General features: G+C 38.9%; 3 protein-coding genes across 3 annotated transcripts; 2 read left to right on the plus strand and 1 right to left on the minus strand.

Annotated features, from left to right (window-relative positions):
- The first annotated feature begins 1,590 nt into the window (after positions 1–1,590).
- LOC145774288 (uncharacterized) lies at positions 1,591–13,811 on the plus strand. The gene is made up of 4 exons (XM_082585491.1): positions 1,591–2,174; positions 2,707–2,854; positions 2,921–3,027; positions 13,282–13,811. Exons 1-4 carry the CDS (start codon positions 1,923–1,925, stop codon positions 13,576–13,578), a joined length of 804 nt encoding a protein of 267 aa, XP_082441617.1. The 5' UTR covers positions 1,591–1,922; the 3' UTR covers positions 13,579–13,811.
- Positions 13,812–13,867: 56 nt separating this feature from the next.
- On the minus strand, positions 13,868–24,364 carry LOC145774287 (basal body-orientation factor 1-like). Its single transcript, XM_082585489.1, has 12 exons — positions 24,220–24,364; positions 20,921–21,049; positions 20,165–20,288; positions 19,552–19,617; positions 18,799–19,008; positions 18,219–18,380; positions 17,306–17,488; positions 16,795–16,920; positions 16,586–16,686; positions 15,633–15,785; positions 15,144–15,317; positions 13,868–14,145 (listed from the first exon to the last, which is right to left on the minus strand). Exons 1-12 carry the CDS (start codon positions 24,279–24,281, stop codon positions 14,016–14,018), a joined length of 1,620 nt encoding a protein of 539 aa, XP_082441615.1. The 5' UTR covers positions 24,282–24,364; the 3' UTR covers positions 13,868–14,015.
- Positions 24,365–37,136: 12,772 nt separating this feature from the next.
- LOC145773898 (uncharacterized) lies at positions 37,137–42,734 on the plus strand. Its single transcript, XM_082585022.1, has 2 exons — positions 37,137–40,602; positions 40,864–42,734. Exons 1-2 carry the CDS (start codon positions 37,137–37,139, stop codon positions 42,732–42,734), a joined length of 5,337 nt encoding a protein of 1,778 aa, XP_082441148.1.
- Positions 42,735–51,661: the final 8,927 nt, after the last annotated feature.

Here is a 51,661-nt window from a genome sequence, read left to right on the forward strand (position 1 = left end):
TTCGCCAATGAACGTTCAGGTGCGGATGCAATATTTAGTTTGTTAAGCTTCTATACGCAGGAGGCAAACTTATCCAGCTTTTTGTACAAATTGCTTGCGGTTGTAATGTTTAGGCCTTAGTGTTAGTTTTTGTAGTGTAGGCTTAACTGAATACCTGAGAATGAACATTCATGACGAATTAAACATTTAGACAACTATTATTCCATGTCTAACACAGGATTTTGGTCCTGCAACGTTAAAATTAAGATTGTTCATGACTTCTAAACATTAAATGGATGTATGATCACGACATAGGCGCAGCACAATTTGACAGACTTTTATTTTTGATTTGTTTTGGAAATGCTCTCAGAGCACACCAAATTGAAAGTGTTTTTCAAAAATTTTTGAGGGAGGCCCCCCAGACCCCCCGCTGGTAGTGTTGCCTTCGGGCTTCGCCCGACGATTACGCCCTTCGTGCCTACTACCTTGCTGCAGCATATTTCCAAGTTGCTTTCCCAACGGTTTAAGCCACCGAACGTCACTGCTATAATGCATTACTTGGTAGCCACATGGCCACCTGGAGATGTGGCCTGATTTGTCACATTTTGCAGATTTTGATTGCAGCTACTGCAAGTGCTTGACTGACATTTTTTGAGATGTTTTTACTTTTTGCGGTTTCCTAATGACATAAAACTTTTTTGTTGCCTTGGGGAAGCAGTAGCAAATGAGAAAAAGTAAGTTGAAAAACACAAAATCAGACTGTTATTGAAAATTAACAGTCTGACTAAAATCTTCGAAATCAAATTTTCTTTGTTTTTCAACATGTGAGGATGTTAAAACCCATTGTGTCATCTGGGGAAAAGAATAAAGAAACCGTAAAAATCAAAATTTTAGAAAAATTTATTTAAACGTTCACCCAAAGTTAGAAAAACCTGGAAATTTCTGCAAAATGTGACAAATCAGGCCGCATCTTTAGGTGGCCATGGTAGCCACTTTAACAAGTCGAAATTCTGCCACTGCGAATGACTACAATGCAACCGCCAACCAATCAGAACATGTTATAAGAGGCTACCGTCTAATTGTGACCTTTCTAGCACTCATCAGGAGAGTTAATGCTTGTTTTGAACTTTATTTGGTAATTACAGAAGAAAAAGAGCAATAGCAGTGGTGGGAATCGAACCCGCGTCAATGAAATGACTACTTTCTAGCCCTAACCCTTAAGCGAACCAGCTGACAAAAAATCCATCACTTAATTTGCTTTCTATCATCTTTTTTTCGCCTTTTTTTAAGTCACTTAAACCGTAGCTTATGATTGGTTGGCGGTTTCATTCTAGTCAAGTCTAGTGGTAGAATTTCGACTTGTTAAAGTGGCTACCCAAATACTTGGATAGAACGGTAACGTCTAGATTAGAACATCACACAACTAAGGCGAAAGAGAAAATTGAAGTCCCACTTTCGAGTATTTTGGCGCTAAAAGTAACTACTTTCAATTCTCTCATTTTCGCAAACCATGATTTTTCCCGATTAGTTTTCTTTTTTCAATTTTCTCTTTCGTCTGAGTTGTGTGATGTTCTAGTTATTACCGGGTAGAACAGAAGCGTTTCATTTTATGGAATTGTTACTAACAATTTGTTATCAATAAAAAATCAACCAGGTTTGGTAACTACAAAATTATTGGTAGTAGTTGAATTTGGCTTGTTTTGGTTCCGCTGTCTGGCCACCCTGCTGATATGTAATTTTCCTTTGGGAGTTCGCAATGTTCTGAAAAAAAAAAAGGATAGGGTAATTATTGGCTATTGTTACCCTTTTAGTCATTTTTGTGGCTAGTGTCCATACTATTTGTAATTCACCAATAAACTCAGCTAAAAATGCTTATTGAATAGGCTAAACTACGTTTTCTCAATGCAAAAGCGATTGGCTTGGAAACCCCATACAAGTGAAAAATGAAAGTGATATTAGCTGGGTATACAAAGACAGGTACAAAGACTATGAATTCTGCGCTGACTGAACTTGGATATGATGTTTATGATTATGTTGAACACTTTTGGTACCATGGAGAGGACTGGAACAAAATCTTGTTAAAAGGTGGAAGTGTTTCTGATTTCAAAAGAATGTATGAAAACGTAGATGCTATTGTAGATGCTCCTGTGTTTCGTTTTTGGGAAGAAGTTCATTGGGCTTTTCCAGAAGCTAAGGTAAGATTTCTAAGCATTTAAGACATGGAAATAGGCTACATATTATAACTGCTACTGAAGCCTAGTTACCGCTAAACTGTTAAAACATACAATACTATTGTAGTTTTTCATTCAGTTATTGCATAGTAGTACAACGAAGAAACCACAATAAAAAATAAATAAAATAATTTGTGCATATTTAATTATTTTACAAGATTACTACCACCTTGTCGTAAACACTAGCATAGAATCAACATAGAACATTTGGAAGCTGGTATACAAGTCCCTCCTCTCCCTTGGCAACTCATGACAAAGAGGAATTGACCAAAACATGTGGATTGAAGAGGGTGAACAGTAAAGCAAAGGTAAAGTACTTTCACCATATATGTTTGGTTGAGTCCTGTCTTTGTCATGAGTTACCGAGGAGGGGGGACTTGTATACCAGCTCCAACATTTGTTATAGGGTATAGAATTAAGCATGCTGTTTAATCGATTTTCTTGTTTGGAAACATTGTTTAACCTACCATTAATTAATAATACGTTTTGATAACAGATAATATTAACAGAGCGGTCAGATGAAGATGTGTGGTACAAAAGTTTTTGTGGACAAATAAAAGAAATCTTCACCGGACGATTCTTTCAGCTCGTGATGACAATAACTCCATTGGGAAGACAATACTTCACTCACTGGCAAAATCTATGTACGTAGAGTTTTTTTTGGCTTTTTTTTTAAGAGAACTACCCAAAGACATTATTGATACTTTCAGTGCCTGCTGTTTTTGGAGCTGAAGCCAACTCACGTTGGATTCACATGACAATGAACGAATTGCTTCTAAAGCAGAGATATCGCCAACACAATGCTTATGTGAAGCAGGTTAGTTTTTCTGGTAAGCCACCAAATTATTATTCAAGATTAAAGGATATTTGAATGTATCGTAGTATGACCATATTTTATATTTATCACCCCACTAAGCCTATCACTGTTTCCTGTGGTCGACCTATGTAATGCTATAGTGGCCAGTTATGATTGGCTACTTCTAATAGTGCAATATGCTATGAAAACCTCCTTAAAATGTTTGCACTGGATAACACAGAAAATAGAAAAGAAAATGAACAAAATTAATCTTCAAAAACGTTTGTAATCGGCATGAATAATGCAGCCTTCATGCTACCATTCTACAATATACCTATTACCTTTGACCTGACGTATGCCTGTAAAGTTTTTTTTTTATATATATATATACTGGATGCACGGTTATGAAACTTCTAAGTTCCTGCTATGTTATAACAAGTGTTATTTTTCACTTTGATGGTATAGCACGCTTGTTTGCATACCTGAACAATGCAAACTACAGGTTTTGAACCATTGACGTATATCCGGTCACAGAGATTGACAAAGTTAAGTTTCCACTTCTTTAAAGCTGAATGGAGAGCAGTTCTTGAAATGCATTGCTCAAGCACATCCTGAGAGTCGAACCAGCGCCTATTGATCTTGCGTTTTTTTTATAGATCATGTCGGGCGCTCAACCAACTGAGCTATCGGGGCAATAAAAATAAATGGAGCTTGTAGTTGGTTTGCGGGTGACTTCGTGAACAAAGAAGCTTCAAGATCAAGCAGCGCTTGTTCGACTCTCGTGGTGTGCGATTGATCAACGCATTCTGGACTGCTTTCCATTCAGCGGCACCTAATGGATGGAATAATTCCCTGGTAACAAGACTTCAACAATTAGAAACTTCACTCTGTCAATTTCGGTAACCGGCCCTGCTTCAAAAGCTCTGTAGGAACTGCGGACTGGACTCGTGATGAATATCGATAGTTTTCAAACTTGTGCAAAATGTTTGTTCTCCGATAATATTTGCGCTCCTTAAAAAACTCACGTGCTGTGAACAAAAATAATGGATAAATCGTTTTCAACCCAATAAGGGAACGTTCAAATGTTACGTAACGCTGTTTTTCCGAATTTTTGACCCCCCCCTCCCCCATGTGACGCCAACGTAACGTTTTTGTCAACCCCCCCCCCTCCCCCACGTGACGCTTTTCCATTACAAAGCCCGCTTTGCCAGTTTATATCAAAATAATGACGTGGAAACACGTGCTGATAAAATATCTTGGTTTGTATGCACTTAAAGCTTACGTTGAGACATGAAATTTTAGCTATATTCTTTTTTTGGAATTAAAACGTTATGTACCTACTGAAAACGTTTAGTAGCCCACCCGGTTCAACTCAATAGAACCACCTTGTCCACAGCTAACACATTCTCTACTCTCTATGTCACTACTTACTGTAGTAATTAAAACGGGTATAGTTCAGGCTTTAAGTCAGTGGTTTTCAATCAGGGTTGCGCGGAACCGTAAGGTTCCACCAGTAAGTCTAGCAGGCCCGGATTTAGGGGGGCAGAGGGGGCAGTTGCCCCGGGCCCCCCGACTTTTGAAGGGCCCCCCTATGTGAAAAAAAATATAATGTTGTTGTTATTTTTTTCCTTTTGGCCTTTAAAGTTTCTGCAAAATGCTGTGCAGTACTGGACTGATGCTACTGTATACGTAAAAGTGGTGTTTCGCACGGGGGCCCCCCGATCTAAAAGTGCCCCGGGCCCTCATCAGCTAAATCCGGCCCTAAAGTCTAGGGGTTCCGCAAGTTTACTGTAACGTCCGCTTTGTCTATTTGATTGCTACGTTACAGTGACGTATTTTGTTTGTCGTTGACCTTCGCTCTATTGAACTGCCTGGTCAGTTTCTTCTGTCTAGATTGCTTCCAACAACACGACACATGAATTTGAATTGGTTTTCACGTGTTCTTTTAATGTGCATTTTTAGACAATCTTTTAAACACAGGTAACTTTGAGATTTCTTAATTTGCGACCGTCCAGAGAAAAGCAATTTTGTAGAATGAAACAAATCGATTTACAGTACAATTTACGAATTCCCTTTCTCAAGGATTGACAATTATTGAAAAACGAATAGGTCATAATGGTTGTATAATTCAATGAAAACTGACGTTGTATCGTCGACTAATAAGATACTGATTTAACGAAAACAGACCACAGGTGCCAAACGCATATGCGAAAGAGGCCAAACAATATAAAAGAGAAACAAAAACAGGTGGCTTTTTTAGTACAGTGGTCGGCAAAAGAGAAAAAATCCAAATATTAACAAACGAGTCACAAATGAACGCAGAGGGCTTAACTTAAGAAAATTGGCAGTAACATTCCCTCCCCTTTAAGGCCTCGTACATTTGTTCAAATACACAGGTATAAACAACATGAGAAAACAAAATCAGCACAAATTTACATTGGTTTTGCAGGAACGATCAAGCATAACTTTTGAATTGGTCTGACAATCAAGGACTGTTTAGTTTGAACGCTAACGCTACGGACAATGCCATTTTTGTCGGGAAACGTTTGAATTACGCGACCCATGAGCCAATTGTTTCGGGGTGTGTTATCTGCGATTAAAACTATGTCCCCCACAGTCAGATTAGGAGATTTTTTGGTCCACCTTTGTTTTTGCTGGAGCAAAGGTAAGTACTCTTTTACCCACCGTGTCCAAAAGACGTCGGCCATGTATTGGACTTGTCTCCAGCGTTTTCGAGAGTAAAGCTCTTTTTTGTTTGTGAATGAGCCTGGAGGAAGGTTTATTTGCTGTTTTAGAAGAAGCAAATGGTTCGGTGTGAGAGCCTCCATATCATTAGGATCGTCTGACGATTTTGTAAGTGGACGACTGTTAATAATGTTTTCTACTTCACACATGAAGGTAGTCAGCGTTTCATCTGTTAAAGTTTGGCCTTTACAGATAGCTGATAAGATTTTCCTAATGGATCTGATTTGTCTTTCCCACACACCTCCATGATGGGATGCACTTGGAGAGTTAAAGATCCACTTGATGCTTTTCTGTGTTAAAGCATCTTCGATTTGACTGTTGTTCCATGATTTGATGGCTTCTCTCATTTCTCGTTCACCACCAACAAAGTTTGAACCATTGTCAGATCTAATTTCTTCTACTTGCCCTCTTCTTGCGATGAATCGTCGTAGAGCGAGTATAAAAGATGAAGTGTCAAGAGAGTTTGCGATTTCAATGTGTACGGCTCTTATTACAAGGCAAGTAAAAATGACACCGTATCTTTTATGTTCTGTTCTACCCTTTTTAATAATAAATGGGCCAAAATAGTCTACACCAACATAGGTGAATGGAGGTTTGTCTGGTGTCAATCTGTTTTTAGGAAGATCAGCCATTTTTTGTGTGCTGAGTTTTCCGCTTCTTTTGCGGCAATCAACACATTTGGATAAAACCTTGCGGACTGCTGAATTGGCTTTTATAATCCATAGATTTTTGCGCAGGGCAGACAGGACGTGTTCCCTGCCACTGTGACCAAATGTGTCGTGCATTTCTTGAATGATGAGAGGAACTATTTGGGAGCGATTTGGAAGGATAATTTGATGTTTTGCATCGTGTTTGAGAGGTGCAGCTTTGATGCGGCCACCAATTCTTAGTAAATTGTTTTCTAAGAAAGGGTCGAATTTTATTAAGCTACTGCAGTTGTTTAATGGCTTTTGTGCTTTCAGTTGGCTGATTTCGTTGGCAAAGTGTTTTGACTGAACAAAGGTAAAAATAAAGTCTTGTGCCTTTGTGAGCTCATCTGGAGACAAGCAAAGATTGTGTGCTGGGGCATTTTGTTTATTTGCAAGGTTAGTGAGTCTTAAAGTCAGAAATTTATGCTTACAACGGAAAAGCCAAGCAACGATTCTTTTCAGCTTGTACCAAGAAGAATACTTACCCAAAAGATCTTCCAGAAAGTGGGATTCGCTTTGGGTTGCAAAACACGTTTGCTTTGGTTGTTTAATTTCTGGGTCATTGTCCACGACTTCGAGAAATTTTGGTTGCTTAGGCCATTGAGATTGTGGTTTCCATAGAAATTCAGGGCCGTTTTTCCATTGATTGCATTGAAGAAAGTTTGGAATTGAGAGACCCCTTGAAGCATGATCAGCAGGATTACATTTAGTGGGAACGTATCTCCATTGGGAAATTGTTGAAGCATCTTTAATCTGTTGAACTCGATTTGAGACGAAGGTATGAAACGCTTTGTTTGAGTTGTTGAGATAGCGCAAGACAGTTGTGCTGTCGGTCCAAAAAATTGACTCTTTATTAAGATAAGGTACCTTTAACTCTCTTTGTAGTATTTTTTCAGAGCTAATTGAGATTGTAGCAGCTGATAACTCCAATCGAGGAATCGTCATTGCCTTCATTGGTGCAAGTCGAGTTTGGTAGTGCGAGTCTTCCAAAAGTTTGATACTAGAGTTAACAGATTTCATGAATTGAGCTTGTTGAACAGATAATTCGGGTTTACAGTTAACAATTGAGTCAACAGCGTCAAAGCACATGTCGCACATTGGATGGGTAGAAGTTTTGGTAAAGAAATTTTTAGTTTTGCTTTGATCCTGTTTGTTGTTAGGACAATTCACTAGCCAACCAACGGCCGTTTTGATGGCATAATAGCCACCTTTTGCTTGTATTACTTCTTGCGGTTGGAGAACGTACGGATTGTCATTGCCGATAAGAAGTCCTACCTCTGCGTCAACATCGGGAATCGAGATGTTTGCAAATTCTGGAAAGTGTTTAGTGTCTTCTAGGGTAGGAATATCTGTATTTGAAACAGGAATTTGAAAAGTGGAGTAAAGAGAGCTTAGAGAAATGTATTTGTTTTCGTCAAAATCTGACATTTCGACATTTGTGACCACCTTTACCTTGTTACGTTTGCCAGTGTTGTTTAGCGTGATGGTACAAATATTAGTTTCTTGACAGTCGGCAATTTGCAACTTTTCTATCAAATCATTTGTTATGAAAGATGTTGTACTTCCACTGTCCAAAAACGCTTGTGTAGTGATAGTTTGATTACTTCCTTGCAGGCGAACCTTTACTGGGATTATGGGAAGCAGACTGCGAGAATTTGTTCGTGTGTTGACAAACCCATTGCGTATTGCTTGTGTAGGTTGATTGATATTAATTTTTTGAGTTGTGTCTTTAGGTGTGATATTTGTGGTGATTTGTGTTGCATCTGGGGGATGCAAGAGAGTAGTGTGGCGTTCAGTGCATCCTAGTTTTATGCAAGGGTCCTTCCTTTTACATTGATATGCCCAGTGACCAGCATTTAAACAGCACTTGCAGAGTTTGTTGTCGATTACAAATTTAAGCCTTTGGTCAATATTCATCATTCGAAATTGTTTGCATTGATTGAGAAAATGTTTATCTCTGCACAGATGGCATGTCCTTTCATGGTTCGACGATTTTATTTGCGTTGCAAAGGTTACGCTGCTCCTACGTTTGGAGTTGGAATCATCGAATTGTTTTTTAGTAGATTTTAGAATATCGCATGCCAAATTGGTCGTTTCTCTCGTTTTGCGCGAGACGTACCGTGAGAGATCTGAAAGGCTTATTTCTTGATTTCTTTCATGCAAAATTACGTCAACTTCGCGTAACCAGCTAGAATACCAGCCACTTGGCAAGCGTCTTATTATTTTTGTTATGGTATCCATGTTGTCCATTTTCTGTAAGTAATTCATGCCAGACAAAGTACATATGCAGGAAGTTAGTTCCGAAGAGAACTTGATTAGAGAATCCTTGTTAGAATTTTGAAGAGATGGGCCGTTTATGACGGAATCAACACATGCGCGAGCTATTTGAAATTTTTGACCGAAGGTTTGTTGTAGCAAAGCTCTTGCTTTTGTGTAACCTTCGTGGGGAAGCATGTATTGACACCCTTTTACCAAAGTGTGCGCAGAGCCTTTGGTGTATTGCAACAGATAAAAAAGTTTACGTTTAGGCTCTGTGAAATTACAATCAATTAACGTATCAAATGCGTCTATAAAACCACAGTATTCAGCAGAATTTCCATCAAAGATTGGGGGTTCTACAGACAACAGTGGGGACGGGTTGATAGTAATATTTGGAATTTGTTTCGAGTTTACTGATTGATTATTGTTTATTTGATTTAGTACAGGGGTCTGGGCATACGACGTACTCGGCTCATGTCTCACAAACGATTTATTTGTTACTGTTTGTGAAGGATTAATTTTGTTTGAAACGACAATAGATTCGTGAATGTTAGACCTGGCTTCTACGCCACTCAACGTTAATTGGGATAACATAGGATACACAGAATTATTGTTTACATTAGTTGCTAAATTCGATTGAAATTGTCCGTTTATATCAACATTGTCTTTAGACATTTTATAGCGCTCACCAGCATCTTCTTCCGATTCTTCCGAAAGTTGGGCAATTGTCTCTTGGAGCTCTGCCTTTAGTTTAGCTTCCTGGACTTGTTGCAGGAATTTTCTTTCTTGTTCTTCACGTAGCTGACTTTGTTTTAGGACCATTGTTTCAAATTCTGCCCTTGCTTTCGCTTGCTCTTGTTCCAACTCGCAGATCCTTTTTTGTGATTCCAATCGAGCTAATATTACCGCCTTCTTAATTTTAGCGCTCATTGTAGAGGAGCGGCTTTTGCTGGAAACTTTGCTGGTGCTGTCGCTTGGGTGCAGACTGCCATTTTCTGCTTGGTAGAGCATTTTTGATTGTGATCTTGTTGTCACCTTTGATGTTTGGGGTTCTGGATTTGTTGATTCTTCGGCATTTGATTTATCTGCCACGTCTGTCTCCTTTACAGAATTTGTTGCCATTTTCTTGACATTCAACTTCGCTCACTGTCAACAACGACGACTTTCTTGATTGAAATGTCTAAAAACTGAAATGTAACGTCCGCTTTGTCTATTTGATTGCTACGTTACAGTGACGTATTTTGTTTGTCGTTGACCTTCGCTCTATTGAACTGCCTGGTCAGTTTCTTCTGTCTAGATTGCTTCCAACAACACGACACATGAATTTGAATTGGTTTTCACGTGTTCTTTTAATGTGCATTTTTAGACAATCTTTTAAACACAGGTAACTTTGAGATTTCTTAATTTGCGACCGTCCAGAGAAAAGCAATTTTGTAGAATGAAACAAATCGATTTACAGTACAATTTACGAATTCCCTTTCTCAAGGATTGACAATTATTGAAAAACGAATAGGTCATAATGGTTGTATAATTCAATGAAAACTGACGTTGTATCGTCGACTAATAAGATACTGATTTAACGAAAACAGACCACAGGTGCCAAACGCATATGCGAAAGAGGCCAAACAATATAAAAGAGAAACAAAAACAGGTGGCTTTTTTAGTACAGTGGTCGGCAAAAGAGAAAAAATCCAAATATTAACAAACGAGTCACAAATGAACGCAGAGGGCTTAACTTAAGAAAATTGGCAGTAACATTTACATTCAAATCCGAGAGTCTATTATATTATTATATGCATATTGTTTAAATATAATCAACAGTGACGTTCGGTGGCTTAAACCATTGGGAAAGCAACTTGGAAATATGCTGCAGCAAGGTAGTAGGCACGAGGGGCGTAACCGTCGGGCGAAGCCCGAAGGCGTGTTGCCGAAGGCAACACTTCCAGCGGGGGGTCTGGGGGGCCTCCCCCAGAAAATTTTGAAAAACACTTCCAATTTGGTGCGCTCTGAGAGCATTTCCAAAACAAAATCTTCGGACTTTCCCAGTCCGAGGATAAAGATTCAATCAATCAATCAAACTGGGACTAGTCTAGAATGTTGGCTGCTTTTTTAGACTGAGCACAAAAACTTATTGTCAATGTCATCTGTAAGCATTTACGACATGCATTGGACTGGTGCACTAGTAAAGAGCAAATAATTAGCCTATAAATTAAGCTAATAACTTAGTCCATTCTTGAAGAACACAAGTATGTTTGCTCTGAACTTGTGATGTCAGTCTGTTGATCCAAAGAATTTAAAAAACACTTGTGCTGTTTCAGTACTGGTTGGTTAATGTAGCCTACCCTTTGGAATTGCATGTTTTATTGTAGAATCTATGTTTTTTTTTGGTAAGAGAACCAGCTTTATTTTCAGCGTACTCAGTAGCCTATAGTTACAAGCCCGAAAATCACTCATGCGTAGAGGCTGTATTCCTTTCGCCTGAAACCAAAAGCAGCCGCTATGAGATACGCATTGACGTCACTGGGAAAGCAACTTTAACCATAACACCAGATAACACATCTGATTGGCTAAGCAGCTGGTGTCGTTTTGCAAAACGATTGAGGATTGGATAAAACGAAGGCGTTTTTCAATGTAGGGTAAGCAATTTTGAAAGTTGATTTCCCTGGAGCTTCAGTGATGGTTTCTGACAAAAGCGTTTGCGTTAATTGGCATTTATAGGCAAGACATGCGGTTTGGTAAGGACTTAGACTACTCACAAGCGTTACGAGTAATTCTAGTCACGAACACAGTAATTTTCAAGTTAAAATAGACTTGATAAAAATAATAAGAAGTTAAACCTAGAATTCAGTCATTATATTTTGCATAGTTTTCGCTCAGGTAAGCACTGCTTTCCTTGCTTTCCCTCACCGATCGTCACTGATAATCAAATATTGATTATGTTTGCCACTATTAATAAATTTTCTACACTTTAACACGTTCGCTGCGATCCCGAATTTTCGTTGTTTTCTTGTGGTGCGATAACCTTTAACTTTCTGCTTTTCCGCCAAATTTTGTCGACATGTTTTCTTCGCTTCAAGGAGTTCTTTCAGACAGTTCGTTTGTACACCGGTGGGTCAAATTGCCGTGAACGTGTTAGAGATCATTTTGTTTTGCCAGTAGGCTATCAGGTTTTTTACAGTTTGTATTTTTATTGTACATAAATAAATCTGAACATGAGTATTTTAATTTAATTAATCAAATGATGTTTTTTGCATAAGGTAATTAAATTATTGAACAGGGGTTCCTCGAGCTTTTGGAATGTTTCATTGGGTTCCATTCCACCAAAAAGATTGAAAACCACTGCTTTAAGTGATGATAAGTGATACTTTTATTTGAAATTTACTTAAAATAATACTTTCTAAACCGGTTAAAATTTACAGCCATAAAAAGGGCCAAATAAGGCCAGATTTTTTGGCCTTATTTGCATCAATTTTTTTAAGCCAACTGCAATTTAAAAAGGCCAGATTTTTGGAATTTAGCCTAAAAAAAGGCCATCTGGCAACCTTAATGTTGTTCACTCACATCAAAGCAAGCTTTGTGATGTAAGAATGTTGCCTGCAATTTCGAAATGCGAGGTTTTGAGCACTTAGAACCTGTATGGAATTACGGGAATTACAGTACCGTAGTTGATACTTGATAGAGATTTTGTTGGTGCTGAATAGGTGCTGTTGGATATGATTTCAGCTTAATTTAGTATCCAAACGACGATACCAGCCAGCACAAATAAACTACCGTAGCCTACTCGTAAGCGTTACGTATCGTTTTGCTTGAACCCCCTCCCCCCCGATGTGACGCTAACGTAACGCTTTTCATAACCACTCCTCCCCCTCGATAGCGTTACGTAATATTTGAACGCTCCCTAACCCACCGCAGCTTTCACCAGTGATTCTGTTCCATAGCGATTGATGGCTTTCAATTTTGCCCGTTTTAGCAAAACATTACAGTATGACGTCAAATCGGCAATTTCATCAACAATAACTTAAGAAATAGCGTCAGTTTCAAGTTGCTGTGAAGTAGCAACTCTTCAACATCTCCGCAATTTACCTCTATGACGAAATCTTACCATGAGTTCACCTTTGTTGTTCTACAATCGTAAACATATTGTTGAAATTTGCAAATTTTAAATTACGTAATTGCTTGCCCTTTTATTTAATCCAAAGGTGCTTCATATTCCTCCACACAAACAAGTTTTCCACACTTCATTTTTATTTACGAATTTAAAATCTATTCATTCTAAATAACGCCAATTCAAAAATTCTGGTTCTAAATTCTGCAATTCAAACTCACACATAAAGAAATTCCTTGAGACTCATTTCGTTACCTCTGTGTCATCGGAGCGTAGTTACGCTAGCAGCAGTTCTGCTATCATAAAGGGTTATTAAACATTTAAATAAAAAAAAACTTAGAACCCCTGCAGCCTCTACAAGTATGCGAAACTACCAGAAATAACCTATCAAGGCTTTGTTAGTCCGAGGAAAAGATTCAAAAAGCAAACCAACCTTAATGCACACATGAATTCAATTTATGTGCGTTTTATTTTTAGAATGCTCCCCAAGATAAGCTTTTAGTCTACAACGTCAAGCAGGGATGGGATCCGTTGTGCAAATTCCTCGGCAAGGATGTTCCTAACAAGCCATTTCCTCACAAAAACATCGGAGGACGTGCTAATGAAACTCTGCTGAAAGAACATCCTGTCATGCAACGAATGAAAAAAGAATTCTGGGCTAGCTTAAGTCTGTTGCTGTTTCTTGCAACGATATGTGGTTGGAATCTGTACAAGAGATTTTCACTTGCTGCTCTGGTGATGATGTTTCGAAGAATAAAGAACATCGGTTCATAGTGGTTACTGCTGCTGCACATAAAAGTAGCTTACACGGCTATACGATTGGATAGCTGTCATCGCATCTTAAACCAATTTATATTCACGATCAATTTTAGCTACGCTGCTGTGCAATAATTCGTCATTTTGTTCGCTATGCTCTGTTGATTTCGCCTCTTCTTTTTAATTTGACATACGCAGTAAAAAATTATAACGATGCTCGCATTGCAAGCAATAAAAATGTCAAAGGGTTGGTTGTTGTTCTCTTAGCCGCTCACTGAGACTGATTTAAGACAAAAAGACAGCTGGATACGAAAGATAAGAAACGTATATTAAATCAAGTGCAAAAAATATGAATTATTTTAAAAATACATTGTTTGACAAATTTCTGTTTTTCTTTCACCATTTTGGAGATAAGAGAAAAAGAGCAACCAGAGACTGAAAATGGGCCTCCCATATCATGAGGCCGCCTCGTTGACAGCGATTGATGGAAGGCTGATAACAGACGGCTGTTCTTGCTGGGTTAGAAACGTCATTGATGTCGGTTGTGATTCTTCCAGGGCTTCTGGCTGAGAGGGATCCGTGCCCCTGCGGAAAAGTGCAAGTAATTTAATGACGAATAGAAAGAAGTACCGGTAGCACGAAACTAACTTATGCAGAGTCTCGATAGTTGTCAATTGACAGCACATGGTTGAAAGAATGCCTCTACATTTACACAATTATGCGAAACTACTAGGATTAAGCTCTTAAAACTTTCCCAGTCCGAGGAAAAAAAAGATTCCCACTATCAATCAAATAGCCACAACAGCATTGGATATTGTTAACTCTGAGCTTACACGTCGAAGAATATATTCGTCGGTTTGAAGTTAATTCAGCAATAAATTCAAAATTTCCTATGGCCGAAAGTATTAGCCTATTTCCCTTCGATTTTGACGAAGTAAATCTTCATGAGCCTGAAAGTTACAAGTTGTATGAGCGCAATCACATCTTTGTATGGATTCTAGGTCAATAGCCAGTAACGTAACAGCGTTTGTGGCAGACTGAAGAAAACCTCTGGTCACATTTTGTTGCAAAATATAAACAAAAATAAGTTCAGTTTTAACATTTCCTTGCCTGGGGGGTTGACACTTTTCTTTTGTCAGTCAGATGCATTCCTAACAAAGGCGTAAATATAGACGCTTGTACGAATACATAATACCGATAAATACTATCAACACTATAAATAAGTGCTCAATGCCAAGCAGAACGAAGTTTTTAAGTGATCAGCAACTTTTTTTATACAAAGCCTACGTTCAATAAGATATAGCTTATAAAGTTATAAGCTACGTACAGTATTGACATAGCCTATATGTAATGGTGGGCTGCCATAGTATTTTATAAAGTGATGTCGTGTTTAGGCCTACTTGAGAAACTTCATCAATGAGTAAATATTAGCTTATTAAAAAGAATGTAGCAAACTGCATAAAACAGAACTGGGCCCGAATGACTTGCTTAAACATGAATGGCAAATATTTTGAGAAAAACTGTCGGAAATGAAACTTGTTGATGGCAAAAGCGTTAGACTACGTAAAAACAACGAAACTCACTGCGTTGGTTTGTCAGTAATGCTCAAGACGGACTGAGGTGCTGACTTCACAGCCTGGCGATTCGTTTTCACGGTTCCTTTTATTCCATTCATTCTGGCAAATAAAAGCCGCAAAACCTTTTCTTTCTGCTCCCAAGTGAGGTCACGAATGTCGACTTTGTTGCCCAAACTGGTCCTATCGATGGCAAGGAAGAAAAAAAATCAATAAAATTGCTAGATCACAAAGTTAACTGAGAGATGAGGTGTATGACAGATGTTCGGAAGGGTCTCTGTTCTACACCCGCCAAGATCACAAGGCTTTAGCAAGACACTTAAAATTAATTTTAAGGAGGACTTAACAGTTGCCTTCCCATTCTCTCAATGAAAGCCTTGATACTGAAAATTAAGAAATGCATAAGCTTCGACACCATGAAAAAATTAAGCGACACAAAAAACGTTTGATTTGTGTATTTACACGCAAAATAACAAAAATGGAAGAGAATTAAATTACCAGTTTTCAGCTTCACTGAGGTCCGCAAAGACGCTGTTTGTGCTCACATCATTTTTAGAAAATGTTCTTATCTTTGGAAATTCTGCTTGACCTGTATGGGCAGCCATCATTTTACGTTGGTAAGCCTCGCGTGCTGCTTGCACGTACTGAGCTCTGTAAGATGTAAAGTGGGTTAAATGTAAACGTTAGGTGGGTTTCCCAGGTCAGCATTGAGTTTTGAACAGACCTGCGAATTGAGACACCAATCTACTGAACCACTAATTAGTCACTCCATTTGTTGTACGCTATAGAGTCGTAAACTTGCATGATATTTGCAAACAATATTGCGCTTTGCCAACAATAGCCTACAGACTTGGTTGAAAGCCAAAAGTCACAGCCTAATACATTGATTAATGATCTGTACGATCTGTACTTACTGGTAGGCTACAGCAATACAAGGTTTTAAAAGAACGCCACTTCCCTGTCGATATAATAGAGTCTACACTTGAAATAAGTTAGACAAATATTGAAATATAGGCTGTAACAACGACAACAAATCTAGCCTACTACCAATAGGGGATAATACACCGATTAAGCACATCGGCACTTTTCGCAAGTTAATTTGCTAATTCTTTTCTTATGCACCAACCGTAATCCGCTGATTACTGATGAACTTCGCACAAACTAACAAGACTAGATCAACTAATCAGTGGGTTAGCTTAATCGGCTGCTTAAAAATCAGCTGTTGGTAGCCTACATCCAACCCTTAACTAGCCAAATGTTTAATTAGAGAGAAAGAAAGCAACAGAAAACAAAAAAGAGACATAAAAGGAGGGAAAGAACTAGAACTGTGCCAATAGTTTTATACTCCGAAAGTCATGCTCTTCTGCTGAACCTACGATTCAGACAAAACATCACCAGGTGTACAACGAATGCAGTCTTGTAAGTTAGAATAATACTACAACACGTGATACCTGTTCATGGCAATTTCTGTCCTGACTTTTTCCAGAGCATCCAAAAAGAAGATTTCAACTGTAGTACGTTGATCCACTATTCGTTTTGCCACGATCTTTACCTAAAATGACATTTCATTTCAGTTACGATTCACTAAGCTGTGCAAATCACCAACGCAATGAGAGAAAGTTACAGTGAGAACAAAACTGGTATGCCAAGTTGAAATTACTTTATTGGTCTCTTTGTCTTTCAGTTCTAACATTCTCTGGAGACGCTTGATTTCTCCCAAACTGGCAGTTGTCTCGACTTTGGCTTTTTGTTCAATATTGCGTTTTTCTGTTCGGAATTCTTTGATCTGGAAAGAGATTTAGATTCAGAATTAACTGGTAGATAATGCAACCAATGCTTTATGAGAATCAAGAATTAGTTTTCACGTTTGAAAAGTCTTTTGCTTATTTTTTTGTCCAATAGCGTTACATGATTTGCTCAGCAATGACAATGTTGAACAAAAATTTGAGGTAAAACATCATTGTTTAAAGGTAAATAGATGCCTGGTGAAGTCTCATTCGAAAGAATCACTATAACATCATCATTTGCCGTAACCTAGCCGAAAGTTGGCTGTCAATTGCTTCCACACGTCACGTACTTTCGCTATTCTTTTTACTTCTCCGATGCTTGATCGTCTCCTTCTCTTGCGCCTAACGCATAAACGCCTGGTCTGATAATGCACCAAAACCTACCATGCTGCTTAAGGCGTGTTCCAAGTCATTGACTTTTTCTTTCAAGTCCCGAATCTCCTGTTTCTGGTGCTTGCCTTCGAGAACTTTCTGTTTTACGGTTGCGTCATTCAGTTCTTTGTGGGCACGAAGGCTGTCCACTTCCGTGGTGAGTGTGTCGCATTTCGATTGCAAGTACTGAGACTCCTGGAAAAATAAAATGTTGTGTTGTCATTAAATTATTACAATTAAGCATGAGGTTAAATTTAGAACGCATAACGCAGCCGAACAAAAATAATCTTTGTACAAAAAACTGAAAATGATTGGAACGCTTAGTCGATCTAAATGCAAATAATAAAAAAAAAAAAATGACATGCAAATAAATCAAGCCAAGACTAACTGTCTTCTTATCAGAATTTTAGCGACAGATTGGGGATTAAACATGAAATTGCTTTGAACTAAGGGAGGATACATTTTAGAAAGTGCTAAGTGCGAAATTTGAGCACTAATGGAAAATTATTCAAATGTAACTTTGGCTTGAGAGCCAAACAAGACCAAGAACAAAAAACATTTTTACATGATCAAGGCGGGAAAAACTTTTGGATAGCTTTCTGAAATTCCGAATTTTATTCAAAGCTAGACGACGGCTACTTTTTAATGGAATCACCTGTTAGACGGTGGGTTGATGGCATCATAAAAAAAAAACATTCTAATGATCTGAACATCTGACCTGGTACAACTGAGGTTCATTTTCATGCCCGTGCATGCCTCTTTGTAGAAACGAGCATCAGACCAACAATCATGTTCATTATTAACGTAACAACAACGTTAGAAGTCGTATTTACCATAAGGGAAAACAGTTTTCAACAATAATGAACAAATGTCTAATAACCTAAAGAGGATAGCTCAAAACTGAGAAAGCAATGTCACCCTATACCTTCAAGTGGTAGCTTAGACTTTCATTCAGTCTTATATTTTCCTTATAGACGGAACGTGTGGTCTCATCCAGGTTAGCGATGGCCTCAGTGTGAGCTCGTTCTGCTAACTCAGCAATTTTTTGACTGGCTTCTCTTTCAAGGCGGATTTTTTCTTCAAAAAACTGCAAAAATGCAACATGTTTATTTTATATGCATAGTGATTTTTCTGTACAAAGTGGGTATGAGAGATTGAGAGGTTATAACTGTTTCTGTAAGTTAAACAGTTAGCGCTTTCATTAGAAACATTACTACAAAATTTGCACAAAACTTTACATATGCACGTAATGCATATTCCGAACATTATGTACAGCAGCAGAACCGAGTGGTAAAAAACCTTGGTACAGCACTCGAAAGGGCGCCGGTTCGACACCTCTCAAAAACATAAGGTTGTGTCTTTGGCAAGACACTGCAAAGGAATGCTTGAAGGTGGACATGAAGATTGGCTTCCTAGCCTTCCCGTCCACCTAATCCAAATCTTCAACCACCAGAAGGAATCCTGCATACGAATAAGTAAAGTATGTGTAAAAATTTCCACCATACTTTGTGTTCGATCTTTTGAAGTGTGTCTTTGTGTTCTTTGTTGGCTAGGAATAGACTCTCTCGGATTTCATCAAGTTCCGTTTGCATTTGCGCCCTTTTGCGTCGAAATTCTTTCACCAGTTTCAGCTCAGACTGCATGAGCTGAACCTCGCCAGTTCTCTGCTCAAGTTTACTCTCTAGCGCCGTAATGTGGTTGTTAAATTCGGAAATCTACAACACAGAAAAGAGCGGACTTAGGTCGAAAAATGATATAATTTCGATGATTATTTTCGATTTGTGAACAGCCCGGAAGGCCAACGTACAGTCGTACACTACAAGGCTAACGAATATTACAGTATAGCACGGGGATAAAGTTTTAATTTCAAAGCCAGAACAAAACCTTGTTATTGGTATTTCGATCAGTAAAACATGATACAGACATTCCAATCAGGGTTTGTGTTTAAGCATTTGCATTGATGTTTATCCTCGGGCTGGATTGTCAGTTTCGCATACTTGTAGAGGCTCTGAACCACTGACGCAGGCCCGGTCACCAGATTGACAGTGAAGTTTCCGATAGTTGTTGAAGCGTTGTTGCCGGGGAATTATCCCATTCACTAGGTGCCACTAAATGGAGAGCAATCCTGACATGTAATGCTCAAGAGCACACCCAAAAGCCGAACCAGCGCTGCTTGATCTAGAGTTGGGCGCGTAACTACTGAGCTACCGGGGCATTCCACGTAAACAATGGTAAGCTACTTGTTATTTTTCACTCACCACATTGGCTTTATCTTTTCTGCTTTGTTTCTTCAAGTCGCGCAGTTCTTGCTGCAGGGCTGTGATCTTGAAAAATATTAATCACAAATATTAACAAAATGTAAGTAATCATCAATTTGATATATGCAACACATGCTTGAACAGAGATGGCACTTACTCTATCAAGTCAAACGCAAGAAAAAGTCTTTTAGCTATTAAAAACATATAATAAAATAACTGCATTTCAAAACATCGGTTTCAACGACAAAGATAGGCCTACTCTTGGTTTACCGAACCTTACCCTCCTCACTCATCCCTGACCAATTTTATAAAAATGAGTTACCAGTTTTGATTCAAAATATGAGCATCTCCTTTTAGTAGCCTACGATTTACTTTCAGTTGATGAAGTTTTTTCAAACACCTTAAAAAACCGGGAGATATACAAGTTTGTAATAGAAGTTTGAAAACACTCATAGCTTTTAGGGTAAACAAAAATCAACAAACATCTCAACGCCAGCAGCTACTTAATAAGCATGTCATTGGCATTTTGCTATACATTGCAGCAACAGGTAATGAACACAATTACAACACAACATTGTTATACACATGATAACCAAAATGGCGCCGTATTCACCTCTTCATCTTTGGCCATATCCCCTTTTTTGAGGTAAGTAACAACTTCGATTGTGTCCTTCTCCGACTGGAACAAAGTGTCGTGCAGTCGCTCATTTTCACCGGCCATTCGTTTACAGTTTTCTCTAAAATGTTGATAATACAGTTATCCCTCAGTATTAACAACGTGGGAGCAAAATACGCATACGACAAAGACGGGTTAGTTGGGTGTTCACTGGAAACAAAACACGGATCAAACTTTACCTAACTTGTGCATGTACCTAAGGAAAATATATTCAAGAGTAGGCTACAACAGTAGTGACAATACGCCGGGAACCAGTGTTGGTGGATTCAGGCTCAGGTTGTCACTCAGTTTAACCTATCTTTTTGTTTCATTACATTTGATGCGGTTGTAGGGTTATTACATTTTTTCATTATAACTGCAATGCTTCAACAGTCCATGTCTACCTGATGCTTTTTTTGGTGATAAAATGTAAAAAATCTGTACCAGCCAGAACTTTAATTTGCTTTTTGAAAACGATTAATTTAATATGATCATAAAACGTCAGTCAAGCCATTCTGCGAGCGCATTAAGTATGTATACTAGAATGCTTGATTATAAGCAAAAAAACAGTACTTGCAAGTCAGCACATATTGGGATAATCAAACAGAGTTGTAAAGCTTAAGTAATTACTTCAAAATCAACAATGTGCAATCCTATTGGTAGTTTTCACACTATGCCCTTAAATGCCAACTACTAGTATGCCATAAATCTCACCGGTATTCATTTCTTGATACCTCAGTGACTTCAAGTCGACTTGACCACAACTTTGCATTCGCCAAAGCCATTGACAGTTCCACATCTCTATCTGCCTTCGAGGTTTTCTTTCCTTTTCCTCCCTTCTTTCTAAATTATAAAACATGAGTGCTGTATTGTTAGCAAAAAATATATACTGGGTATGACCATATTTTCAAAACACATAACATTCTTATCCACTTTGTGTAGCATTTATAAATGCATTTATTTTATTGTGATAATAATCGCACATTTGTTGGCATATATGATTTTAATTCAATGATTAAAATACATTTAAAGTTTTCAAATTCGTTTTGTGACATCAGTTTGCCTGTGTTTTGATGTGTTTGATTCAGACAATCAAATCAAGAATCATACAACATTTCACTGTCAAGTTCCATACACTGGGTTGTGAAATCATTGCCAGAATTGAGACAAATATTCGTCCTTCTTTCTGTGTTATTGGCAAGCAAGGTCGTTTTAGGGCCATTATTGAAAACTGCAGCTTAACAATAGCAAAATAAAGCGATTTTGAGAAAGTTACAAACATCAAACTAAGTTTGCAACCATCAAACTGTGATAAACATCTCCACAAATTGTGAATGTGAAATGCTAATTTTAACAATACATAGCTTGTCAACATAAATCAAATATTTACGTATATACTAAAAATGTTCAATGTTTCTATGGGTCATGGATAGAGATGTAAATGCAAAAAAAACGAACCGTTTTTTTTAAAAAAAAACGTGTTTTTTTCAAAAAAAACTTGAGCCAAAAAAAACACTCGTTTTTTGGTTTTTTTTGTTTTTTTTGTTTTTTTTCATATTTTTCTGAAAAAGTTGCAATTTTTTTGCAATTTACAGCTTAGTTTCATTATAGTGCTCTTGAAAAACATTAAATTACTAAAAATAGTTTTATTGGTGTGCTGAAATTCCTAAGTGTTTGTGTTTGGCAGCATATGTTCTTGCATAGTCCTATGAGGACCTATGTTGTTTCGCTTTCTTCTTCATTCTCTGGCATGTTTGTGGCAGTAGACCTGACAAACATTGAATTAATGAAATTTGATACATGACATAATGTAGATGAGTTAATTTCTTTTTCCTTTTATGGAAGTTAGCCTATGATGTTAGTATACTGTGGTACTGGTTATTCTTGTACACACTCAATGGGTTGACGAAATTTTGACAAAACAAGATGGCAGTATTCAGTACACACATTTACCTTGTTTGTGGACGTGGTAATTTACTAATGCAAGCTATTGCCAATAGCTTGTTTAAACATGTTTTGTAACTGATAGCTTGCCAACGATGTATATGCTTTATAAATGTTGAAACAGAAGTATTCTTTTCGTGTGTTGTAAGATCTTGGATTGGACACTTCGTCATTGATGCTTCTTGCAGATTATTTGGGACATATAATGCAAGAGACCTTATCACTGATATTTTTAGCTGTCAAAAGTTAGTGCATTTGTCAGAAAAGGTTTAGGTTAATGTTCCTTTCAAATGCCCACCACCCATGTTGACTATTGCTAGTAACTACCATTCTACCAACCTTGAATGAAGAAATTTTTCCTTTAAAGTGGAGTTTTTCAGCACTGCTCAGTGCTCAGTGTTCACATAGTGAATAAATGCTTTATAATGCTTTTCCTGACAAGAATAAAGTTTTACCCATATTCCCACAATGCAGGATAAAGATACAAAACAAACATCAAAGATGAAAACTTATTTTATTTGAGAACTAGGCCTACTGTTTTTTGAGATAAAAAGAAATTGACCTCTTGTCGTTACGCACCAATAAAACCATGATGCAAACTTTAATTTTTTTTATTGGGCAGAGGAAAGATTGACGAAAAGTTAGGCAAAAACAAAAAAAGTGCTAAAGTCTCAAAGTTCTGCAAACTAGTTCAAATTGGATGGATTAAGTGCAATCAATAACCATACTTCTTTTATACATGTCTATGACAGCACAATGATGTAATTAAGGGAAAACAAACATGACTATGACGTCACAAAGGATTATTGAATCTCTTCAGGGAAAATAAAAAAACATCAAAACGTTTCCATCTTTCACTACATTTAAATGTGATTTGGGCTAAAAGTTGGGACTTTAGCACTACACTGCTTTTGCCAAACTTGTCATCAATCTTTCTTCTACCCAATTATTTTTTTTTTTAATTTACGCACCATGGTTTTATTGGTGCGTAACGACAAGGGGTCAATTTCTTTTTAGCTCAAAAAGTAGTAGCCAAAACTTGTTTTAATATTCATAAACAGATAGCCCACCCCATAAAACATGGGGGTAGAGCTAAAACTTATGTAAATATGTTGAGCGGTTCTTGAGATATGGCCGTTTTTCTATTGCTCCTTATCTATAAAGCCACTTAGTGGCTAAGGTTATTTCACTTATAACTCGAGAACCGCTTGTGTGATTTTCATCACGTTTGCACCAAATGCACATCAACTGGAACAATCTCTTGACGTTGTACTGGTAATGGTGTGGTGTGCTGGTGAAAAGTGCCTTTGTGAAGTAGAGAAACAGGACCCTGACCACCTGGTCCTAACGTAACATGCCCATTAACCAAAATCCCAGGTGGCTTCGAAACTGTACACAAGTGTGGTACTGCATTTAACAACTGGCTGAACCAAATTACAGACAATACTTGAGATGTGCCAACCATAGGACACTGTGTTACTATTTGAGACGATGAGAAACCTTTATGGCTCGTGTGTTGAGACTTGAGAGACATATTGTCTCATTTGAAAGATGTTATACGAGTTATGAGACTATTTTTTTGTTGAAAGAGACGCTATTGCAATGAGTTTACCCTAATTGCTGCATATTGTGACATTTAATAAAAAAATAGCTAAAAAAAACAAAAAAAACAAAAAAAACGAATAAAAAACAAAAAAAACGATAAAAAACAAAAAAAACGAGCTCGTTTTTTTTAAAAACAAAAAAAACCGTTTTTTTACATCTCTAGTCATGGATCTCATCAAATTATTTTTTTCAAATTTTTCAATTGTTTCATTAAATATACACTGAAGTAGAATACACTGAAGAAGAATACATTAAATATACACGGAAGAATTTCTATGGAAAGAAACCCCAAGTAGTAGGTAATTCAAATATTTCTTTGGTAAAATTTCAATTAAATTCATATAACATAAATTCATAAAAAAACGCTGCAAGCAAAGAGTCAGCCACTCCACTAGTGGAGACATAAGTAACCTAGTTTAGATGATGATGAAATACATGTATTTTATCAATTAAATACAACTAACCCTCCTTTCTTTCCACTCTTTTTCCCTTTCCCGCCCTTTTTTCCTTTTCCCTTCTTAGGCATATTTGTCAACGTTAAAAAACTACAAAATGTTAAGTTATTCCACAAGTGACATACTAATATTCCATGAACTACATTTTTTTCTACAATCTGAATTGAACAAACAAAAAGCATCTACTTAACAAGAGTGCTTAATATTTTTATATTAACTGGATAGTTGTGGAAATCTTTATCCTATGACTTAAAATGCATTTCTATGGAGGCTTTGAACCACTGACACAGGCTCAGTCATTGAAGTTGACAGAGTGAAGTTACTGAGGTGTTGTTATCTTCGCATTAAACACTAAAATATGAATTACTGTACATATACCACAAAACGCATGTGTTTAATTGGTATCCAAACAACTAACTTGGTCAACCGCAAATGTACGACTCGATAACTCATTCGATAGGCTAAGCATCAAATTCTACAAACAAAGAAATATCCTTGTCAAACAACAACAATTTATTCAACTCATATAACTACACCCGATAGCTCAATTGGTTAGCGCGTGACTTATGGAACGAAGAAGCTTCAAGATCAAGCGGCACTGGTTCGACTCTCGAGGTGTGCGGTTGAGCAACACACGTTAAGGACTACTCTCCATTCAGCGGCATCTAACGGATGGAATAATTCCCCAGCAACAAGGCTTCAACAATTGGAAACATCACTCTGTCAATCTCGGTGACCGGGCCTGCGTCAGTGATTCAAAGCCTCTACAGTCTACAAGTATGCGAAACTGCCAGGATTAAGCTCTTCAAGAAGCTTTCCCAGTCCGAGGATAAAGATTCAATCAATCAACTCTCGGAGTCTCGGTGTGTGCTGATGAGTGGTGCACTTTAAACTGCTGATGTTATGAATAAAACAGTTTACTAGTAACAGTAAACGAAACAAGATTATTATTAATAAAATCACATTTACATTAGTCTCTAAAGACTACACCCTTGACAGCCTGTTCCACCTAAAAGCTCTGCTTGGCTTTTTGCTTGGCATTGAGCACTTTTTGTAGTAGTAGGCTAATGGTATTTATTATATAATTATATATATAACTGCAGACAGTGCACATCGTTTCGACCTTCCGGAGAGTAAAAACACTCAAATCATCTTCCTTAAGAGTTTATTGGATGAAAACTGTTCTCTCTGGTCTATAAAATTCTTCTAAAGTATTTAAATAAAGGCAAAGTGGAACTGAGAAATATATCACTTATTTTAGGCTACATTCATGTTGTAACAAAACAATGACTCCATAAATAGATCAGGTGAGCTTTCGCTCCATTAAACTACGGCACAATGGATTAAGTCAATCTAATTAAACTACGGCTTTGTCAATCCGAGGATAAAGATTCAAAACCATAACCTTATCAACTCATACTGTCTTGAATACTGAAAAGTTTGGGTGTTCATCAGGACAATTATCGTTGTTTGTTGTTAATTTTACTTTCAATTTCATCAGATGAACGTAGCAACTAGTGCTAGAAACGATCATACTGTCTTTTCACTTTGTGTGTTTTATTCATTTGTGTTTGACTACAGATTTTATCAAAAACTTTGCTAGATGCAAAGAAATGAAATGAATTAACAAAATTTAGTAGGCTACTGTAGCCTGCTTCACAAATTTCAGATTACTCCACTCAATATCATCAATAATTGGTCTTGATATCACAGGTTATGTTTTCAACCTACATTTGAGTTATTTCCTACATTTGAATGTTTTCAGCTGTACTAATATAAACAGACAAAACAAAGTAACTTTAACAATGTTAACATAATGCATCACACAAAAAAGTGGGGCGTGTTGTCACAATTTTTACAAATCAGCATATAACTCGTTCTGTGCCAATGGTATCGAGATGCTAGATAGTGCAATTGAAAGAGGTATCAATCGACTTCTTTACCAGTACAGCTAAAGTTTTTCTAGATTATTTCGTTTTTACATAAATGCATGTTTAATGCAAGTGAATGGGCTGTGACAACACGCCCCACCCCGGGGCGTGTTGTCACAAAATTTCTGCACATGCTTTATAATTAAAATATGACAGAAACCAATGAAAAATGGTTTTAATACAGCCTGAACGAATAAAAAAATATGCGAAATGCAAAGAAATTAATTTACAACATATTGGTAAAAAGTTTATGCCCATTGTCAAAAGCAATAAAAATGTCATCTTGAGAATTATGTGTCACTATATATGTATGTCATAATATATGTGTATTTGTGTGTCATAATAATATTATGTGTCATAATATATGTGTGTATCATTTATCTAATATTAATTTTTTTTTTTCAAAAAGCGTTGCATTTTAACAAATACGCATATTACCTCGTTGTATAAGCAAAAATATTTTTTTATGTTTTTTAACATCAAAAATGCACACCATGGGGCGTGTAATCACAGCTGTGACAACACGCCCCGTGGTATGAAATCACGTGGTTTCAACAACCATGTGTACATCTTTACTTGCATGTCTTATCTGTTTGATATGATGAAAAGAGCAGGCTTAAAGCAAACGAATGGTATCTTTCCTGATCAGTTATGATCATACCTTAGTTTGCCAGACCATCTTTTAGTTTAGTTATAAAACCTGATTTTGCCCAAAATTCAATGGCACTCCTCATAATTTCTGCTGTGGTGACAAATTTATTAACCTTCACTGCTTGTACAAAAGAGAACTGAAAACTATGCCTTCCATTGAAAACTCATAGTTATACGCTTGGGTTATCACATGGAAATCGTGCTGTGACAACACGCCCCTGTGACAACGCGCCCCACTTTGCCCTATAACAATAATTCACCTCTCAACAGGCAATTATTTTCCCATGGGTCATTTTTCCTTCCGTGTGTTCTAATTGTTGTCACATGCTTGTATATTATATGTACTTCATGTGATCTGTTTCCTGCCGTGTTATTACTTGTAATCATTCTTGAATTACTTGTTGAGTTTGTGCATTATTAGTCAGACTTATCTTATAATTTTCGTTTTATGTACTGTATATTGCAGATTTGTAATTCCTGATGAGCACACAAGTAGCCTACGTGTCGAAAACATTAGAGTTTATTTTAATTATGTTATATTTTTTGTGCCTAATACGCAGTGGTGGATTTCCAGAAGATTAGCTTCCGGAACGTTAGTTTTTTCACTTTCCAAATGCGTTACGTGCCGTAGAAGAGATTCAAAATTATGCCCTTTTATAAGACTTTGAAACAACACACGTGATGTACAGTACGTGTTTAAAACGTTGCTGAAGTAAGTATCATGGTTTATAGAAGGTATAGTGTTGTTCAGTGCGAATATTCGTATTTTAGTGAAACAATAACACAAAAAAATACAAGTCATAACCTACAAGTACAATTTTTTGAAACATTTATCGTATTCAAAACCATAACACCTCTGGCGACTTTGGGTCTCAATTGCTGGGTTACGTCCCTGGCGCAACCAGGATCCAACATACTTTGCTGGTGAAAACTTTCTCAGTGGAGGACCGACCATTCGTATAAAGAGTAAACTTGAAACAGTTACAGCTACCGCAAAATGACTTGAGACCTCGATCATTTTCACACGTTTTTAATTGCAATAAGTATTAAACCATTGTGTATTGCATAAAAGGCAATTGTTTCACTCAAATCAATTATGATGTATAATACGTACACAATGGGCTATTAGCAAGACAATGTTACTGTAGAATTGCTTTGGGCATTTTATTAGAATAAAGTAGTGATGAGAATTCAGAGGAAGTTCAGCACCGCCTCCAAAAGGACTTGGATCTTCCGAGCCGTAAAGCTGTCAAAAAGCCTCTTATCAATGAGCGGATGAAAAAACAACGGCTAGCATTTGCCAAGAAATATGCCCATTGGACCACTGAGCAATGGAGAAAAGTAATGTTCTCTGATGAGAACAACTTCCAGGTCTTTAAGATGGGGTCTACTACGGTTCGGCATCCAAGGTCATCTGATCGTTTTGATCCTCGATATACGGTTCCGACTGTTAACACCCACAGTCAGTCATGGTGTGGGGAAGTTTTTCTGGAGAGAAGGGAAGGGGAGGCCTGCACTTTCTTCCAAAAAACACAAAAATGAACGCTGATCTCTATATGCAAGTTTTGGAGGAGCATATGCTCAATTTCTTCCACATTCATGGCTCCGAGGTGTTCATGCATGATAGTGCACCCTGCCACAAATCTAAAAAAGTAACAACTTCCTTGAACACCAACAATAAATGTTCTTGAATGGCCTGGCAACAGCCCGGATTTAAATCCCATCGAAAATTGCTGGCACAAAATGAAGAGAACAATGGCCGAAAAAAAAAACTCCTAACCTGGATACTCTTAAAGAAGAGCTGAAAAAAGTGTGGTGTCTGGAAATGACACCGGATTATTCTAGAAATTTAAGCGACTCTATGCCCAAACGCTTGCAAATGGTTATCAAAAACAAGGGCAATGAGACAAAATATTAACAAAAGTGACTATTTTTAATAAAAGCGTTATTACAAATAAACCTGTGTTTTTCTTTAAAAATAAGGTAGGTCTCAAGTCATTTTGCGGTAGCTGTACATAGTGTGTAGAGAAGCACGGTCAGATGTCAGTATGAGGTTCATTTGTGAAAATCTGTGCTCACACTCGCTCTATGAAAATGGAATGGATTTTAGTGACAATATCAAATTTTAAAGACTCTGGGATCTTCTTTTCGTAGTTACTGTATATATTCACAAAGTCCTCTCATAGCTTTGCGCTCATCTAAGCGCAATCTCTTTGCCACTTTAACGATTTCTTTTTCTCCGTGTGTCATTACCATGTCCTCTGGCCTAGTTGAATCAAGTATTTTGAAGCGGTTAATAAATGGCAAGTCTGTTAAATTCAACAAGCGATCTTGGATAGAACTTCTTAAGTGATGATAAAAGATGCAGGGATTGATTAGCGGGCTATTTCTGCAATTATTTGCATACAATTCCACACCTTTGAACTCTAAGTTTTCTTCAGCATCCTTGGCAATGCGATAATGTCGTCCGGATTCGTTGCTACGTGTTTCAAATAATTTGCAAGATTGTTAATGTTGTTATCTGCATCCCAAATAACTTAGTACGGTACATGCTCTGTTTTGCAGTTCGAGGCTTAGGCTACTTCGGATAATTCTTGCGAGAATTCCTACATCAAAGGCAAGTCTAACAAGAAATCGTGGATATTATCTTCCACAAAAGTCCTTGATATTTCGCACGTTCCCGAGAATTTCTTGTGTCGCTACTAGTTCCCTTTTTGAAATGTTCGACAAGTGCTGGAAAATCATTCCAGACGGCATTAACTGTGCAGAAACCCGAGGCTACCCAACGTGTGTCCAGCAGCCTACCCTTTCGATTTTCAACAACTGCATTTTAACATCCGCTACACATTCATCTAATTCCCTGCTATTGTTAGAAGAAGCCAGGGGCGCCGGAACGATTTTTGACTGCGGGGGCAGGATTATAAAAAAAAGGCATTTTTGTTGCTGAAAGGCCAGTTCTTTTTAATTTTATGATAAGATATAGCGATAATGCTCATCTATCAGCTCACTATCGAGTAATTATACAAGTGTCCGGTATACAAAGAAGAGCATCATGCCATGTTATAATGATGCAACCTACTGTGTTGCAGAATTTTGTGCCGTGAATAACTGAATATTATTTTTGAGGCAAAAATGAAAGATTTTGATTAGTCTAAAAGCGAATAGCAGAAATTGTTATATTGCAAAATGTGCAGTTAGCTTACATGACCTTAAAAGGGCACCATCGCCCCCCCTTTCCGGCGCCCATGGGAGAAGCGTGGTAAAGGCTATGGAGATTGTCCATGAAAGATCGAAATTGATTCACATTACTGACTGATTTTACAACATCACGAACCGATAGTTCCAATCTATGGTTTGCACAATACCACACAACAATGTCTGGAAATTCATCACGAAGCAATTTTGCCACACCATTTTTGCGACCTAACATCACAGCCGCGCCATCACATACAACACCAATGAAACAAGAATATAAAAATGTTGTAGACATGCCATATGATTTCAGGCAGCTTTTCAGGGAATCAAAGATGCCATTCGCCGTAAGACGAGCGAGCTCAACAAGGTCTACAAATACATTCACAGGTTTGCTTCCATCAAGACTGGTACGAAGATATATTATCAGAGTGGATACGCGATTTAACGTGGTTGACTCTTATAGATATACTTTTGCTGAACAGGGCAAAGCATAATAAGAGAACAAAATATTTGCGCTTCCGGAACGCCGTTCCAGACAAGTCAACTTTTTGACCGAGCTTCCAGAGCGGCGTTCCGGACCATTCCGGCGCTCTGGACCGTTCCTGCTGAAATCCAGCCCTGCTAATACGGCACATTATGTTAAATCCGTTAAAGTTACTTTGTTTTGTCTGTTTATGGTTCAACAAAGCAAACTCTCTACCAAAGCTTTACCATGTACTAATATAGTTGATAGCGCTTCGGTAGAGAGTTTGTCTTGTTGAACCATAGGCATACGTTTGTCTTGTTGAACCGAAGCCGATATAGTTGAAGTAAAAAAATGAATTATCACTTGAAATGCCTAAGCTATTGGTGCATACAATAGATTAAGAAGAAACTCTAAAATTACAATTGTTTCAGATATACGTCTATGAAGGTTTTGTCACCTCAAAGATGGCTTTGCCAGTATCACATTTTATTAAAATTTAGGCTCATCAAGACGCTATAGTTGACATAGTATTACTTGCAGCAAAATACAATGTCGAAAGAATTGCTAACCTCAATCCTCAAATCTCTACATATTTTGCTTCAACTTTTGACGTAACCATGGAAATTTATGGTCTTTTGCGCCCCCAAGTGTCAATTTAAAAAAAACATCGTGAATGCAACGGATAAATAATTTTTTCGATTTTAGTTTACTTTTTCTAAAAACTGTCAAACTTATTCTATTTTTAAATTTTTTCAAAACAACATGATGTCATTAAGTGACCACCATCAATTGTGAAATATGTAGCGGACACTATCAGGCCTAATGTGCTCACGATCCTACCTAGCTATCCACTCATATTATAGCCTAAGCCATCCGGCAGGACGACTACAAAAGTATTTTTGTACGTTTTATTTGAGGAGAGCTGTAAATACGTTGGCTATAGTTGTGTCATAGGAAGATGTGAAGAGAGAATACCGTACCGTAGCCTACAAATTTCTTTGAATAGGCGTTTGTATATTGCGTTAAAAAGATGTCATTGTAACACCGCAGCCTTACAAAGAGACTTAACTTCATTTTACGAGGTAGCAGATAGTTTAAACCGATTTGAGCAAGGTATGATCAGGCCCAGAGCCATAAGAGCACCATCTGTGCCCCTTCAAAATCCACTAGTGGGCATCTATGTTCAGTAGGGGAGAGTGGGAAGGTTTGAGCCACTGGGAGGTTTGAACCATGGCTGTTATTGCGGATACCATAAAAGTAGAAATGACGTAACTATGTCTGTAGACAGAGGAAGTAAAGTGATTCCAAAGCATGTCTACGTTAGAGCGATAGCAGCAGCGATTTTAGCGCAAGCAGGTTAGAACTTGTTTTCCTTGCAAAAAGTAAATTTTAGGAATTTCAGTTTGTAGCTGCATGCCATCTTCGCTGTTTTACTTAGGCAATAGTTAATACTACCATGAGTAGTCCTATCTAAAAGGTGTTTAATGATGCTGGCAAATGCTCTGTAAGTGAAAGATTTAATAGCTGATTAGACAAGTTTCTTAAAATGGTGGCAACAGGGAGGTTTGAACCAGTTGATTCGGGAGGTTTGAACCGGTGGCTCAAACCTCCCAGAAGAAAATAAGTTTTAGTAGCTTCTTCTGAAATAGTTTGCGGTCTGTAGTAGTCAATGTATTGTAAGTCTAGTGCTTTAGTATGCATTTGGCTACTTATAAATAGGCTATACAGTCTATGTTAACTGTAGTAATATTGCGAATTGCTTACACAGGGTATTCCTATTGGCCACAGTAAATTACAAGCATTAGTTGAATTTAAGTTTTTATTTCCATCACTATGCCTCGCAAACATGTTAGAACTACAAGCCACGCATCAGCCACTCGTGAGGAGATGTTGCTTGCTTTGGAGGAAATAAAGAATGGAATGTCGATCAGAGAAGTTGCCAAAAGAAGACATATTAACAGGACCACTTTAGGTCGCTATTACAAAGAGTGCAATCGTCCTGGATCTGATAATGGTAGACTCTCAGAAAACATTGGCTATAATAGAACGAAGGTAAAAAGTCTGGTGTTTCCTTGGGAGTTGGAAAGTCTGCTCGCACAGCACATAAAAGACCTGGACGATAGATTTCACGGACTCACACGCACCAAATGCCGTGAGTTGGCTTTCAGTTTGGCTGACAAGAACAACATTCAGATGCCAAGTAACTGGGTGGTTTCTAAGATGGCAGGTTTGTTTTATTTTAAGCCTATGTTGTTTAAAAATTGAATGAGACTGTTCACCAGGCATGTAATTCAATAACATGATACGCTCTTCTGGTGTAAAATAAGCAAAACTATCACAAGGTGTTTTTAGTGATAATCTGCATTTATTTTCCGACGTTTCGTTAATCAGACACGATTAACTTGTTTATTAATTCTGTGTGGAAAATTGTGTACGGTAGCACATTGTAGATCACATTGGTTTGTTTTTTCGACATTACTCAACACACACCACCTCTCAATTCTTTCCCATAAACTTTTGCAGGAATTGACTGGTTTGAAGGTTTCAAGGAGAGACACCATCTGACATGTCGTAAACCAGAAGCGACGTCTTTAGGAAGAGCGACAGCTTTCAACAAAACAACTGTTGGGGAGTTTTTCGACAACCTTGGAAGAGTTATGGACAGGTCTCGTAACAATAGCCTAACATTGCTTTGTACTTAGCAATTCTTATGATCTGAAAAAGGCTTCATTGTATCGTTTTGTGTTTTAGGTACAACTTTGCTGCAAGTAGAATATACAACCTTGATGAAACAGGTGTCACAACCGTGCAAAGACCAAATCATATCGTGACAACGAAAGGAAAAAAACAAGTTGGTTCTGTGACATCTGCAGAGAGAGGAGAACTTGTAACAGTTGTATGTGCTGTCAGTGCTTCAGGTGTTGCCATTCCCCCCATGTTTATCTTTCCAAGAGTAAGATATAAGGAGGAATTTGTTAGACATGGACCAGCAGAATCCATTGGAGAAGGTAGGCTACCAAATCTGGGTGGATTAACGAAGAAAAATTTTTGGTCTACTTGAAACATTTTGTGAAGCATAGTGGTTGTTCCCCCTCTCAACCTGTCCTCTTAATTCTCGACAACCATGAGTCTCACGTTTCTTGGGAGGCTGTGGAGTTTGCTGATAAAAGTGGCATTGAATTGCTGACTTTGCCTCCTCACACTTCTCACAAACTTCAACCGCTTGATAAATCAGTGTTTGGGCCATTTAAAGGCTATTACAACCAGGCTGTAGATGGATGGATGCGAACCTACAACAACAAAACTTTTCGGATTTATGACATTCCACAATGCGTTAAGGAGGCTTTTTTAAACGCTATGACGCCAAGGAACATCACTTCTGGCTTTGCCTCTACAGGAATATATCCTTTTAACAAAAGTATATTCACAGACACAGATTTTGCCCCATCACTTCTGAGTGATAGACCAAATCCCCAAACAAGTACCTCCCATCAACCTGAAGTGAATGAAGCTAATGTTATGGCCGCAGTTCCCAACACTATTGCTAACCGATCAACTGATAATGCTTATTTCTTTGAAGGTGCGACACATTTACCCGTATCTTCATTGCAAGATCTCGAGGAATATCACGCCTCAGAAAGCTTCATACCACCCAACGAAGTTATTCCATTACCATCAAGCAAAACCCCAAGAGTTCAACGCAAAAGGAAACGAGTAAAAAGTCGGGTTCTCACAGAGACTCCAGAAAAACAGGCAATAAAAATTCAGCACGAAGAAAGACGTGCAAAGCAGGAAAAATTGCTCAGAAGAAAACAAAAAATTATTAGACCAAAGCCAAAGAAACCCCCCACAAAACGTGTGCTAGCTCTTAATGAAAGCTCAAGTTCTGATGAGGATGATGCAGTTCCTTTGGACGATATGTCAGACACAGCATCAGAGAGTGGAAGTAGTGTAAATGAAGAGCAAAATCCCAAAGAACTTGCTGTAGGAGATTTTGTTGTTGTTAAATTTAATACCAAAGAGAACACACGTCATTACATTGGCAAGATAGATGACGTGGGCACAATCGACGAGGAGCCTGAAGCTCGCTTCTTGCAAAAGGTTCCATCTACAAATAAGAGTGGAAAGCCATCATTTACATTCAAAGAAAATGATGAAGGGTCTTTTCCACGAAGCGACATAGTAAAAGTTTTACCCAATCCACAAAAAGCGGGAGGAACTGCAAGAAGGGAGAGCCATTTTATATTCAATTGTTGCCTGAAAGAGTTCAATTTGGAATGATAACATATTGATGTTGACAATGCTTAATTACTCTTACGAGACAGTTGATTGACAGTTACTGGTCGTTGTTTGTGTTGCATGTTTTTTATTATTTTTGTACTTATACCGCTGTAAATGTTTGAGACATCTTTTTCATTGATTATTTGTGAAACAATGTGTATTTATCCAACTTTGAAAAGGTGGGTTAAATTACCCCAGTGTGGTTCAAATCACCCTTTTGAGTGGTTCAAATCACCCCAACCCAAGGGTGATTTGAACCACTTGAGAACTTTCTGAAAATACTTTATATTTTTCGTTGTAATAAATTTCATTTGCAAATTCACTTTGGGCTTGCTCAAGTACATCCTAGACTTGGATGTCATGCAAAAAAATTGCTGAAAAATTGAATCCTGAAGCAGACATTAGGAATATTGAGAAAAGTGGTTCAAACCACCCCACCCTCCCCTAATGGAGCTTAAACTGTTTTTCAAACTATGTTTGTTGAAAAATAAGGGAAAAAACGTTAAGTTAGGGCCGCAAACTCTTTCAATGTAAGAAAAAAATCACAGCATTTTAGCATGGAGTAGACAAGAGAGAGAGAGAGAGAGAGAAACCTTTTATTTTGTCTGCTGCGAAAAATAGTAGGCTATACGGTACAAATATCGAAAAATAGTATACGGTACAAATAGAAGACAACTCTTAACTTGGATTTTCCATAGACAAAACCTAACTAAAATAGTATACGGTACAAATAGAAGACAACTCTTAACTTAGATTTTTCATAGACGACAAAACCTAACAATAACATGAAAATAAACTAAAAACTACAAACGGCTACACAAATGTAGAAAAATAGAAAAAAGAAACGTATAAGCATGTGATGGCAAGGCAGAGAAGAGGCAAAATTAGCCTACATGACGCTCAATTGCCCAGGAAAAGATTTTCTACGAAAGAATGCTGGCAATGGAGTAGCGGGTATAGAAAAAATATATAATGAGAGACCAGAATTTTAACAAAGCAAAACTTCAAAAATGAATGTGTAAAAGTTATCGACTTTAGCCTAACCTTGAATTTTTACAAATGATTGCATTTGTATTGATTTCAACGTTTTAGTTTCAAATGTCATCAGAAGGGCAAAGGGAGCAAGTAATTGTCACACTTCCTCAAATAAACATTTAAACCTGTATTAGGCTACAGCATCTTTTGAGAGAGTAAGCTATTATTATTGATTTAAGCTGAAAGTATTCTCAGAATGCAAAATTTTGAGGTATTTTTTTTCTCCAAATTTTCTGGGAGAAGCCCCCAAATCCCCATTCAGGTGCTTCTTCTTCGCCGATTCGTTGCCGCGCTCACTGACATGTGCTGGCTGCTTTTGGCTGCTGCTGCAATACTTGTTAGAAACGATTCCCCGCCCATTTAATATTATTGTTGTATCTCTGCTCCATTCTATTTTCATGCTTGAGTGACCCGGCCATGCATTAACAATTTTTGCTAGTTGATCTTTCTTTTTACGTTTTGGCATGGACTGGAGTGGTCATTGTTTTATAAATCTGGAGAACTGGAGATTTGGAGTGACTAGGGAATATGTAAGAATTCGGTAAGCAACTGTTTGTTTTGTTTTATTATTGTCGTTTTCAATACACCATTTCTTCTAATAAGTAAGGCCTGCACTTTATCCAGTCTAGGCAGAAAACGTTTTAGACATCATTTATAAAACATACCTTTGCTTGGTGCAAGGTTATGCCTGTCTAGTTAACTCTAGCTAGTTGTGTAATTTGTTTGTTATCCTAGGGTAGTCTTTTCAGGTCTGCCAAGGATTCATTTATGGTATGTGCCTTTGTCTAGCTCACTTTAGCTAGTTGTGTAATTTGTTTTGTTATCCTAGGGTAGTCTTTTCAGGTCTGCCAAGGATTAACTTTTTGGTTTGTGCCTTTGAGCCTGCCATGCTGTAAAGTTTCTTTGAACTTTGTAACTAGTTGTTTGTTATCCTAGGGTAGTCTTTTCAGGTCTGCCAAGGATTCATTTTTTGGTTTGTGCCTTTGAGCCTGCCATGCTGTAAAGTTTCTTTGAACTTTGTAACTAGTTGTTTGTTATCCTAGGGTAGTCTTTTCAGGTCTGCCAAGGATTCATTTTTTGGTTTGTGCCTTTGAGCCCGCCACGTTGTAAACTTGGTTTAAATTTTGTAAATAGATCTTCACTTTGGGCAGTCTTGTCAGGTCTGCCAAAGATTGAAGCTTCTAAGCCTGTACTCTGTCAGGCCATTGTTCTAGTCAGGTAGAACTGGTTACCGTTAAACCCTGTAATTTTAGTAGGTTGCTTACTGACATTCTCCATAACATCGTGAAGGTCAATTGTCACCTCACCTAAGGTAAGTACCATACAGATTTTGTTTTTTGTAGCTTGTATATTGCTGTGTGTTAATTATGGCTCGTAAAAAGCCCAAGCAAACTCCAAGACGGAGTAAGCCAAATGGTTATGCTAGTGGCTCAACAGAGCAGCATGAGGCCGCCTCTAATATTAGTGGTCAACATGACAGTAGCGAAGAGCTGCCAGGTCTTGTTGTGTTAGAACAAGAGCTGGTTGAAATCGAGCTTGGCATAACTTCCATCGACATGGAGCTATGCTCAAGTGATGATTTCCTGAGCTCTTCTGAAGTTTTGGAGGTAAAGAAAAGATGCCTTGAACTTCAAAGGAAGCTCTCCCTTAAACGTTTAGATTTACTCAAATGCAAACCACAGCAATCAGGCTCAATAGAATCTAGGATGAACCGTATGGGGGAAAGCATTTATGGTTTGCTTGAAGCATGCTCTACCCTCATTCGAAGCTGTCGAGAGCAATCCAAGCGAGTGTCACATCAAACATCATCGGTAGTTATGGATGCAGGCAGTGACACAGGCAAAGCTGCTGAGTCTAGCAGTCACGTGACACCCCGTGAGAGTGGTGTAAAGATACCACCTGTAAAAGCAGAACAGGGTATCCTTCAGGGCAGCAGTAGTGCTAGTAATATTCTTAATCCTTACACATCTCCCTTTCGCACTGAAGCTAATAATAGTAGTGAATTTCCCATCGTCGTGCCTCAACCCCAGCTCAGTGCAGGGTTTCAAAATGTTCATGGTCCTCGGTTGTCGCTGGAGAAGTTTGACGGCAATGTGTTAAAGTTCTTTAACTTTAAAAGGCGTTTTGAACGATACATTGAGTCAAACTATCTAAGCTTTGAAGATCGCATCGCCTTTTTGGAGGACAATTGTGTAGGCCAGGCCTTGGAAGTAATTTCTGGCCTGAGTTGCTTGCAAAATAGTGAAAGAGCATATGGAATGGCATGGGATAGATTGAGAAAAAGGTTTGGCAACCCTGGAAAACTCATGGCCAAAGTGAAGGAAGATTTGCTGCAAGGACCCCCTATTTCAGAGTGGGATGCGCCGGGCCTCACAAAGCTTTGCGACAAGATGTATAAGTGTGAAGTCAGTTTCGATGGCTGGGGTAAGTCCCATCTTTTAAACAGTGATGAGGTGCTTCAACGGCTGTTCCTGCGACTTCCTTATAAGTTAAAGGAGCAGTTTGTTAATGTTAATCACTTGGGATCGGACTGTGCCACGTTTGGCGATTTAAGAGTCTTGGTCGAGGATGCAGCCTCTCGAGCCGACAGCCAATATGGCCATCTTATGCAACCAGGCAAAGATGTTAAGAGAGCTCTACAACCAACGATGGCTCGATCTAATCCGCAAGGTGGCTACAAGCGTGCTTCGGTTTGCACAATCCAAGAGCAGATTTCCCAATCTGCTAACCATAAACAAGAGTCCTGTTGTTTGTGTGCAGAGTCGCATGCCCTATGGAAGTGTGAGATGTTTAAACAAAAACCTGTTGCAGAAAGAAGAACCCTGGTGCAAAAGCATAGACTGTGTTTCTGTTGCTTGAGATCAGGCCACAGAGTGGTGGACTGCAGATTTAAGAAATCTTGTGCAACGTGTGGATCGAGGCATAACTCACTTCTGCATGTAAACCGTGTGGAAGTGGAAAGTCCCTCTTCCCCGAGGAAGAGCATCTCAGCAACAACGTCTGCAACTGTGCCAGCTACATCTGGGACAACAATGTTTAAGGTTTTACCAGTTAAGGTATGGGCTGGGGACCCCTCCAACTATACCTATACTTATGCTTTTATCGATGAAGGGTCTAGCGTCAGTCTATGCTCCTCAAGCCTCGTATCTCGCTTAGGGGTTGCTGCGACGAAAAGCAATGTGGAGTTGCTGACCACCAATGCTGTCTCCTTTCATGACAAGAAAATTGATTTTTTGGCTGTGCAGGGAATGGAAGAGCAAGCTGTGTTTTCCGTTGCAGATGCTCTGGTGATGGACCAGATTGTGGATGTCAGCCACAGTATCCCCACCGAAGCACTTAGTAGTGCATATAGTCATTTGGAGGACTTAAAGTTCCCTGAACTAAAAGATAGGAAGGTTGAGTTGTTATTGGGTAGCGATCTTCACCAGGCTTATCTTTTGCAGGAAGTTCGTACTGGCGCACCAGGAGAACCATGCGGACTGCACACCCTTCTGGGTTGGACCATATATGGGAAAGATGGTGGCGATAGGCAGCTCAACTCACCAGTAATGGTAAACTTTCTTAGCGTAAAGGAGTCTTGCGATAGAATGTTAAATGTGTTGTTGCAGGATTTTAATGACATCGGTGAGCCACAGGTACCCTGTCCTTCAATTGAGGATAAACGTGCGCTGCAGATCATGCAGGACACAGTGAAGAAGGTGGATGGACACTATTCTGTAGGGTTGCTGTGGAAAGATGAACACCCGGACCTGTGCAATAATCGCTCTATGGCACTCAAGCGCTTAGAGGGAATGAAGCGGCGATTTATTGCTGACCCGGAGTTATTCAATGAGTATCGTGGTAAAATGCAGGAATATATTAAATGTGGCTATGCTGTGCCACTTGAAACTGGTGTGGTAGACACACCAGGGAAGACGTGCTATGTGCCCCATCACTGCACGACCAATGCGGCCAAGTTTAGAGTCGTTTTCGACTGCAGCGCGAAGTTTAAAGGCGTGTCATTAAATGACAAGCTGCTTCATGGCCCAGATCTCACCAATAACCTTGTAGGAACATTGTTTCGCTTCAGGCAACATCCGATCGCTGTTGTGGGCGATATTAAGGCCATGTTTTCCCAAGTACGCGTAGACGAAGGGGACAGGGATGCCTTTCGATTCATATGGTATCCGGACGATGATCTCAAGCGGGAACCTGTCGACTACCGCATGCAAACACATGTGTTTGGAGCAAAGTCGTCGCCATGCTGTGCTGCCTTCGCGCTTCGGATGACTGCCAAAGACAATGAAGCAGGTGCTGATCAAAACACTGTTAACACAGTTTTAAAAAATGTTTATGTTGACGATATTTGTCATTCATGTGAATCGCCGGATCAGGCTATCGAACTAATACAACAACTGCGTGAACTATTACAAAGTGGCGGCTTCCATTTAACTAAATTCCTGTCTAACAGTGCAGAGGTCTTGAGTTCTGTGTTGCAGGAAGACTTGGCGTCGAAGGTCGATTTGCCTCAGTGCCAGCTTCCAACGCAGAAAACCCTTGGTGTTGTGTGGAATGCTGCGAGCGATTGCATGGAGGTGAGGGTGAGTATCCAACAAAAGCCTAACACCCGGAGAGGCGTTCTCTCCATGATTTCGCAAACATACGACCCACTAGGTCTAATACAACCCTTCATTTTACCTGCTAGGCAACTCCTGCAGCAGGCATGTGACGCTCAACTTGATTGGGATGAACCCCTTAATGGCCTTGGGCCAGTAAACATTAATTGGGAAGCTTGGTTAAAGGCCCTTCCAGAGCTTGAATGTGTTTCCATCGCTAGAAGCCTGACTCTTTTTGGTAAATGTGCTATCCGCTTTGAATTGCATGGTTTTTGTGATGCCAGTACCAGTGGCTATGGGGTCGTGTTTTATGTTAAAGTGTTTTATGATGATTCTGTAGTAATTTGTAATTTTCTATTTGGCAAGTCTCGAGTGGCTCCATTAAAGCCTGTTAGCGTACCTCGCCTGGAGCTCACTGCTGCTGTGCTCGCTGCCAAAGTCTGCAATTTTATCCTGACGGAGTGTGATTTTAAATTCAATTGTGTTGTCTTATGGACAGACTCAACTGTTGTGCTGCGTTACATTAATAATACTTCGACTCGTTTCCACACCTTTGTGGCTAATAGGCTGAGCACTATTCACATGCTTACCAGTGTCAATCAATGGCATTATGTACCGACTACCTTAAACCCCGCTGACCTCGCGTCTCGGGGAGTTTGGCCTGATAAAGTTAATACCGCTAAGCTTTGGTTTAATGGTCCTAAGTTTTTGCATGATGTCACGAGCAATTGGCCAAACCAGCCCGACTTTGTTGGCGGAATTTCGTCAGACGATCCAGAGGTTAAAAACATTGAACGTTGCTCAGCTCAGCAACACACGATTACGGACTCAGACTCTCTATGTCGGTTGTTTACCCGCTACTCGCATTTCCACGATCTGCAAAGAACGGTTGCATGGTTGCTTCGCTTCAAATTGTACCTGAAAAGGAAATGCCGAGATGACTCCTTGACTGTTAAGACAGATTCGCTCAGTGTCGAGGAGATGGACGAAGCTGAACTTGCCATTGTCACAGCCGCCCAGCATCAAGCATACCCGACGGTGTTCGCAGTTCTCCATAACCACCCAGGATTTGACGCCCCGGTGGAACTCGTGTCCGACTTGCAGTTGAAGAAGCATGTGGCTTTGAAGGAGCTACAGTCCCTAAACCCCTATGTTGTTAACGGAACGTTACGAGTTGGTGGGCGATTGCAACAATCTTCTCTGTCAAGCGGAAGAAGGCATCCGATCATTCTCCCACATCAGCACCCAATCACCGATCTAGTGATCATGAGGTATCACGAACGAGAAGGACACATGGGATGCTCACAAGTCCTTACCGCCATTGCTTCCCGTTATTGGATTGTCAAAGGGCGATCAGCTGTCAAAAGGGTCTTGCATTCCTGTATGAACTGTCGTTTTTGGAAAGCTACCGCCGGAAAACAGCAGATGGGCAACTTACCTGCTCCACGCGTAAACAAATCCATTCCTTTTCAAGCTGCTGGCACTGACCTTCTTGGTCCATTGATGGTAAAGAGCGGCCGCAGCAGTGTTAAGCGATATGTTTGTATTTTTAATTGTTTGGCGACCCGTGCTGTGCACTTTGAGGTCGTGCAATCCCTGGAGGCAAGTGCATTCCTTCAAGCCTACCGAAGATTCTGCAGCCGTAGAAACGTTTGTCCTACTGATCTGTACAGTGACAACGGAGGAAACTTTGTTGCTGCAGACCGCGAACTTCGGCAAGGACTCAAGAACCTCCATCAAAAGAAAGTCACCGATGCCTTACTTCGGCATGAAACGAACTGGCACTTCAACCCTCCGCGTGCTTCACATCAAGGCGGCTTCTACGAAACATTTTTTCGTTTATTAAGAAAATTGATGCGGTCGCTGGTAGGAAACGCTACGTTGGATGAGTTCGACCTTCTAACGCTGGTAGCAGAGATTGAAAGAATTTTAAACGATCGTCCCATCACTTCGCTCCCATCGTCACCAGATGACCTGCAAGCCCTGACTCCAAGTATGATACTCACCGGTTCAGCTTGTGACACCCTACCGCCAGATGTTTTTATGAAGGCTGACGGTCATCGACGCTCTTGGAGAAAGACCCAATACCTCACAGACAAGTTTTGGGAACAATGGCTGTTGCAATATCTCCCTCTGCTGCAGCCCCGACAAAAGTGGTTTGGCACATCTCCAAGCTTGAAACCAGGCGATTTGGTACTGGTAGCGGACGAGGCAACTAAACGTGGGCACTGGCCCAAGGCTATTGTAAAAGAAGTTATGCCGGACACTAATAAACTTGTCAGACGCGTGCGAGTAAAAGTTGCTGACGGTACAGAGTTTGTTCGCGACATCAGAAAGATCTGCCTGCTAGAGGGCAGTATGGACTTTTAAAATGACAATTTTGTTTTCTAGGCTGGCTGGTTGGCACGATTGCACAACTGACATTGCTCATGCTGCTTAGGTTTTATATTTGAATTGTATTGCGTGTTTGTGTTTATTTTACTATTATTATTCTTGTGCTCCTCACTACCGCAGCTAGCGCGGCGTCGTCGATGCATTTGCATCCAGCAGTTCTGCCATAACTGTGTTATTGACTCCCATCAATAGTGTTGTTTCTATTTGCATCCTGCAGTTATTTACACTGTAGCAGTCTAGCTCTGTTTTTGGTCTGACTATTTCACACACCTGTCTCACTACTAAAGCTTTTGCTATGTGCGATATTATTTTTTTTGTGTTTTGTCAATTCATTGCTTAACTATCACGACTCGACTTAACAGTCGCGTGTTTTTTCTGGTAGCCTACTTTTGCTCTGACGTTAATGTCACTTGCGCTGGTCATAGCATTGCGCAGTATTAGGTTGTATGTGTGCTTTTGTTTATGCCATATCCCCACTTCTGCCACTGGTACCATGTATGCTATCATTTGTTTTTCGTGTATCCGTTTATGCTGACTTCCAGTTGTCGGTAGACTTATGTTTTTGTGCTTATTCTTAGCAATCGCTAAGCATGTTGGTCAAAAGGGTTTATTAACTCTTCTTGGGCGTGTCTTCGAGCTACTGTTATGTATGTTCTATTAGGTTTGTGTGTAATGCAAGCCAGCTTTTATGTTGCAATTGTGATCCTTGCTAACCGCGAATATTTTTGATTCTGGTCGACATTTGCATAATTCATGTTAATTGTCGTTTATGTGGCCACCTTGTGGCAATTAATTGGTTTGTGTTTTGCTTCGTTTTAATCGTTTTACATTGGTAAAACCCTCATTTGTTAAACTCTGGTTTTGGGGGTGGGTATGTTAGAAACGATTCCCCGCCCATTTAATATTATTGTTGTATCTCTGCTCCATTCTATTTTCATGCTTGAGTGACCCGGCCATGCATTAACAATTTTTGCTAGTTGATCTTTCTTTTTACGTTTTGGCATGGACTGGAGTGGTCATTGTTTTATAAATCTGGAGAACTGGAGATTTGGAGTGACTAGGGAATATGTAAGAATTCGGTAAGCAACTGTTTGTTTTGTTTTATTATTGTCGTTTTCAATACACCATTTCTTCTAATAAGTAAGGCCTGCACTCTATCCAGTCTAGGCAGAAAACGTTTTAGACAATACTTTTCAATGATATTGATTTGTCCTCTCCTTCGAAATTTTGTGCTGGCTGCTGCGAAAAGCTTACATGCAACTGATCCCGGACAGGCACACGGTCCGCATGAACTTTGGGAAACATTAGAAGGAACTCTAAACCAGGACATATATCGACCAGTGGCGTACCGCGACCACTTTGTTTGGGTGTTCACTTTTTTAGCGAGATTCAAAATATAGGGTACATTTACTTTGCTTTAGTTTCCACTGTAACATGTACCATGTTTTAAGCAACAAATTTATATTTTAACATTTAACCGAAATTATTAGAATTGAAAAATGCATTTAAACGCTGCAAATTCAAAACCTATATTCTGTTCTCACGGAATCTAGGTCACGTTTTCCCAGAAATGCCACTCTCACAGAATTTAGCTCACCACAATCGTATTTCTGAAGCGATGTAATTGGGTAACTGGCTTCGCTTAATAATTCTCACGATAAGCTATTACTGATAAAAAGGAACTATATTATGAGAGAAGCGGGGAATTGGAAAATGCTGATAACTTAAATATATAAAACAGAGATTTTGTATGGCGACTGAAGAGAACTAAAATTCCCAACTGGAGAATGTCGCTATTCTGACACCGGTTGCAATAAATTAAATTAAGTTAGTTAGACATATATTTCAATTTCCCGCATTTGTAACTTTGATTTAATAAAAAATGATTAGTTTTATTTAATTCGTTTTGCTTTATGTAGGAAGTCATACCCCTAGACTAGACAGCCAGAAGCCTAAATTATCCTCTTTTAATTAGAGACTTAGAGTCTCTCAATATTCTTTTAAATTATCCTTTTTATTTTTATAAACAAATTACGACAGTTAGATAGTAAAACCCCACGCTGGGGACTTAAGATAGACAAATCCCTACACTAAAGGGGACTAAGATAAGTAAAAACCCTACACTGGGGGCTCGTCCGGGATTCAGACACGGGAGCTTCAGACACGTAAAAACCCTACACTGGGGGCTCGTCCAAACAAAACGATGATTAACTTTTAATTAATCCCACAATATAATATAAACAGCAAGTGAGTGAATAAGGTTTAGTGGAGTCAAGATATATAGAGGTTTATGAGATAATTAGGCACTCTTAATATAATTAACTTATTAAATCTTTAATTTAACATATGTAATATACATGTTAGCCTACCACATTGGTGACACTCAGACAGGCGCGGATCTAGGAGTTTTTTTCGGGGGGGGCCAGAAAATTTGAAAATTAATTAAACAGAAAGAAAAAGATAAAACAGATATTAACAATGATACTACGACAGTAGCGTAGCCAGGAATTTTGAAAGGGGGGGTTTTTACGGCCGGCGGGCGAAGCCCGTCGGCGTCTTCGCCAAATGCGACACCCAGCGGCGGGGGTCTGGGGGGCAGCCCCCAGAAAGTTTTGAAAAATTGCTTTGAATTTGGTGCATTCTGGGAGCATTTTCAACAAAAATGTGGGTATAAATATTCCTGTAAAATGGTAATAAGATCATGTTTTCTTCGGATTTTTCGGTAATAAACCTAAGTCTCTATGTTTTCTTGTTGCTAATTCCTGGCTGAGATATTTAAATGTTTGGTATTGGCAAAACTCGCTCTTTTAATGCAGTTTCGTTTAAAATTAGGAAAACTTTATTTTAGAGAAACAGAGACTGAAAGCATTATTCTCAATATCGTGATGTCACACGCGTGCCAAAGGGGGAGGGGGTTGTAACCCCCCCCCCTCCCCTTGGCTACGCCACTATACTACGACATATACGATATGCCATAAAATAAAATATACATTAAAAGAAACAGCCATTTCATCAATTGTGAATGTTTGAAAAATACATTTTGCTTGAATAAAAATTGCTAAGCATGCAAAGTAAACTTGAAATCTGGTTTAAAGCCCTGTATGCAGTGTCCATGACCAATTGGATGTTTGTATGTTTGCAAGCATAGACGGCAATTGATTGAAATTATAATGAATGAAGGCTAAAAACTATAAAACAGCCATTCAAGGTTTCAGATTGTTTCAACTGACGTCATTTGGTTCAGCATTGGTTTCAGCTGAGTCAGCTCCAACAAATGTTGCTATTAAAATGCATTTACAGTTGTATAACGGAATAAAGGAGTCTGATCGATGGATGATTTTAACCATAATAATAACAAAAAATTACCCCCCCCCTCCCAGATAAGTTAAGTCTGCCGTGGGACTAATATCAGTTGTGTAGACGCATATCAAACGATTTGATGCGGATACATAGAATTTCAACAATAATTCCTCACAACATTTCGGGGGGGGCCCGGGCCCCCTGGGCCCCCCCCATAAATCCGCGCCTGCACTCAGACAAGTAAGTTTTGAAAGATTTTCTCCAAACTAGCTATGACAAATCTGGTAAGTACGCTATGCTACAATGTTTTGTTTCTAAGGTTAAAAAGCACGTACTCATAAATATCTTTTAAAAACATGTAACTTGAAAATATTTCTCACGTTGGTTCGCCAATAGATTTTGTGTAGCCTACCGTACTTTTAAGCGCAACGCCGGCAATTTATTGCTTGTCAAGCCCGCAACCAGGGGGGGGCATTGAGGGCATTTGCCCCCCCCAAAATTTTTTGAAAATTTTTTAAGCGTTTTATGCAGTATGAAATGTAGGCCCTACTATACGTCGTACACGTACAGCCATACTGTAGGGTACCCGGACATTTTGTCAAAAGGACATTTTGCCGAATAGACATTTTTTCGAAACTCATTTTGCCGAAAGACTAATTGCCGAAAGGACTAAATGCCGATTAGACAAATTGGCGAAATTATAGAATTCGGTAATTAGTCCTGTCGGCAAATTGAGTTTTGGCAAAACGTCCTTTCGGCAAAATGTCTTTCGTCAAAATGTCCTTTCGGCAAAATGTCCGTGCACGTACTGTAGAGTGTAGACTATCGAAACCGAAAGTAGGCTACGCTGGTTGGAAGCTATGCTAACAATTTTGTTCGATAAATTAGGCTGGCATCCTCATTATCTGTTTCGTTAGCGTATACATAATGTCAGCATCCATCATCACCATAAAAAGCGTTTAAAAACACCTAAATGATTCGAGATCAAAAGCAGCTGCGATAGCGTGGTGAATAAGCTACTCAGTTGGGCTTAAAGCATTTGTAAATCTGATTTTAAATGAATTCTTGAAAGTGAAAGGCCAGCAAGTGCGATTGATGCGGTGTCAGCAATAGAATCCCAAAAAGAGTTTTATCCAAACATTTACAAACTCTTGATAATTTTGGCTACACTTCCAGTCACAATTATTTCTGCAGAAAGAACATTTAGCTGTCTACGACGCTTGAAAAGTTACCTTAGAAGCACTATGGGGCAGGACAGGCTTTCTGGACTAGCTCTCATGCAAATCCATCGTACTCAAATTCCAAGCGCGGAATTGGTGTTAAACGAACTTGCCAAATCAAGTAGAAAGTTAGACATTATGCTCTAAATTAAAATGTCATTTTGCATTTGCAAAGTCAACTTCTTTGGGCCTACAAACATAAAAACTTGCTGAGCCAACAAAATGTTTCAGGATTGTAATTTGTAATTACCGTGTTGAGTTTATTCATATGTATCTGTTTGTTTGTGTCAGGGATATGGTTTATGTTGATGTAAATATATGTTATTGATTAATTTATGACTCCAGTCGTGCCAATGCAGTTCGTAGCCTACAGATGTTGTATTTTATTTGTAACCGACTGAACACATTACTGTGATATTGTAATTTTCTTCCTTGGGTAATCAATAATCATAGCTAAATGAGAAAAGGTTACAAAGGCTAGTTTCCTTTAATGCTGTACTAAACAAAAACGTGATTGACATAAGTTATGACCACTGAACCGTAGGATGGTAGTGCCTCACACTCTATCAATGGGCGTGGACATTAACATAAAAATGTCACAATGCATCATTTTAATGTTTGTTCTTTGATAAAAATTAAATGCCCCCCCCGAAAATATTTGCTGGTTGCGGGCCTGTTGCTTGTCAAACGTAACTAATTTTTGTTGTTCGATCATGGGAAGTAATAAAGCGAATTAATTGTTCAGTGGTAGACCGCTTATTTTAGACGCCGATGTCGACAATTTTATTTAGGCTACATGCCAAACCGCCATTTGCCACTTTTAATATTTTTAAACGTTCACATTAGAATAATTAGATTCACTGATTAGTAATTACCAACAAGTTGCCTTTTCAGGGAAACATAATCATGTAATTTTTTTAGAAAAATTGCAGTGTCAAATGTAACTTGAATTTTTAGCTCATTTTAATATTCCTTTTATTTTGCCTTACTCGGCATCGCAGATTGCAGGACACCCCGTCCCAATCTTATTTTATACAGACGTGCAGGCACCGCTCTGCAAAGCGTTATGGTTTCGCTCCCAAGCAACCTTTCGTGATTTTTGTGCGTCATGGGGAAATCATGCGAAACCGCCTGGACACATAAGGTTGTTATCGTTCCCCCCATTTTTTTTATAATTATTAGGAGCTAACATGATTTGAGAAACTTTGTTTAGCTATTTTAGCCGCTGTGTTTCTTTTGTTTGGAATTGCAGTATATGCACAGTTATTTACCTTGAATATGGAACTTTGTGTGTAAAAGCTTAGTTGGCATTTGGCCATGTAATTTCTTTTGTTTCTTGATAAGGCAGGAGCGCTGCCACGTTCTGAAATCGATTAAACAGCACCATTCATCCCACGTCGTTCAAACGTTGATTAACCATTACAAAACATGCTAGAAGTTTTATGCCTACCGATTTTATCTCGGTATGTTTTATTGAACCATTGCTTTTTCCTGTTACATAATTCTAACTTATTAGCCGTAAGCTTAACCTACGCCATGACACCATCATGTTACGTAGTATTCCCATTATTCTATGCTATTACTTACCGCTTTTACACAGCGTACTTCAAGCTAAGCCATGTCTCATTGACATTGTTCACTCACTGATATCTCATCATCACCTGGTTTTCACTGAATTTTATTACAATTTTAGGTGCTCATCATTTCACCTAGCCTACGTTAACTAAACTGTTCCTTCTGAACGAATTTGCTCATTCACTGACATTGTATCCCCTGTATTGTATCACATTGTACATACTTACAGTCTACCGATCTTTCCTGCCTGTTTTCACACTTGAACAGCTTCTAAAACCTCCTAAGCTGGCATCTGCCGCCATGACTAAATCATGTCGCCTAATGGTTTCAACAATTTTATGCTATATTTTGTTATTGTGTTATACTACCGTGTACAGTAGCGTAGCCAGGAATTTCGAAAGGGGGGGTTTTGACGACCCAGCGGCGGGGGGTCTGGGGGGCCTCCCCCAGAAAATTTTGAAAAATTACTTTGAATTTGGTGATTTCTGAGAGCATTTTCAACAAAAATGTGGGTATGAATATTCCTGTAAAATGGTGCTGTCCGGTGGCATAGCAAAAGGATAAGATCATGTTTTCTTCTGCATTTTTCGGAAATAAAGCTAAGTCTCTATGTTTTCTTGTTGCTAATTCCTGGCTGAGATGTTTGAATGTTTGGTATTGGCAAAACTCGCTCTTTTAATGCAGTTTTGTATAAAATTAGGCATTTTTTTTCTAGACCGAAAGCATCATTCTCAATATCGTGACGTCACACGCGTGCCAAAGGGGGGGGTTGTAACCCCCAAAACCCCCCCCTTGGCTACGCCACTGACCGTGTACATACTTTACTTATTGTACCGCAATTATGTATCTTGCGGATGCTACTCTGTATCGAATTTTGCAGATGCGCCACCTCACTACATGGTTGCTGCTAAGACGAGATGCGAGAGACCTTGAGAGACCTTGAGAGACTACAGCACTACGACGGATGACACGACAGAGTTCTCTATCGCCACCACACGGTGACTCTCATCAACTTACCTCCACGCGAGATGCCTCTATTTAGAGATGCCTTTACTTAAAGAAGCTCTGCGCAGACGACGTCAACTCGGCTAACCTCATAGCCGCCAACATGCACCGAAGCTGCATCGTTACCTTTCAACATGGTCAATCCCATGTCCACTGCTACATTGCGACACCACGCGGAGTGCATTGTTACGCACTCAAGCCCTCTTCACAGAAGAAGCACTCTACTTCAACAATATCGCCGCAGCATTCAGCTGCTCAAGACGTCTGCTTTACAGCTTGCGAATTACAAGCTGGCCCCATGTCGTGCTCATTATCCGTCAACAGACATAAACTGAACTGCTCATCAGCACTGCTTGTCATAGTCTTGAACTCAACATGCTTGAACTGTATAGCATATCTGGTCCTCAAAGACATTACTCTCATAAACGCCATCTCAGTCTAGTTAGTACAACCTTCGCGCACGCGCCGCTATTCTATTATTATTATGGTTGCTTCTATGAGTGTCAAGCCTATCTCCTCGGACGCGGGGCATGAACAGTCAAGGACACTCACCTGTCTATATAGCCTACTATATTTGTGTATTTTATTTTAAAACTATTCGTTATGCTTAATCAAGAATGACGCAGCAACGTAGCAGCTGCCAAATCATAGTTCCTCCTGAGCATGAGGTGAAACTGTATCCCTCCTGGACAAGAGGTAAAACTGTACCCAACCCATAGTTCCTCCTGAGCATGAGGTGAAACTGTATCCCTCCTGGACAAGAGGTAAAACTGTACCCAAGCCATTAGTTAAGCCACTGCTGCCTTGCCTACATAAGCCAAAGAGCTTCCAGGGAATTAAGACATCGCCTTATCTCTTATGATAAACGACTGTTACCCCTGTAACCGCAACTACTGTAGCTTATTACAGTCCCGCAATTATTGTAGCCTATATCGTAGCCTACTAAGCCAAATGGCTCCCAGGGAACTTAAGACATCGCCTTATCTCTTATGATAAACGACTGTTACCCCTGTAACCGCAACTACTGTAGCTTATTACAGTCCCGCAATTATTGTAGCCTATATCGTAGCCTACTAAGCCAAATGGCTCCCAGGGAACATACGACATCGACTTATCTCTTATGATAAACGAGTGTTACCCCTGCTACAGTATAATGCTACAGCAGTATGTATTAACTTATCTACTTGCTTATGTGTGCGATTAATCTCCTCATCCCACGTAAGGAGGGGGGTCATGCGTCTTCCCCTAAGTTACTAATTGTTAGCCTACAATTGTTAATTTTGTTGTAAAGTATCTTATAACCACACATCTGTACATAGTTGCATCTTGTATAACCGAGTTATTGTAATATGATTCATCTGTTACTTTGCCGTAAGGAGGGAAGTGTGTAACATGTACCATGTTTTAAGCAACAAATTTATATTTTAACATTTAACCGAAATTATTAGAATTGAAAAATGCATTTAAACGCTGCAAATTCAAAACCTATATTCTGTTCTCACGGAATCTAGGTCACGCTTTCCCAGAAATGCCACTCTCACAGAATTTAGCTCACCACAATCGTATTTCTGAAGCGATGTAATTGTGTAACTGGCTTCGCTTAATAATTCTCACGATAAGCTATTACTGATAAAAAGGAACTATATTATGAGAGAAGCGGGGAATTGGAAAATGCTGATAACTTAAATATATAAAACAGAGATTTTGTATGGCGACTGAAGAGAACTAAAATTCCCAACTGGAGAATGTCGCTATTCTGACACCGGTTGCAATAAATTAAATTAAGTTAGTTAGACATATATT

The sequence above is a fragment of the Aplidium turbinatum genome, chromosome 7, assembly GCF_918807975.1.
Source record: "Aplidium turbinatum chromosome 7, kaAplTurb1.1, whole genome shotgun sequence".
NCBI classification, from domain to species: domain Eukaryota; kingdom Metazoa; phylum Chordata; class Ascidiacea; order Aplousobranchia; family Polyclinidae; genus Aplidium; species Aplidium turbinatum.

Coding starts and splice junctions, on each gene's coding strand:
- LOC145774288 (XM_082585491.1), top strand. CDS start 1,923: ATGAAAGTGATATTAGCTGGGTATACAAAGACAGGTACAAAGACTATG. Junction 2,175..2,706: donor GGGCTTTTCCAGAAGCTAAG/GTAAGATTTCTA, acceptor TTTTGATAACAG/ATAATATTAACAGAGCGGTC. Junction 2,855..2,920: donor CACTCACTGGCAAAATCTAT/GTACGTAGAGTT, acceptor TGATACTTTCAG/TGCCTGCTGTTTTTGGAGCT.
- LOC145774287 (XM_082585489.1), bottom strand. CDS start 24,281: ATGCCTAAGAAGGGAAAAGGAAAAAAGGGCGGGAAAGGGAAAAAGAGT. Junction 21,050..24,219: donor AAGAGTGGAAAGAAAGGAGG/GTTAGTTGTATT, acceptor TTTATAATTTAG/AAAGAAGGGAGGAAAAGGAA. Junction 15,786..16,585: donor ACAGAAATTGCCATGAACAG/GTATCACGTGTT, acceptor TACATCTTACAG/AGCTCAGTACGTGCAAGCAG.
- LOC145773898 (XM_082585022.1), top strand. CDS start 37,137: ATGGCTCGTAAAAAGCCCAAGCAAACTCCAAGACGGAGTAAGCCAAAT. Junction 40,603..40,863: donor TAGAAGCCTGACTCTTTTTG/GTAAATGTGCTA, acceptor TCTTATGGACAG/ACTCAACTGTTGTGCTGCGT.